Consider the following 72,089-nt stretch of genomic DNA (forward strand, 5'->3'; position numbering starts at 1 on the left):
AAACAATATCGTGATGGCCTTCTTTCACAAGTCATGCGAAAGTCCTCGCAATTTTTTGTTTCCCTCTCGCACTGTACTAAGTTCTTTTATTGAACATGTCCACCTTTATCATGCTGTAAAACCTAGTGGGTGATTGAGATTTGTGGGAGGAAACAATTAATACACCCATGCGAATATTATTATACTTATTAAAGAGCAAAAAATCTCTAACGTTTGCCTATTCTCGCACTCATTTTAGGCATTAAAAATTAAATTATGGAGTTTTACGTGCCAAAACCACTTTCTGATTATGAGGCACGCCGTTCCGGAAATTTCGACCACGTGGGGTTCTTTAACGTGCACCTAAATCTAAGTACACGGGTGTTTTCGCATTTCGCCCCCATCCAAATGCAGCCGCCGTGGCCGGGATTCGATACCGTGACCTCGTGCTCAGCAGCGTAACACCATAGCCATTGAGCAACCACGGCGGGTCCATCATTTTAGGTATGTCAGTTTTGGGGTTTTAGGTGTAAAAACCAAGATGTGATTATGAGGCGCACCCTATTGGTTGAATCCGGATTCTTTTTGACAACCCGGGGATCTTTAACGTGCACCTTAATCTAAGTACACAAGTGGCGTTTTTTTTTTTCATTTCACCCCCATAGATAGGCCCTAAGACTTACCGTAGACAGCGAGCCTGTTTATCGTGTGCTGTGTCGCTTCACGGGAGCGAAAAGCATTCATAACGCATAAATGGCGTCGGACACTTTAACTGAAAGCCGCGTACCCATACTTTCGATATATTTTCCCCCAGAACTTCATTAAATCAGGCGAGTTCGATGCTTCGATGTTTTTAGCCCATTAGGCTTTATAAATAAAATCAGGAGAACGGAAAGGACTACGTTAAGTAAAAGAAACTCGTAAAATCAAGTTTGATTAAATTTAGGTTTGTCTGTATAATAATATACAAAGTCCATGGGGTGAGCAGCTTGTACAAAGCCCTGTTCCCTCAACGTGGTTGCATATGGATGTATTGTGCTGAAAGATATATTACTTTAATATAGAAGATGCCTTCGCTTTTGTAGCCTAAATTATGTGTTTCAGATGAACACTTGGAATAAAGGAAGCAGTGTTATAAGTAAATGTAACACTACCACTGCCACTCATCGGGATCGCACTATACTGCGCCTTTGCAAGTGACGCAGGAATGATTAGTCGTCTCCGTCAACCCATTATTCTGAATGCTTCTTCTGCTCTGTTATTAGAACCGTGTTTTAGAACTAAATATTCATGCGCTAGTCCATCCTTGTTATGTTGCTTTGCCTATTTAATCAGCAATTACATCTATGAAGATTCAACAGTCACGTATAAAAACAATAAGTAAACCCTGCTTGTTCTACTTGAGGCTCGAATCAGTTTGAAAAAGGGTCGAGATTACACTTGAGCCCGTACTATATCCGTCTGATACTATCAACGCTGGAGTTGTAAGAACGCGAAACGAGCGCTGTTTTAAAAGGGGAAAAAAAAGTTCTTGCATATTTCGTTCGCGATATTAAGAATCCGAGCGAAGCCCTCCAAAGACAAGTTCTCGGGACTTTCACCCCTTCCGTGGTTTTATTCGAGCTGCGCGCTTTACTTGCGCTTCTGATGGAACCAGTGTGCCGAAACGTGCGGACAAGCACGCAACCGCAAAAGCAAGGAGCGTCGACAGCGGCGCGCAAACGCGAGGCACAATGAAGGGACCCCCACCAAAGCCAGGCGCACAGAATTTCCAGAACGCGCGCGCGGCGCTTTGTCCAAGAACGAACTGTGCTTCGCGCAGCGATCCCGCGAGGACCCGGCCGATTACAGAACTTGCGCCACGCGACTTTTCTGGCGCGGAAGAAATGAAATGGGGGCACGAACGCTCGGCGGCGGGGGCCACAAAAGGCATGTAATAGAGTAGAAGTGGGAGGTCGCCTTAGAGAGCTCCAGTGGCAGCAATCTTCGCTCTTGTTCCTCTCCGAAGACCCGCAGCTAATGTTCGTCGCTCATTCAAACCGAGAAGTTTCGGGCGACATTCCGAAGCGAAACTCACCACGCGAGGCCGAAACGCGTCCTCGAGGAACGAGCATGCGAGACGCTCGTTGAAACAACCCATTGTCACGCAGACGGCGCCTCCCTATGCGAGTCCCCTGTAGCTGCTTCTAGTTTTCACTCCCCCGATTCCCCAACGCGCTTCCGGACTGTTTCTCACGCCGGAGCTCGGCTGCCCTTCCCTCGGCATCGCCGCGTGGGTCCCTCTGCGACTGCGCGGCGGCTGTTGCTGTTAGCTGACTAGAATTTCTTCCCATTCCCGGTCTATCAACCCTGTTTCGCCTGCGAGACACCGTGCGACGCGCGCTTAGATCCTTCGAGGACCGTGGAAAACGCGTAGAACGGGACTGCGGGAAACGCGGAAGGTTCAAAAATTGTGTGTTTTTTTTTTAGTCTTTTGCAGCACGAAATGCACAAGCCAGAATATCAAGGATGTCCCGGAGTCGGCACTTCGCAAGTATTTGATCTGGAGAAAGAAACTGAGCACACATAATAATTTAGATTGGATCGCACAAGTAAGAAAGGCACCATGCGTTATCTAATAAGACCTAGAGGAACGACACATGGGGGATATTTATTTCTCCACTCGTCCTAGTGAAAGCATCCAGTAGGTGTGTGGCTTGAAAAGGAGTAACACGAAGCCAGACCTCTTCATATCCAACAGACTCCAACAGACCATAAGGAAAAGTGAAAAATGCCTGGTTGTTGTTCTGCGCGTTGCGGCATGAAATACAAAACTGTTTTAGAGTAACGAACTGGGAAATAAAAAAAAAACCGAAATTCAGAAACTTCCAACCTTTCTGAACCGATGACACGGAATGTCATTCGTCAGTTTCTCCTGTTTTCTAAAACACGAAAGGTTCGCAGATTTTCGTGCAAATTTCGCGAACGAGGGCAGCGGTAGATATCCCCACTCACGTGCTTACCACTATTCTTGCAACGTGAATGCGTCATCTTTCGTTGCTAAAAATTGGGCCTATTGATTTCAGTCTCTTCAACAAGGTTTAGTAAAAGAGTCGCCGTTACAGTACGTTGCTTCATGTTGGTTGCTCTGTAATGACGAACCTGAAAGAAAGAGAAAGCGAGTTAGCACCAAAAGCATTGCGAAGCAACTAACAATGGTAAGTGACCGCCTCAGCGTGTGCCAGAGCATCAAAGAAGCACTAGTAGGCAATTTCTAAGCTTTAACCTGATCACTCTATTCAGTGGTTCATGGATAAATGGAGAGATATATAGAGAGGGAAAGGCAGAGACGTCAACAAAGGTCGTGCCCGGTTAGCTACCCTACACGTGGGGAACGGGAATATAAGAAGGACGTAGGAGAGTCAGTGTAAGCAGAGATGAATGTTCACTCACGTGTAGTGGCAACTGGGCCATATCGGAGCTTTTGTAAATAAATAGAAATCTCCTATTTGTAACACTTGCCACAGGGGCCAACTCACTGTTTCCTCCACCGTCCCCACACTGATAAAAATGGAAGGAAAAAAAAGAAAAAATTTAACAACGTGGATCCAGTATACAATACTCCATCTGACTCCTATTATTGCACAGGACGCAAAAAGCTGAAGATGGTGAATAATTATTGAAGTGCACCCTATTCCGTGCTCATGAGCATCACTATTAGTTGTTTTGCATTAGACGCGGACGCAAAGACTGTTTTCCTCAGACTTGCATTCACTATGCAGTATAGTTAATTTAGCTGACCTGATAGACACAAGTGACTGAACTCACCGACACACAAGTTTATGTTTCTGTGAAACCCTATTAAACTCACATAAGGTAAACGGATCGAACGAAAGCGTTTGGAGAGCCACTGTAGTTAAGATCGCGCTGGTCATCGTATTTTCGCTCGGCTTTCTGCATGCTACACAGTTCTGGTATTTGATGACTTTTCCTGCTCATCTTTGTTAAAGTGACGATTACAAACATGATCCACGCGGTGATCAGGAATAGGGTATAGAGTATGGCAGTATTGTCGCTTGAAGAGCAAAAACGTTTTTTTTTTTTTTTACCATAGGCATCTGCTCACGACGCGCGCGGTAAAACCCCGCGGCAACCTCAAGCCCAGTTGCGTCGCCATGCGATGTGTTTGTATGCCCTATGCAGCAGGCCAGTATGGCCGCAGTTAAATGCTGAGAAAGTAGAAAGGCAGGGCACCACCCTACAGTGAAGCAAAAAGAGAGGTTACGGTGGTTCTCAATTGCGGGACGAGTCCCGGGAGTAAGATAAAATGAGCGCAACAAATACAATTTTAACGACTATCTATGGGGTGCGAGCCCCTCGTGTTTTGCTTTAATTTCTTTGATTTCGGAATTGTGTACCCGTTTCGGGTGGCGCCGCCACCCATATTTCAGAGCTCTAAGCCGTCCTGCAGGCTTTGCAGCGGCTACCGCGTCCCCATATCGTCGCACATTCTCGGCGCGCCGTGAACAGAGCTCTCCCGGCGGCGCTATCGGGACCTGTATCGCTGCGGCGGCCTCTCCCCGCCATTGCCGCGTCCAGATTATCGCCAGGCTCCAGATTCGCGCCGGCGGCTCCTAATGACCGCGCGCTGCTCTTCGCTCCGCTCGCGGGCTCACGCATCCTCTCCCCGGGTGGAGCCTCGCTCCCCATTGGTCGGCGCCAATTAATGGCACGTCCGAAGGGGCCCCGTTAATCTCGCCCACGTCTCTGCCCAAGGAACTACCTTTAAAGTCCTGTCTTCGTGTCACCTTCCTCCGCGTCCGCCTGCCTCCGCCCTGTCGCGCTAATTTAGAATGGCGGCCTCTGGTCCCCCAACCCTCCGTTGTCGCCAGCGCGCGCCTTTTCGCTTTTTTCCCCCTCAATTCTTTTCTCCCGTTTCAACATGGCTTCCTTATTTCTTTCCCTCTTCTTTGTTACTTGCTGCGCTGCCGCCCCTCTAGCTGCTCTCATTTCCGGGCTCTCCACGTCAGTGCTTTTCCCTTTCTTTTGTGGAAGGCGTTCTCCTTCGTCGTTGGGCGCGTGAGGCGGGTGACATGTACGTCACCGCATATGAACGAGAATGCTCTGCGGGAATGCTTAAAAGGCTTCGCTTTTCTCCCTTTTTCTTTGCCGACTTCGCAAGCCGCTGGCTAGTACAAAGACCCTACAAGCGGTCCTGAAATGCAAAGACATGGGCGTCTCTTAGGCAAATTAAAATTTTGCATATTATATGGCGTCAAGCAGCAGATGAGACCGCTGAGATATGTGAGGCCACCAAACGTCTGACAACGAGAAGTTAACTTTTATTGTTCCGTAAGCCTACATTAGTCATGTATTCGTCCGCGAGAAAGATTCTTAATTTCAACTATTTGACAGATATTCAGATATCACTTCCATAGAGTGAAGTGGAGGAGCACATATGAGTTTCAACGGAACCTGTAGGCCCTGAGTATTTCAGGGATTGTAAGCTTTAAGGACATCTACAAATCACCACGGTAAAAATTTCCACGGATACTGTCTAAAACAGACCATGAGCGGTACTTGTGCAACGATTTTCTTACTGACAAAGTTGGGAACATGCGACGCAGCTGATTGTTCGTAAATATTACGCTCTTAAAGAACTACAGCGCGCAGGGCTATAGAGGCGAAAACGCAAGACTGTCCAAGAGTGCCTTAAGTCAGGTCTGATAACGTTGCAGACCCATGAGTTTTCATTCACCTTTGATAACCTTCGCGTGACTACTACGCCTTTCGTGTCGTCTCTGGTATAAGCGAAGGGGCGTTTTCCTGTCATGGAAATATAACGTTTCGGCGCATAGGAACGCTGGCTCGGTGCGGACGACCTTGTTCCCAGGTGACAAAGCGGCCGGCTACATTTAAGGGGTCTCTCCTGTGAGCTTTTTGTATTCATGGATCTAAAGGAAACTTATGTCAACGTTCTCAATTTGGTCATGTGCCCCAAGCGGCGTGATTGAGTGTTATTTAGTTTTTCCGTAAATTAATTATGAAGACCTGCTTGCACTCACGCGATCTGTATCTTCCAAGGGATAATTTCCTCCGCTTTCCCTGTGGAATATACACAAAGGGTTTTCTTAATGAAGTCCATCATGCAAGCTTGGCCTCATTTTCATGTGGAGTGGCGCACAAGAACATAGCCCACGGGTTGCTGGACGGCCCCTTATACGCCTAGCAAAGGCAAAGACAGCGCTTCAAATTTCAAAGAGTGATCATTAGTTGTTTTTTTAGGACAATTCTTTCTACCATTGCTTTCAAAGAGCAGCTTTCTGTACCGTGAAACATTTTTTACAGCTACGATCATGGTGCTCGAAATACTAGGGACGATCTTGTGCAGTAACTCGCTTTTGTTATTACGCTTCGTCTCTTGTATTCTTTTTTTCCTTCTTTCACTCTTGTATGTATGAGTGCTTTCTTGTGCTAAATTCTGCTTTTCATTGTCATTTTTATTTTTTTATTTCGAAGCTAACTAATCTTTTTTTTTGTCGCATAAAAGTGATATGGAGTAACTGGGGGCGTACTGTTTCCAACCTCTTCAATTAGACCCATCTAACCCTACCTTACCTTCCTACCTACCTCATTTGCTCTGGTTACGCACTGCTTGCTGATCGTGAAATCAATATGCAAAAAAAGAACAACTGGTGCGATGTATTGCGAAGCTGTATTTAAAAAAACTACCAACTACCACCTACTACCACCGGGATAGGCCCAGGTATGGGAAGTGCTTAACGGCTGCCTCACCTCCGCCGCGGGTCGGCCCAACATTGCACAACCTTCGCGATCGGCCCACGTATGGGGAATGCTTAACGGCTGATTCACATCTGCTGCGGATCGGCCCGACATTGCAGTATCTTCGGGATCGGCCCACATATGGGGAGTGCTTAACGGCTGCTTCACCTCCGCTGCGAGTCGGCCCGGTATTGCACTACCTTCGGGATCGGCCCATGTATGAGGAGTGCTTAACGCCTGATTCACCTCCGCCGTGGGTCGGCCCGGTATTGCACGATCTTCGGGATCAGCCCACGTATGGGAAGTGCTTAACGTCTGGTTCACCTCCGCCGAGGCCCACGTATGAAAATTTGCTGGTCTACGCGTGGGCGCAATTCGCCGGATCCCAGCCATAGACAGCTTCGCTGTAATATCATAGTGGCTGAAAAGCCAACGGTCGATAGCAGAAAAGGAGGAGGAAAATTGATGTGTTACGTCTACACAAATTTACCCCCATCCCCTCCCATTTCACCCTAAATAAAAAGATGGGGGAAGAAAAACTAAAAAAATAAATAAACCTAAAATCTTTTGCTGCGCAGGTATATACAAGTCAGAGATTCTCTGATTATCGACATGGTGGCTTTTGACTTATCCTTTGCTGTTTAGTCACTCTAACTAAAATGCGAGCGTTACCTTTAAATTTGTACCTGGTGTGCAACGTAGCATGTTTGCTGAGTTTTTCAGATGGCTTTCGAAATTAATTCGACGACCTGCGCGATGCCTATATTTTAGTAGAGAAGTAATCTATTGCCACTTACATTTATTGCCACATCCAGTACTTTCAAGACGTCTGCCCCTGGGCGGGACACGTTATCTTTATTATAGCAACATAAATAAAGCACAATCACCTGTGTTCAGTGAATGCTTGATTTGTCTCAAGTCATTGCTTCGAGCTGGTGAAATCTGAACGGTAGGCCGAGATTGAGCTGAGCTAGCAGTGGGCAGGCATTTTATTTTTGTCATTATCATTCTTTTGCAGTGGACGCTGAAGTCACATAACACCCTCTGACGAGTACAGTTGAGACAGCATGACACAGAATTAAGAAAGAAATAAGAAAAGACACAAGCCGCACTCCAGATACGGCAGCGGTCTCTTCTCAAGTGGCGTGTATAGAACATCTACGGGTAAAGAAAGAAGGTATAACATAATTTTATTGTTAGGAAATATCGCCCTTGTGTTTAAACTCACGGCTCTGGGGCATTCTTCCAGAATCTTTATTGATGACATCGGTCGAAGGAAAATGTAGCAAAAACTTTATTAGTCACACCGCCGGGACACCTCCAGTAACTCACGGCGCAGGAAAGATGAAAGGATTAACGAGAGAAATCATGATAAGCGCAAAAGCGAACATACGAGACCAGCCCCCTCCCGATCTCGAAGCGGATATGGAGCGGCGGAAAGGTTCACCTCTGGCATCAATAACAGCGGACGGCGCCCAGTCTAGTTGTTACATCGGCCACGTCGATCTTACCTTCTCGGAATTTTTATTGCACGTCTCGGTACAGCAGCCAGCCGAGAAGTCACTGTGGCGGCTCGCAGTGGGGAGTGGGCGAGGACGGGAAGGAGGGCGAGTGGAAGGGCGCGACCGAGGCCTGCAGGGAACCCGAGGGACGGGCTAGCGAAAGGAGCCTTGAGGCTAACCAAAACGGGCGACCCGCGCATCGCCAGCCGAGGGTCTAAATAAAAGTGATTAGCCCCGGCTGATCGATCGATTCTGATCGCATCGCTGCCAGGAAAGTAATGCATTTTCTTTGTTTGCAAGAGGACGTAATGAGAGCGAGGGTGTCCTGGACGGCGAGAGAGAGACAGAGAGAGAAATAAACGAAATAAAGGGAAGATTGAGCGCTAGGAAGAGAAAAGCCTGGCGGCCCGGGAATAAATGAATAAATGAATGAATGAGTCTGGCTCTCCGCGAGCGATTAAATATTAAGGCCTAAATTGAAAACAGCGCGTGCATTATCTTCTCGATATCGATCTCGCGTGTGCTCGCGAGTGTCTGCCCGGGGAAGGTGGCTGCACAGAGAGCTTTGTGTACGCCTGAATACGCTAATGTCTACACGCACCTGGAGAGAGACTGAGTGAAGGAGAGAAAAGCGCTTCGGGCGAAGCGATGACAGAACACAAGAACGCTCTTACAGAGAACGGGGAGATGTCTCCTGTTCCATTAAATGACGCCGCATTCGAAAGAAATAATAAATTTTGGCTGTCGCAACTTCGCCCGTGGTGAATGCAGAGTAATTTCTGAGCACGTCAATGATTTAAGCGCAGCCTGTGAAATGCAATTACGCGCATCTCGCGGAAGGTCACTTCGCTTTTATGCCTTTTGAAACACTGTCCTGTCATGCCCATATATGTCGTCGAGTGACGCACGCTGTGCTATGTTCTTTGTGACTTTGTGTTTCTTTAGTGACACAATGCAGCCTTTTGAACTCAGCATAACCGCTTTATTTAGGTTCTTAAGCTGATTGGTGGAACGTTGCATACACCGCTACCACACAAGGGAAGTAGGACGAATGTGAGTGCAGGACAAGTCAGACGTTATTGCTCTTCTCACATAAAAGTGGTTCGCTTTTATCGTCCCCTGCACTGTAAAGAATCATGCTTATAGGTTGCCCACTTTGTTTTATTAGTACTGATTCGTCATAGGGGGCGCCACTTAAACCCATGCGGCCGTGGCACAATGCTTGGCACCCTTATGATGAGAAGAGGAATGCTGCAGAGTGGCAAGTTTTCTTTTTTAGTTTCTTTTTTTTCAACGATTATAGTTGCTTGAAGTAAACGGAGGAGTGCATCAGTTGACAGAATGTGAACATTCCTGTTTGGAATAACATGTGGTTTTTACGAAGGATGTAGATGCCGACAGGCTTTTGAGCAGTTGCATGGTCAGACGTAAACACAATACACTACCTTTGCATTTGCTACCTTTATTCCATGGTCAGCGCATATACGATAGTCGCAAAAGTCATCCTACGCGTTATTCACAAGTGTATCTAAGCTCTGGCTGGAAGAGACAAATATATAAAATATTAGTATTCCCTTAATCCTTCAAACGGCGTTCATGTGGCATTTCAGTTTTAATCACGAAACAAACCGAATATGAATGCAGTCGTCTTGCAGCTTTTATTTAAGGAGTACCTTTTGTATGCCTGACTGGCTTCTCGCGTACATGTAAACCTGCTCCAACATACTCAACAAATGTATCTTTATATTGTCGCAACGTGTTGGAAAATTACGGGTGAATACAGAGCAAGCGAAACATGTAAAAATAACTGCGCCTTACGTTTGTCTGACAAATGTAACGCCACTACAGTCGGCGTCAAGTGCACGCTGACATCTGAAGTGTTTACTGCCGATATTGTGAGCCATTACTTCGGTACGTCGAAGCAGGAGCTCACTATGGCGAAATCTTTTGTTTTCTTTTGCCGCACCAAAAGCGAAGCGGTGGAGATGCTTCAAAGAAGAGGGGGCGAGCGCGAACGAAGCAGGGAGAGATTTTCGATACTTTTGAGGGAAGCCTGCCCAAGCCAAATACGAAGTGCCGCGAGCTGCTGTGCTTGGCCCACTGGGAGCCGCTGTGCGCTGAGAGAAGGAGGCGGCACGAAGCGCGTCATGGGGGGACCAGGACGCTTTTTGGGGATTTAAGTCTCGCCAGAGCAGAGATGCTGCTTGCATCTGTGTACAATATCGATTGCAGAAAGATTGATTGCCTGATTGATTCGGCCGGAGGGGAGACTCCGGTGGCCTGCACGTGGGACCGAGGGGAGGCCACATCTGTATAGACGTCGAAAAAAAAATCAGCAACCCAAACAACCGGTAATTATTCGCGGATGCTTGCTGTTGTGCCATCGTTGTCTCTTGCTCTCGTGTCGACGCATGCTTGCTATGTTCTGCTTCTCAAGCCGGGAGGGGAGCAATATAAAGGAGAGCGACCTTTTGTCCACGTTCTCTGCCTGCTGTTTCTGTAGTGCGTGTCTTCTATGCTTTGATTTCTAACGACTGTGTCGTGCGCGCCAGAAGCGACGCACTGCAGATTGAGTGTCTGTGTGCAGTTTTCCGAGCCATCTTTACGCCGAGGTTCATTAATACAACGCAGTGGGGCGCATGAGGCGGATTCTTCCAGCTTGCTGTTCTTATGTGCCAGCGTCTCGGTTTTCGTAAGGGGTTCTTCACTATACGTAAAATTCTGTCATACAGGTATAATGAGAGAGAGAGAGAGAGAGAGAGAGAGAGAGAGAGAACAACTTTAGTGAAAATGCCTGCAGAGTCGGTTAGGCTCCCTCCACGCAGGCAGAACAAGCTTTTACCGCGACGCGGCCACTACGTCAGTCTCGTGCATTGTGCTCCTCGAGGTCTTGGTTTCTCGCTACTTCCGCGGGTCCGAGAGGGCCGCAGCCCCCTTGCTGGGGTGCTGCCCCCCTTCTCCTCGGTTTCGCGCCGTCGCTGCCTCTCTAGAGCTGCCGAGACTTGCTGGACGGCCTTGAGTTGTGTCTCTTGGTCATAGCTCCTCGTTGCAGCCTCTAGCTGCGGCGGGATCGTCGTCTTCTCGCTGGCTTCTCGCGGATTTATGCTACAGTCCTAAAGGATGTGAGCCGCGGTGGCTCTCTCCTTCGCGCACAGTCTACACACGTCACTCGCGTACACGCTCGGACACACGTGCTTCGCTAGCACCGGGTGAGCAGTCTGTAACTGCCTGTATAACACTGCCTCCTTCCGGGTAAGCCCCGGGTGAGGTGGCGGCATAGTCTGTCTGTGAAGTCTGTACCACTTCACTATTTCGTTGAAGGTGGTCATCTTGTCCTTCGCACTGCACCGCGACCAACACTCCGAGTCGGCCGTGCTTGCAGCTGCGAGGTTGGTTAGTCCTCGCGCGGCCGAGCGAACTTAAAAGAAATATAGTGGGAAATAAGCCATGTTTCTGTTCTCAGGACAATATACTTCTAATTTCAAACGATATGTGTCAAGCAGAAAGTCAATATGTGCAGCCTTCCTGACGTTGCAGTTCAGTACAGCCATGGGCCTGTTCAAGAAGCCTATTCAAGAAATTTTGATGCGAAAATATCAAATGATCCACTGAGCGAAAAAGCCGGCGTCTGTAGCAGCGAAACGGCGCCTAAATTCCCATTGGCTGCGACACTACGTCATGCGCCCGCCTCCACGGAGCAGAGCGGGCGAAAGGTCACACATGCTGCATCGCTGGCTCGCCATGTGTTGCGTGAGGGGAGAGGGCATCGCCGAGACGCCAGGTCACTCTGGCCCACGGAAGCTTGTGTTATCCGCGCGTTCCCTCGTCCACGCAGGTTTTCGCCTGCATTTTAACATCGCCTTGGTAATCACCGTAAAGAAATTAATGTATCAAAAAGAACAAATTCGAAAGGAAAAACGCCGGCGTTAGTGAAATTCGAACTTACGACCCCATGCTCAGAAGTTAAGTGTCTTATCCACTGGGCTATACCAGCGCCACCTAGATGGGAGGCCCGTACACTCTGCTGTATGGCATCATGCTACTTGGACCGAAATTTCCATTGCCAAGCCCGGCGTGACGAAAGCGCTGACGTCAAAATCACCGTGGCTTAGATTCTATGGCAGTCGGCCAACGTAGCATGACTTCACGTATCGAAGTGCGCCGGCCTTGTGCTATCTAAGAGGCGTTTGCCAAACGTCTCAACGCGCTGGCTTGCCCGCGAGGAGGACCGCGCAGCTGCGTTCAATGGGACATTAATGCTTTCGCGTTCACAACTCATAAGAAGTGCTTATGTGTCGTCGATTTATTTTTTCGAGCAATAACACAGAAATTAGTAATCGATCGCACATCTAAATTAAGATATTCGCACGTATGCTGACGTGAAATAACTGCGATTTCTATATACACAACAAAGAAAGGTGTCGAATTTTCATAGCGCCACTGTATGTCTCGTTATTTCGGCTCAACCTCAGACAACTTGGCATACGATACAGTCACGTTGCATTTAATAAACACAATTATCTGCTTTTGGCTGTCCAGTCAAGCCAAGGAGAACCACCATGTGATAATTTTGTAGCATAAAGGGGACTTAGTTTATCGAACATCGAGGTAGGGAACTCAGAATTCTGTGATGGGCACGCTAGGAGACGTCAAGGTAAACTTAAGATGAGTGTGTTCACTTGCTGTTTATTGCAACGACGAACACGAGCAGGAACTACTTCTTTCAGTACATTTAAACATTTCACCCACCTCTACTTCACACGGCTGGTGCCGCTGTGATTCCTAAGGGATCTGTTATTCTGATCTGCATTTAAATATACTTCCGGGTTGCGTGACATGCATTAGGAATGACCACGACTATACGGCGTGGCATTGAGCTTTCACAACCGCCCGTACAGGGTCCAGGACAGGATGAAAAATTATAGAATACGCTTTGTGTGTAGAACAGCGATATGAATGAATAGCATAGCTTCACCACATGCCGTTCCTTGACACTTCACTGCCTCTTTGAGTAATACGTTCGTCGACATTGTGATCGAGAATCAACCAGTTCGTTAGAGTAAGTGGGCATATCCAACTTACGGGTGCATGTCAAACACCACTGTAAAGCTCGTTATGATTGTATGCATATAAGTTAATTGCAACGTTCATGTTTTTTATTGTCACTTTGCTCACATAATAACGTGCCCGCCATTCAGAAACAAGCTCATAAACCAAGTTTTGTAGGTATTTACGCCGCGGGTATGTGGTGCCTTTTTGCAACTGGCTACCAAAGCCTTGAGAACAAAAAATATCGGGGGTTTAATATTCACTCGAAGGGCGGCCACTACGTTTTAATTTTACTCGTGGGCTTGCGCAATTGCTTTTCACGTGGCTTCTTACAGGCTTATACGTGAACTGGGCCATGCGCTAACTGAAGCCATATCTCAGCCGCAGACCACCCGAGAGAGAGCGCTGGTTGTCTTTGTATGCCCAAAGTAACGCGCCTTTTCATCGCTCGTGCTGCCGTTCCCTCAGAAAATGCCGGCAACATCGAGAGCAGACTGTTGGAGTACAGGCCGCGTTCACGGGGGCGGCATGTGTTCCTCATCGCAAAAGGACATGCGTGAGGATTCTCGGCAGCCAATCATGGTAGCGCCAGTATTGACCTTTTCCGCCCCGCCGGCCGCTCTCTTCCCACCAGAAGCCACCCCTTCCGCGATCCAGTGCAGCAAACGCCGAGTGGTCAGGACTACGGTCTGACCGCATCTTCCGGCGCAGTTTTCCAATCGCGGCCCCTGTCAGCCCTTCCGGTAGCCATTCGGCCGCGCTTCTTCGGCCAGCGGTCGCACTGGGAGGAAGGCTCCTCCGCTCGCTCGGTGCCGCCTGACTCCTAACTTCTCCCTCCCTGAGGGGGAGATCCCAGCGACGCACTAACGAACTGCGCTCCATTCGATTAACTTGTGATGACGGGCTGGCCAATCGGAAGGGTTGGCACGTCACTTGCAATCCCCCTCCAACTCTTTCCTTAGGCGTCGATGGACGAATAGGAGGACCGAATTCATTAGTGGCACCAGTGTGGAATTACGTGGCGAGGAGGAGCGAGGCGCGATGGTGGGGAGGTACGACTGGACAGGCGACCGAGTAGAGGGGGACAGCGCTGCGCGGAGAGAAATCGACCCCACGGTCGCCCGCGCCCTAGGCGCACTGTTTCCCTAATGGCGATCGATCTTTCCTCTTCTTTTCTCGCTGCCGTCGCTTGTCGCATTTGCATATGACCGCCTTCTTAATTGGAGCCTTCCAACAAGCGGAGCGAGGGCCCGCCCTGCACTCAGCCGATGGGCCGACCAAGGCGCCCCGGGCGAGCCGTCGCCTTCCGCTGGCGGTTCGGCCGCCGGCTGCGGCAGGCCAGGCCAGCACTTGGCGATGGCCGCATCTCGGGTAACTCTGAACGTAATATTCTTTTGCTGCATCCCTCCACATAAACAAATGATGCCCGAACAAGACCATGCCCTATTGAATTCTAAAACGGCATTGAAACTAGCAGCATATCATCCAACACCACAATCGAAAGCACTTCCTGATAAGAAATACCAGTATGCAACACGCGAAATAATCAGCGACGAAAGAACCGAAAGTACAACACCCAGCCACAAATTGAGTAATTACTACGTTTCATACATCAGGTGCTAAGCTGTTGAGGCCAGAGAAACGTTGTGGAGTGGCTGCATTCGCACTTAGAAGTACGATATTTTTTTTACCGCAATTGTGTGGAACTGTTCGTTATATAGGTTCAGATAGAATGAAAAAAAGTTTTCACCTTTGAAATAAACAAACTATGGTGTACAGCTTCTAGCACGTTGTTATAGATCAATTTGCTTTTCATTGTTTTTTCTGGTAGGGTTTTTATTTACAGCCCATCGCGGCGGGCTTATGTGCATGCTCGCGCGAGGTAACGCTGTTGGCGCGCACCGAAGCATGAACAGATCGCGCAGCGATGTAGTGACGAAGCGTGCAGAGCGATAAATTTTGGTGACCGAACTTCTTGCGTAGCTTTGCACCTTAAGTATGAAACGGAATATTAATTCGTGTGATGGCTGCATAAAGTAATGGCCAAATACGTGGCTAGCTCAGTCTTAGCATGTTTTTCCTTTCTTGTTTTCAAGAAGTCTAGTATTACAGGACCACGTGTACATTCTTTAGTAGCCGGCAATGAATAAATGGCTACAAGCAGACAAGAAACAGAAGTAGGGTCAGTATCATTCTTTGCATTGTTACGAATTACTTAAGGTTGTTGCTTTTTATTCTGCGTAATTCGAAGTACGAAGGCAAGCAAGGACCAGTACCAAGCTAACAATGATGCGCAATCTTCGTCCCGGAACTGTACGCCAAAAGCCAGTCGGTCAGTCCGCCCTGTCAAAATAAGAACAACAACAACACCCTTTTAAACGAGTTGCGTTTCAAGATCGCAAACATGGTCAAAACTGAGTTATAGGAGTAGAGAGAAATCGAGAAAAAGAAAAGAAAGTAGGAAAGTAGAGATGAAGAAGATGAAAGTATTATTTTCTGAACTACTCAGGGTTAAGTGAAGCAGTAGAAAGAAAGCAATTGGGAAAAAGTGAACGCTATACACGCACGTCAAGACGAGACACAGTAAAACAAAATATGGCTACTCAGGCCAGTACACTTCAAAAGCTTTGGTGACGACGAATATACAGATAATCCTAGGAATTTCGCGTCTACGTATAATCGGGTAAAATGCCTGTATCCATTAGGAATATATTAAATATTTTAGTGATCTGCCTTTGGCGCACATAATAATACTTGCACGACTTCAGCTGTTTCTTCTCCTTAGTCGTAACTACATGTGCTTGGGACGTAATCGAGGGGATCTACTCGCGGGAGGTTTGACAGTGTAGGGATCTGGGGGATATCGCTGCGGCAGGTGTAATGCGAAGTTGGCGTATCCTCAGTGCTCACAAAGAAAGTGGTAGCTGTATTATATATCCAGCGAAGCATCCAATGACTCACGCCCGCCGCATGAAGAGCGTGATGATGCCTTTTTGCGACAGGCTTTCATACGCCCCTGTGATGTCAAGCAATAAGGCGGCCCATAGACATTTACAGCACTCTTGGTGCATGACGTACGTTACTATGTTGACGACATAATCAAGTAATGAGCGGTCCTGCCGGAAACCAGCCGTAGCATTTGGTGTTTGGACAGACATTGTGCTACTTGTGCTACCTCTAGACGTGCAAAGATCATCATTTACGTCCCCATGTAGCTACCCAACATGACTGGGCTGTAGGACGTAAGTATCAAAGAAGACTTGCCATATTTCCGAAACGGAACTAGATGACCAGTTTTGCAGCTTGTGGGAGCCGCGCCGCCTCGCCAGGATTCGTTCCGGAGATCGACTGGCAACACTTCGACCCCATTCACCAAGACAGCATAGCACTCTGCACGAGATTCCGTCAGGTCCAGGAGATGATAAACGTCTGCACAAACCAATTGTCGGCTTCAATTCTCGTATTTTAATTTTCAACGTACTCTGATGATATCACTTTCCCATTGTGATGACATCCGGTGTAACACACCTTCAGGTGCGAGTGAGGAACAGGTTTGAAATTAATTTTGTAGTGAAGATCTCTAAATATCATCTGAGAAAAGGTGCATTCGTGGCGTTCACGCGTGCCCATGATGCATTACTGCACATCAGACAATCGGCATAGGAAACCATGAGCAGGATGAACAAACGTTCTGATCCCATTATTTATAGACACCTCTCATGGAGCCCCCACCTGTGGTACATCAATTCCCCGTCTGCCTACAGGTATCTGTCACCTTTTCAAGTTGTCTGTTGAAACGTTTTGGGAAATGCACGTGATCGCTATGGTACAGGTGAATATTGGGGGCTTTTTCACATTCACGGGAGAAAACAAAGTGATTTTGTTATCACCGGCTCTCAATCTGCTTACCCTATAGACCTACTACTCCTCCTACATATAAGAAGTACAAACACAGACGTCTGGGTAATGCCGAACATTTCTACCACAGCCGTTGATCCTAGCAAAATGTGCCACCAAGTTCAAACTTCTCTCTTGTCAACATTCATCGGCTGCAGCATTCGCAGCTTTTCGTGTCTTACTGCATTTTGTAAATGAGATGTATATTTGCTGCACCTCGAAGGTGCATTTGCACCTGGGACTTTAACTGTACCTAGGATTCAAAAGTACAGCGATGACCATAACAACAAGTGACATGCTAGAAAAATATTGTATAGTATTATTAATGGTTAAATAACCAGTTAGTGCACATTTTCGTGCAATATTTCCTTATATAAGCGTTAGAATTCGCTTTCTTGTACTTGCAGACTTGTAAAGCTGTGTGTCTTAAAGGCTGGCAGAACAGAACAGTACTGTTGCCTGTTCTTAATGAAGGCTGACACAATCGACGTTGGCCGGTGATGGTTCTCGAGGTGAACAGTGGTGGCAGTGGATGCTGCACAGTGAAGTGCTGGCGGACCAACTCAGGGCTGTCCAGAGGGCCCGTGTGACGGTAGAGGGGCTCGGCCTCTCTGTACCGACGCGGGAGCGGCCTGCATCAGTCCCGGACTGATCCCTCAGGACCTCAATAAAGTTATTCATACCATACCATACAATCGACATTTTCACGATTTGTTCAAGCATGTGCAATTTTTCAGTCATCGCATGCGCTAATAGTTGCGTAAGTATGTCAAAGAAGTTTATAAAAGCAGGTATCATAGTGCTCAATATGCGCACTGGTGTTCCTTCTTTAATATATTTCTAGGTGAAGGTGATGTAGCCGTGGGTGACATCACCTGTTACTCCTCTCTCTGCCATACAATAAATAGTGCACATAATGTGGCGATAACACCTTCCCCTTGCACATGTTAAGCCAACAATAGACCGCTGCATATGAACACACGAACAATTCAGGACAACTTCATAATGAATTCGAAGAAAAAAATTTGAGCAGCGTCCGCGTCTTCCCTGCACTCACATAACAAGGCATCTGAAAAAAAAAATGTTCGCATACAATTCGCCCAAACACTTCCAAAAGCTTAGACTGAAACATCGTATGCACATTTCATCCCACAATTTGTACAACTCATTGAATGATATGGGGATCCGGTCACGCACATAATAAAATTAGAATAATTAAGGTAAATGATGGGACTGAAGGCCATTTGACTTCGCCTGCGCAGTAGGCGGAGGGCTCCAAATTAATTTTGACCACCTGGGGTTTTCCAGCGTGCGCCTAGTACACAAGCGATACTTGTTTTTTTCACACCCATAAAGATGCAGTAGCCGCGACCGGGAACCGAGCCCGCGACCTCGTTCACAGTAGCAGAACGCCATAGACACTCAGCCACCGCCGACCCGCACTAGCCATACCACGTAGCGTAATATTTCTCGGATAGTTTGATCTATTTCTACACCTTTTTAAGGCTCTGGCTTGCTGGTCTTGTAATACGTAAGCTGGCCATAGGGCCTGTTGCCTTTTTTCCCCTTTTGTCGGGAGGCAACTATCTTCTTCACAGAACGTTTAGCATATGCAATTAGATATTGTACTACGAGTAGACGGTTGCTTAGAGAAAGAGAGAGAGAGAGAGAAATAGAAGAGAGGAAAGGCTGGGAGGTTAACCAGACGCACGTCTGGTTTGCTACCCTGCACTGGTCGAAGGGGTATGGGGACTAAGAGAGATAAAGAGAGGGATGAGATAGAGAGAGCACAGTTTCTGGCGCATTTGAAGGTTCGCACCGATTCTACACACGGTTGCCAAGACCTGTCAACTTTAGGTGTTTCAACAACGCTTTCGTGGCTTTCTTTGCCATCGACGCGTTCGGCCATGGTCCAACGATTTTCATTTCCGAAAATGGTCTAGAGTCCAGCTGGTCGGAGACGGTACGGCCAGCCTCTTCATCGGATTCTATGCGGGAAAACAGCGCACTCTGGCCTTTTCTTATATCGAATATAAGAGTGCCTGTGGCACAGCGCCTAGGCCGTGTTCTGTGCATTATTGTTGTCCTTTGGACAGAGCAATTGGCCCTCCGCCAGACAAAGAAATATATTATCGTATCTATATCATATAATAATTGGCGTTTGGCTGTCTTTTCAGACGCAGCACGATGTGTTCTTTCTGAAGCTCGTATTTTTGATGAAGAGAAACTGTTAAATACGCTGCACTTAATCAGTTTGATTCATGGTCTTTAACAAATTAATGCGCGTAAATTTTATTTCTCGAAAGAGGTTACAATCTGTTCACGAAAATAACTTAATGACGCCGCCATTGAAGTTATTTCATAATGAGAGGACACCACGTGCGCATGCGGGGTGAAAAACGAAACAATAAGCAAGCGAAAGAAGTTCCCTTTTTGATTTCAAGTTTAAAAAAAAACCGAAGAAACACAAGTAAGGAGTTGTCGCCAGGTAAAAAGTAGTGGTGGAGAAATCTAAGGGCGCGAAGTCACAATGGTAAAAGGGAACAGGTCCGAAGTCATGGAGGGAGAACAGGAAACGGTTGCTGCGAGACAAGGCGTCGGGAGCTCGGGCGCGTTAGGCCGGTCGTTTCGCGCCAAGGGAGACGTGAGCAGAGCGGAGGCGCGGGCACGCTTGCCAGGGAGAGACACAGGAAGCAAGCAGACAAACAAGAGAGCGTGGCAGCGACGGTGGGGGGAAAAATAGAAAAAAAAAGAAAGCGAGGATGAGGACGCCAAAGACGGAGAGGCGGCTACAGAGCCAGGAGCATTTGAAAACCACCCGAGGCAGCAATTCAAGATCGTTATCCCGGGCGCCATCCCAGCGCCCGGCACAAGGGTCCGAACAATCCTCGCCCGCGACTTTCCCTTCTCCCCAACTTGCACTTCTCCGCATCTGGCACGGTCTTCGCTCTCCTCGCAACCATGCAGCGGCAACGGCATGCTGCGAGCCATATGAAAAGACCAAGAAGGGAAAGCCAGAGGGTATAAAAAGAGAGAACGAGGCGAGGGGGCCAGAATGACGAGGCGGCGGCAGCAGTCGCAGCAGCAGAAGCCTTGGGCTGCCGCCGCGGTGTGTACGCAAAAATAATATCCGTCTCCTCTCGTCGAGCTAACCTCCTCGTCTTCCTCGGCGCACTTTCACTGGGTCGCGTCTCCTTCCCTCTCGGTTGTGATGGCGCCCGCCTTTCCGTCCGCGGCACGCGTCTCCATGGAGACGGCGAAATATGAAAACACAACCAGAAACAATAATAATGCTCGCCCAGCAGCACGAATACGTCAAAGTTGTCAATGGCAACCACACACATTTAATAACCGAAACTCTTTCTTTTTTTTCCTCTCTCTCGTCTTTTTCTTTGTGTAGCTCATCGCTTCTTTTTCTTTCTTTGTCGCTGCTTTTCCCCGAAGAGCGAGCGCGTTTTCGGCAGTGGCTGATTTCTCCCCCTCACGCGGCGCACTGTCGCCTGTCCTCGGCGCGCGTTGCTCCTCAGGCGGCGAAAGGAGGCGGCCGAGGGAAACAAGGCGCTGCTCCCGTTCCAGACAGAACTCGAGCCAAGTATATATGGGCGATGGTTGCGGGGGGAGAGGCGCGAGCGCAAGACCAACGGGCATAAAAGCGGCCCGCGAGGAGGAGGAGGAAGTGGAAAAAAAAAAACGGAGGGAGTAAAAGAGATTGCCAGGCGTAAGAGACCGGCAGGCACCACACTGCGCGCCTGAGAGCGCCAAGCGCGCCGGGCTCCGTGGTATGGGCACTGAAGAAAAGAATTAAGGAGAGCAGCGTGCTCGCTCGAACCGAATAATTAGATTCTCTCTCAGCTTTTATTCCAGGCCGAGGAGTTTCTTTCCTCGGGGACCCTTCTCGTGCTCTTGATTCTCCTCATTTATGTGCGTAGGTTTTCTTTTCTCGCCCCCTTCTTCTGCTCATTGATGAACACCGGCGAGAAGAAGAATAAAAAAAGAAGTGAATAGAGGAGAAACGAGCCGCGGCACAAACAAATAAGGGAAATGGGACGCCGCGGGGAAAGGCGCTGGGCAGGAAAGAGAATGAAACGCAAGATGGAAGCGTTTGTTTGCTCTACGCGCCAACGCGAGAACTCGCCGGGGAATGAACGAACAAAGAGGCCAGTTTATTTCATAGGAGTCGTGCCTTCGTCAGAGGCGGGTTCTTTCGGTGAGGCTGAAATTTTCTTTCTTGGCTTCGCCCGAAGATTGCAGCGGGCTGCGTCCGAGCGCTCGACTCTGCTTTTCACAAAAGCCACTTGTATCGTGGTCGCACGCGCCGACGACGCAGCAAACGTGAGCCTCGTATACGAGATGAGGAATGCGAAAGCTAATCCAAGCGCGTCTTTCTCGATGCGTATATAGGTTTTGGCGCAGTCCCAGCAGAACGCTGGGAAAAGCGACTGATATGTTGACTTAAGCAGGATGGAATGACCAAGTCACGTCTATAGCTAAAATATCCGAACTGTGTGCTATGTGCAAGTCCTATCATCCGTGCTCTGATTAAATGCTAATGATAACGCCGCACAATGTAACAGTGACCTAAGTGTGGTGTGGTAACAACACAGGCTATACGCCTCACTCAACGTTACCTAATTATTAGTGTCAGCAGGGATAGAGGCTACCAGATTCTCGCGACATAGCCTAAAACGAAAACTATATGTGAGATTACCTCTGAAAAGCATTTCGGAGTAATAATCTGCTTGAGAGAATGAAGGAAGAGCAAACAACCACTTTCATCGACATCAACAGTACGCGACTTCTCACGATACCGTAGACGGATAAGCTAAAATCGGTAGGAAATGAGCGATTTGAATGGCCAGCTCTTGGTTTATACAAACCCTCTATGCATACCTCTGCTCCCACTCCTGCCCCAGCTTCTTTTTATTGTTAGTATTATTTTTTGCCAGAAATACCAGCTAACTCCATACACGGCCCAACAACCTTTTCATCATACTTCTCGAAGAGAGTCCTGGGGTGGCTTGTTCAAACATTTAATAACGAAATATAATAACGAAGTAAAAAAACGTCTTCTAGTGCGGACTAAAAGTTATCTAGAAAACATTCAAGAAGGCATTCCTAAATTCGTTATTATTTTCGTTATTAAATGTTCGTGCAAGCCGCCCCTGGTTATTGCATTAAAAAAAAGAACATTTGTGACACCTTAGTGTCCGGTGCAGTACATTTCACGCGGTGTACATCAGCTCCTTATCGGAAAGCTCTTCTAATAAGCTCCGCTTTTCTTTTGGCGCTCTTTGTTCCCTAGCGGACGTCAAGTGGAGCTTCGACGCACCGAACCTTACTGGTTCTGTTCTTTCATTTAAAAGCAATTTGCGCGGGGTCTGCCGCCTCTAAAAATAAACCATAAAATAAACAATCGGGGCTCCGTTGCCACCAAATGAAGAAAGCGGCGCGCGAACAGGGGAGCACGAAAACTGCAGGAGCGCACAAAAGCCGAGTCGGGTGCTGTGGAGCATGAAGAAAGCCCCGAGCTCAATATCCACCACATCTGAAGGAGCGGGAGAAGAGGGGAAGGAAACAAAGGAGCTCGCGAAACAACAACGCCGGCTAAGGAGAGCGAGGGCGAATCGAGCGAGACGCCAGGAATCGAGAAAACACACGCGCGCACATACACACACGCACAAAGGACGCAGCGAGATAATACCGCTGGCCCGAAATTATTTCTCAGCGGGAACATTGCAAGTGACAGGAAATTAAGAAAACAGAGGGTCACCTGCAGAGAGGGAAAGGGCGAACACAAGAGGCACCGCTGCAAGAGAAATGGATTTAGCTGGCGCTGTTATTTTCCCGCCTCATCACCATCCTCGGGCCGGCTCCGCACTCAAGTGTTTGCCTTGCACGCTTCGTCCGTGCGCCTGGCCGGTCGTCCAGGGCGGCACAGCGGGAACACGCGGCTCCTGGCTCGGAGCTCCCAAGCAGCGGCACCGCACCTACACACCGGCGCTACACTTGTTCGCGCGCAAGTGTCCGAGCACTGGGCGCTGGCTCCTCTGTAGGACGTCCCTGGCGTTTGTGGAACTATGTTGCCAGAGTGTCTACGCAACAACACAACGGTCACCTGTTGCGGGAGCCACTGCCAGGGCGCCCTTGTTCTTTCAGCTCACCTTTTCAGTGCCCGTGTCGTGGGCCTATATAGGCTGACCCATCGTTAGCGGGACCCTTACAGGTCATCATTACACACACGCACGCACGCACGCACGCACGCACACGCACACACACACACACACACACACACACACACACACGCACACACACACACAGACACACACACACACACACGCACACGCACACAACCCCCCCCACACACACACGCACACGCACACGCACGCGCACATGCACACGCACACACACATGCATATATTGAAAGTGATTCTTTAATTAACTGGCATACATTATTCCCTCTTTAATTACTGATTAGTTCTGCGATAATTCAGTGCAAGAGCTTTAGATTTCGCCATGAACGTCATACTAACTTTTTTTCAACCTCACTAAATACTACACTACGATGGCCAAGCTTTTGTGCCGTGTCGGCACTGCTTTGAAGCTCACTGCCAATGAACGAGCTCGACCTTCGTGCTGGTACACAGGCCTCAGCGAGGCGACGAGCCACCGATAATCGTTCTCCGCCGCCAATGCGCAACAGCGCTGTCACAGGTCGACGATCTCCTATGGCAGATGTAGAGCGTAATGTCTCATCAGATGGACTGACGAAGCGCACAATACTAGCACCGCAAATCGCAGTATGATGTTAACTAACTAAAGGAGTCTCACTATCAGACGCGTGTCCTAAGAGCTGAACTGAATCCAACAAGTGAGAGTGTTTCATCCATTTTGCAGAAGTCTTGTGAGTAGCCGAGTTTCGAGAAGGACGCCCTTAAAATCCACGGTGAAATGCCCTGCTTTTCCAGCTATACTCGTATGAACTGCTCTTTATCACAGTCGTATTACTGCATGGATTCAATGCCACGATTGGGACATGTGTCCTAAAGTGAATAACTAGAATGCTAATTAGTGTAACTTCGTTAATTAGCCAACTTCACACTGCGATGCCCTTCTCTTCAAGTCATTCAGTTTATGGCGCAGTAATGCTCCACCTGCCACTGGATAATTTTAGTCAGCCTATCTTTATTGAGTCGCACAAAAAAAATGAAGATGCCTTTAATGAGGATATTTTTAATGAGGGCCACAATAAAGAATCACCACGTACACTCAAACGAAGCTAACAATTATTGAACACGCTTAGTACATGCTAAGCTGCCTTTTTTCACGGTATATTCACTGTATAGTCCATAGTTAATGATAAGCGTTAAATTTATAATAATTCGCACATTCCCAATTAAGACGCGACAATGAAAAAGGCAACTGTTTGCCCTCCTTGCCCTCGCTGTGAACCGAGTCCACAACCACGGCATTGCGCGTGCCACCGAGCCACGATGACGGTTGTCCCTCCGTCAGCTTCCTTAGGTACTTAGTTGCGTGTATTTATAAACATCCTTGGGAGTGTTAGCCAGCGCGAGTCATTGCCAGGGAGATGGATGTGGAACATCTGTGTTTGTGTAGGTGTTCGTGTGTGCGTGTTTGTTTTTCAGACCGGTAGTGGTGTGTACGAGTGCATGTGCGTCCGTGTGTTTCAGGCAGCGTTTAAAGCAAGTAAATCCAAGACTACTATGAGAAACTGTTAGAATGGCGATTACTCCAACTCTGAAGCGTAAGCGCGTACTAAAAAATGCTCAAAAGCGTGACCGGAAGAACTTCAATTTGACGCATGCTAATTTCTTCGTGTTCCTATATATGCCTTGCGTTTGGTTAACTAAGCGTATCAGTAAATCGCGCTTTTTTTTTCTAACAAAACACGTTATACATAAATCGGGCATCTTGAATATTGCAGCTAATTCGAAGTGCCCAATCATTGAACTATTCCTCATAACATTCGCTGGCATCGCATCAAAGCGAAATGCAAGCCAAACTCGGTATTGTTTCACATCACCGCACTGCATGATTCTGCCAATTTTCGTTGCTCGTGTAGTCACCTCTGACAGGCTTGCGTTATTAGAGGCGATCAGTTTTCATTAATAAATCATGGCGTGATTCATCGCTCCTGGGTGGCATCACCATGGCCAACCACGCACGTATCTCTCTATCGTATTTTTGAGATCGCTCTCCTCCTTGTTGTATTGCTTTTTTTCTTTCCCCAGGCCATTTTTTGGGGGGGGAACTACAGGGATTTTTGGAAAGAAAAAGAAAATGGGCGAAAAAAGGTGCCCTCTCCTTCGTTTTCCCGAGCCGTGGGTGCGGGAATTGTTAAGCCAAAAGGTTTTTTTTTCTTCTTTTCTTTTTTTCCTTCGCGGGCGTGGGTGGATAGCCGGGCAGGCGTGTGGCTGGGTGTTTCAGCCGCGAGGTTGGGAAGGTAATAAAGCTGGGACTCTTTGAGCCGCGGCCACAGATTAGACGCCTGGACGCTAAGCGATTTGGCGTCGCGCGGGCGTCTGTCTCGCGATAATTAGGATCGTGCCTATCGGGGCCGACGCACAGGACGAAAATGCGGAAAAGAGAAAGATCGCCCGAAAAAAGAAAGGGCAGCTATGGCAGCTGCCGCCCCCTTGCCGTCATTTTTCAAGTCCCGTGTCGTTCTTTACGATTGCGAATCTGGTCACGCCTCGATAAAAGATTCACGCGCCGTATATACTTCACTAGTACATTGTATACCGCGGCAGAAACATTAACGAGGTGGATGCCGGTCGGAGGCTGATGCAGTGCATTTGGATCACCATCACCTTGATACAATAAAGGTTTAGCAACATCAGACCGAAATGACTCATTGGCTTTGACTTTGTTGTTATCTGATATCGATGAATTACGAAGAGGTTGCGCTTTTCGTGAAATCATCGAATTTACAGGCAGAGCGTTGTGAAACATAAAGCTTTTTTTCTTTGCTGTTCTTATTTGGTGAGTTGTTTATGTTGGTTATAATAGCCAGTGTAAAGCCAGTTCTCTCTCATTTCCTTCTCTTACCTTTCCTTCTATTTTATTGTTTTTCTTTTTTCTTTTTGTTTTATGCTAGCGTTCCTTTAGACATGCTTGTTTTTGATGTGTTGTTTTTAACGTTGCTTTAGAAGTGTTGCTTTAGAAATGCAAAGCAGTGAGAAAAGGAAAGGAACTAGAAATCAGTGGTGGAAAAGTGCGCGCCGAAGTTACATTACAACATAGCTTTCGGGCGCTGACCTTGTCGCAAAGAGTTGCAGTCCTAATCATAAGGCTTCAGGTTTTGTTTGTTTGCCGTCGTGCGGAACCAGCAGCATGCCAAACTTATATGCGGCTGGAAAGCAAACGAATACGCTTGAAAATTTTTAAGGTCCCAGCTCACCTGTTCCGGGCACTCACACCGCATCATCTACATTGCCACGACTTCGTCACAGTCACATCGTCGGCCTCTTGCTTGAAGCAATAGGACGTCGAGACAAAAAGGCACCGCGGAAAAGTTACCAGTCAAGAGTGAGACGGATCACCCCGTCGTCAGCGCTTCGCGAGCCGCGAAGAGCCGTGCAAAGCGCTGGCTCTAGCAGCGAGGCACATTTGTCGCCATCGAGGCAGCAACAAAGAAAACGCTCCATTGTGCGCGGCGCGAGCGCTGCACTCCGAGGAGGCGCGGGCTGTTTTGAGCGCGAGCATGCGTGCGCCTGCGCCGGCTCCCAGGCACAACGAAAGGGAGAAGCTGCCGGTACGGAAGGGTTGCCACTGGGAAGGCCGGGGGGGTCGCTGGGAGAAGCAGAAGGGGGCCTTCACCCCTTTCATCTGGTGTGTGTTTGGCGGCTCCGCGCTCGACGGGCGCGCGCGTGGTGAACGCGTGGCGCGGCGTTCTCCCCATAGGCGCGCCGACCTTGACCCAGAAGATTCGGCCTTCATTCATCACGCTTCCCCCGTTAGGCACCTTGTTCCTTTCAACCTCGCTTTCTAGGCGCTTTCTACCGAGCCATTCTTCGGATAGCGTTTATCTAGGCAACTCTCCCCTTGTCCTGCTGCGGAGCGTTTTGCTCTCTGCCTCTCTCTGCGGGATCACCATTGTAATGCATTGGCGGTGATGTGACCGGGCCTTGGGTGCAAAAAAGCATTCTGACAACTCCGGTTGCATAGTTGCGTCTTTCTTCTTTCTTATGTTTATTTTTATTCTGCAACTGATATTTAGACCGAGACAAGTGTTACCAGGCGTAAGGGCGTTCTTATTGCTTGCCGCTTGTGTCGTGCAGATTTAATTGATTTTCATATCGAGTTAACAATTGTAGGCAGGCGAGAGTCCACCACGCGCGTCAATGCCTACACAGCGTCTGATCAAAGCTAAGCGACCTCATAGAATAACTTAGATACTTTACAATCTTCTCCTTCCAGCAAACCCTCTCTATTTTGATCTCATTAATTACAAATCAGACTAAACTGAAGTACCAATTCTATAATTTATGTAACTATCGAAGTCAACTTGCGTGGAGGACGTGGCAGTGACTTTAGTATAAATAACAACAATAAACGGAGTATCGTTGTTGTCTTTCAGCTGGAATGTGTCCGCGTGTTCTTGCAGGGCAGCTATACCGCGTCCCCGCAGATTTAAGGCTTCCGGTAGCCAGTGTACCTTCTACGAGCCTCGTAATCGTCAATTGTCCGCTCATTAAGAAACTCCTTACTGAAGATGTCTCTAAGCGGGTTCGCTAATTATTCTTGAAGTATTCACCGCAAAATGTGTACTACTGTAGAATGCCAAATATACACTGCCTATATATATATATATATATATATATATATATATATATATATATATATATATATATATATATATATATATATATATATATATATATATATATATATATATATATATATTAAAAGCCAACAAACAAGGACAACATAGGGGCAATTAATTGTACTTGCTAAAGGAATTAAAGCAATTATAAATTAAGGGAAATGAAACAGCTGGCCGCAGGTGGGATACGAATCCACGTATTCGCAGTGCGCAATTGAGCCACCACGGCGCCGTCTTTCCATCCACTTTCTAAGGTATTTATGTTTTGCTACTAGAATTAACACTGGAAGTGTTAGCCAGCGCCACCACTCAGAAACCTTGGCGGCGGATGCAGACCATTCTTTCTGCCACAGGTGTCACGAGTACGTGATCTATTTGGTGACGGCAACCCACACATGCTACCCGAAGACGTCGATGTTGCAACATATATATGTTCAAAGTACAAAAACATTGAGGGGCTCTTTAAGGAAGAAAGCGAACTTCGAATCGGGGCTCCATTCTCATTACGCCATGCTGCATCTTCGCCGCACGGCAAGTGTGCGTGCGTTGAAGACGTAAGACGTTGAAGACGTTGAGAGTTAAAGTGTGCACAAAAATTCACAATATCGTGCTGTAAGGTGCAGTGCCTAAGTGCCTACTACGACATACCATGGCCAACTTCAGCGCAGAATTTCGTTCTGATTGCTTGTCAGAAACTACAATTTGCGCAGTTTTACAATTTCCAAGATTGCTCTATAGGCACCTTAGGTGAGCTTTAGGACATCGACGTTGTTCTGCTTTGCCATAAACTCCAGCAGCTGCGAGTGGTATCGCGATGGTCGTCATGTTAGCAGAATGTTACACATATGTATACCAGCTAACAGCTGAAAATTCTAACGAATCTCACTTGCCCGTGTTTTCCTTCCCGACGGAAGCGACCATGTCACAAGTCTCGCCTACCATGTCACAAGTGCAGAAAACAGCAATGACAAGAGGGCTTCCGTGAAATCTAGAGCACTCGAAACCGCTGAGGAGAGAGAAGAGCGCGAGATAGAGAAAGGGGGCAGGCAAAGAAAAAAACAAAAGGTGAGGAGGGACTTGTGTCGCAAACTCGACGTGTGCTCTCATACTGTTATAGGAGAAGACAGGGGATGAACGTCACTCCCGGAAATATCTTGAAGTACTTTTGCAGCGCATACAGACGCAAGAAGGCACGTGAAAGATACACATATGGCGCTTTCATGTGTGTTTTTGCGTTTTCATCTGTATGCGCTGCAATAGTACTTCGAGAAGCCACGAAAACAAGCCCGCATTGTAACGCTATTTGCAGAAAGAGCTTCTGCTGAAAGGAGGGTATCTCGCCTCTTTCCACTGTCGCCTCAAAACGTTTTACTAGCTTCTTTCTTCGCTATTAGTTTGCCATTTTGAAACATTCCTGCAGTAGAACACTCCCTGTGCACAGCTTTGCAACTTGCAGTGTGCAAGAAAATACTCCGGCGAGGCCGGGTGATGGGCCCCTTAGGAGGAGTAGCATAAGCTTCAAATTTTGTGAAAGTTTGAACGTGTCCTGCTCTCATTGAGAACAGGCGTGGCAAACCGGCGTGTCAAATATGCGGTAAATGCCCCAACGCACTCCATACTTACTCGATTCGCTCGAACATTCCTTCCTCGCCCTGTAGTTGGACGAGCTGAACTGCTCGATCGCAAAAACAGCCTTACACTAGGCCACTGCAGGCAGTCCATGCCGAACACATCACTAGATGAAGTCAAATGGACTCACCACCAAGACCGGGGACTCAGTTGGACTCCGACAGCTGCGACTCGCATTAAGAGTCGGTAAAGAATGAAGCTATATATATATATATATATATATATATATATATATATATATATATATATATATATATATATATATATATATATATATATATATATATATATATATATATATATATATATATATCCACGCCTTATGTTCCATTAAGACGCGAACCACTCAAATGCAAAATTTATGCCCGAGTCAACGAGCAAATAAAGATATCGTGCAACTTTACAAACGGCAAAACATCTTCTGAGTTAAAACATACGCCACTTTGGGCAGACGTTGGTTTGTCCGGTTATGAAGTGCACTTCTTTCCCTGTTGGTACTGAAAAAGTCCCACTTTTCTTTTATAGATTTAAATCGGCTGGCGCATAAGCAGCTACAACGAAATAAAGACCGAAATACTTCTACTTATTCCTATAATGCTCAACGTAATATATGTGCTATGCTCAAAATTCTGATTTAAGCACAGGAAATTGACGCATAGCCTATAGTAATGCTTTTGACACGCTGAAGACCCTGTTCCCCAGTTGCGGCTGGTTCAGCAAAACAATTACTAACTGATTACTGTACTAATAAAGTTATACCTAAAAACATTTAATTATTTCTTTTTTGGGGGGGAGGGGGGGGTTCTGCATGGCAAGAAATAAAGGGAACATATCGTTCTAATTTGCCTTGATTTGGAACTGCGTGACGGCATTACAGGGTTATAAATGAAGACTCACCGTACTCAACGCGCGGGGACTGCTTCGTCCTCCCCCCCTACTTACGTGTAGGTTAAGAGGCGGGCACCCCAGCTCGGTGGAATAATAAAGTTTTCAATCAATAAGATGTATCCGACGCTACACTTTTTTTTGTTCCAATAAGGACATTTGGAAACGGAAATGATCTTCCACTGCCGACGATGAGCATCGGGGTCCAATCCCTGCAATTTAAGCAGAAAATGCTTTACAGTTACGGCAATAGAAAATGAACGTTATACCGCTTCTTCTTCGACACCACGTGTTGACGTCAACTGTGGTATTAAATTAAGCGCTTACACAACAAAAGTTCATGTATTTTCTAGCACAAATAATACGTAAACGTATTTCCGGAAGGGTTAAATTAACCAAGAATGTATTTAAACAGGAAAATTAGATTCTGGGGTTTTACGAGTCAAAACCATGATATGATTATGAGGCACGCCATAGTGGTACAATGTAATGTTTGTGAAATGTAATGTTTGTAATGTTTGTGAATTTCGCCCTCATCGAAATGCGGCCGCCGCGGCCCGGATTTGATACCGCGAACGCGGGCTTAGCAGCGCACCACCAAAGACGCTACACCGCCACGGCGATAACTTATTTAAATATAATAAAAGGGTCGAACTCGATCTTTGTAGAGTAGAGTAGAGTAAGTGCCTGATACAATGAAGGTAGATAACGTTGGTAAAGCTTGACCGTTAATGCAAAATGAAATAAAATCATTCTCTTGATGAGACGACGTGCGTGAGCCATAGTTTAGAGAGCAAACCAATTGAGTCAACATATTTAAAACAATAAGTCCAGGGATTTGTGCTTTTTTCATCGACTCAGCTTCAGTGTCAGTGTCAAGGGGCCTTGTTCGAGCATTTCCATGCTCATTTTTTATCGATGTCGTTCGTCTCTTTATGCTGGGCACTCAAGCAAGGTGTGCTCTAGAGATTCCACGACGCCGTAGTTGTGAAAACATGAATTTGTAGTCTTGTCGTGCGCCGTATAGACTTCGCATAGAATATTTTGTATCAGATAATAACACTATGTTCGACACAACTGCTGCTCTGTTGAACAAGCTGCTGTGGCATACAATTCAACATATTTTGTCTTCTGTTTCATACTGCTCACGTTAGAACATAGGGCGGAGCAGACTTGGATAATGCACCGCACAATCACTCGCACATTTCAGGCTGAACGACTCAGCTTAGTCGCACAATCAATTAAGTACGTGCCAATGCTTCTACTTGGTTCGTATAAAGTTGCCGATTCTGCCAATATTAAAGATACAAACATAAAAGCTTCTTAACATGAGCACTTTCCTTGCGAAGAATACGATATTGTTGTTGTGTTAATCAACCGATTTACGTACCAAATTTCAGAGAACCGTGTACTGGAAATAACTTGAAAATGCCCATATGCTAACAACATTTTGTGAAACCAAACGAGAAAATTCAGCCATTAAAAATATGTTCCACTTTGTTAGCGTCTCGTATCTAGTTGAAACAACAAAATTGTTTAAATGGCAGTCTTTACAAAAAATTAAACCCAAGTCCAGAAGTCCTGTTGAGTAGCCCGATTATCTATTGCATTAAAAAAAAGAAAAAATGAAGCACGAAGCATACACAATCACGAATGTCATCTGTAGCCCTCCTACACACAGACAAAAAGTAAATAGAAAAAAAGACGTTGTAAGGAGTGCTTTTACAAAGGGAAGGAGAGCCAAAAACCACACCTCAGACTGGACGACGCGATAATTCTGCGCTAGTAGGCGGGACGGACGTACAAACCCAGGAATGAGCGAATCAAAAGAGAGCCTAGCGATAATTACATAACTCATCGCCATCCCCTTCTTTTCATCGCTCTCTTTTTCTCATTTCATCGGAAGAAACAAGAAGCAACAATTCCTTTCGCTGCACTAGACTAACGTGCGAGAAATGCTAATGTCTTTTAAGAGCATTATGGAAACCACAGTCCTATACAAAATGAGAGAGAGAGAGAGAGAAAAAAAAAGAAAGCAGGCGTAATCTGGTTCGCGTTTGTGAGACAGTGCAGAACTCCGCCCCCGAAATCCTCACCTCATTTGATTCTTTTTATTTCATGGTCTTTCCTAAAAGCCGCAGAGAGGAGCTTTTCTCCTTGGTTGTTGGCTGCTCTTTCGAGCTCCTCGGCACTGCTCCTAATGATAATACCTCGGCGTTCAATTTATAAAATAATCGAGAAGAAAAAAAATCTGGGGAAATGGAGAGGAAAGAGGAAATCGCTATGGGTAAGAGCGAACCAAGCCCCCGGAGAAAGAAGACCAAAAATAAAGAAAGAAAATAATGCCAGTTTCTGTCTTCTCGCTTTTCATTACGCCCCTCTGCATCTTTTACTTCTCTGTTCTTTTTTTTCCCTCCCTCTCGCTCTCTTTCCCTTCAAAGCGCTGTCGGCTGCCTTTTGCGTTCTCTTCTTCGGCATCATCTTAGCGGAAATAATCCGGCCTCATCCATTCTCTCGCCCTCCGCAGCCTTTGGCACTATTTTGTGCCTGCGAAGCCGTCTTTCCCTGTAGGGAAAACTTCGCCTCTCGACTCCTTCCGGCGTGCTTTTCCCCACCGTCCTCTTTTCCCCCTCAAGCGGTGGCGCTGTGTGCAAATGAGAGCGCACGCGCGGCGCACTCTTTAATAATTCTCCGTAGTAATTACGCAGTCTGCGCAGGCGCAGCGCGTCTCGCAGCGGGCACCCGCCCTTTCCTTCCCCGTGCATTCCTTTCCACTCGGTTTCCCTCCTCCTCGCCTCTTCTGTCCTCCCACTCTCTGTTCGCTCCTCTCCCCATCATTTGCTTCCAGAAAGGATTTTAATGGCGAGCACTCAGGAGCCCTGGCGTCTAGTTATTTCTTTCTCCTTCCTTCGACGCGAGCCGCCTTGAGGGATGGCGAAAGGAAAACCGAGAACAGCGAGTCGCCGTCGGCGCCAGCGGGGCCGAGGAGACGCAGCTTCATTTCGCCCGCATAATAATCCGCCATATTTTGCGCTCGACGCGCACACTTGGGGGTGATTGGACCACCATCTTGAAATCTTTTCTTGCAAAGGCGTACGAAGAACAAGGCATATAGTGGAAGAGTTCTGTGAGGCGTACGAGACAAAGAATGTCAGGCGCCGCCTCCTGTGTCACGAAATAACTTCTAAAAAATTGTATTGTGGCATTTTTGAAGTAGAAGCTTTTTATACACGGGGGCGTATTTGAGGCCCAGTGCGATAAACCATATGTATCTGTCTGTAGCTTTAATCGCATCAGGCACTAGAGGAAATAGATTGACGCGTAGGTGGCGAAGTGCAGAACATATAAAGAACTGTAAATATCGCTAGCGTCTCGTTCATAGCTACACTACTTGGTAAATAATTATCGTAACCGTTGCTCTATTGTTTAGTTTGTTCGGTAAATAAGTGGAATCGATCAGCCGTGGTGACACTAGATTGCGTGAGCAGGTACAGATAACTCTTAGTGCCTTTAACCGCAATGTGTATTTAGCCTTTTTCTCGAACATTATTGGGTTACTTTGCTAAAGAGGCTACCATTCCCCCTACACAAAGGAGGCACCGATACCGACTGTTACCGATAACGTTCGGCATTTCTTGCGTCAGCTGACGCAGCTCTTGCAGAATAGCGTGTCCTGTAGACAGCAAAGTACAGAGATTTATACTGACCAGCTTAACCGGGCTTTTGCCACGACGACTCATGTCATTGAGCATTTTATAAACATCTATTTTCCAACTTCGTATTCGAAAACTTCCGTCTAAATACATTAGGCCGTACATCCTCCGCCGCCTCATGTTTTGACCTGTAAAGCGTGCTTTACTGCAGTTAGGATGTTCTGCAGGAGAAGCCCATGGCTCCACTCAGTGTTTGGAGTTTAAATATTAGTGAATATGTTTTAAGGAGAATATGCTACTTTGGTTCTTTCACCCTGGTTTATGGAGTCCTCGGTTGCATGTTCTCGGTTGGCGGCACCTGCTGTCGCGCAACCGAGCAGCGGTGCGTCGTCGTCGCCGCACGCCAAGCAACTCTTTGAGACGCACGTGGCTGTCGAGTCAAAGCTTTGTGGAACCTGAAGGCTTAGCGGCTGTAGTAGGTGGTGACGCTGTGTCGCGTTTCTCCGTCGCCCGGGCTGACGATTGCGGGGCGCCTTCGGGACCAAAGTGTGCTGCTCGTCTCTTATCGAGATGTGCCGTTTCGTCTTGACGGCTCACCACGGTTTCGCTTAGAGAGACTCCCACGGTACCTGGGATCTGTATGATTTAAATCGGATTGTCAGAAGCGTATCCGGCATCCCCGGAATAAACGAGTTTACAATAAAGCGGAGGTGCACCGCCGTTGCCATGCCATTGTCGTCCAGCTGTTGTCACCGTCGTCACGCCATCATCGGTACGCTGTAAGCGGTCTCTTAAGCCCGTGCACTTCAAGTACCGCACTAGTGCACGAATCGCTTTTCGAGCCAGTGACGGTTGTCGCCATGGTCCGAGTATCTTTGACTCGGTGAACGGTCTCGAGTCTAGTCTGTGTAAAGTTGCCCGCAGAGAGAGGCGTTGGACATCGTAGCGAGGGCAGGTACACAATAGGTGCTCGATGGACTCCTCGCACCCACAGGAGTCGCACATCGGGCTCTCGGCCATTCCCATACGGTAGGAGTTCCTACAAAATGTGCACAACGTCATTGTGGTCAAACGTGTTTGTCATGGTCTGTATGGCGTCCGCGCTAACCTTGCGTGGATATCATTCGTTACAGAGACTGTTATATGTCTTTTTGATTGACAAGGCGGTACGATGGAGGCCACAAAAACGAATGTAACGTATGAGATCTGGTTTATGAACCACTAGGTGACCCGAAGAACTGTAGTAGTCAGTCTTAACCGCAGTTTGGCGACATAGTCCTTTAGCGGCTTTGTTCTTCATGTGTGTGTGTGTGTGTTTGTGTGTGTGTGTGTGTGTGTGTGTGTGTGTGTGTGTGTGTGTGTGTGCGTGTGCGTGTGCGCGTGCGCGTGTGCGTGTGCGCGTGCGCGTGCGTGTGCGTGCGTGTGTGTGTGTGTGTGCGTGTGTGTGTGTGTGTGTGTGTGTGTGCGTGTGCGTGTGCGCGTGCGCCTGCGCGTGTGTGTGCGTGTGTGCGTGCGTGCGTGTGTGTGTGTGTGTGTGTGTGTGTGTGTGTGTGTGTGTGTGTGTGTGTGTGTGTGTGTGTGTGTGTGTGTGTGTGTGTGTGTGTGTGTGTGTGTGTGTGTGTGTGTGTGTCATTACCGCTCGCGGGAGTGACGCAGGACTGAGATCGCATGACTCCTGATATTATCGCATGACCTCTGACATTAGACACTGCCTACGGCACGCTGACAAGTCCCTGAGCTTACATACCAGGACTTACGTCATAGCTGCAAGCCACAATGTGCACGCGTCATCTGATTAGGCGCCAAGAAAGGGCTGCGAATAAGACAATTAGACAATTAAAAGCCCAGAAGATCTGCCAAGGTGGCTTCAGTTTAATGTACCAGACTACCCATTTATTACCAAATTAGACAAAGTGAAATTTTGTTGCAGTTGGCTTTTATAATTTCACTGAGACTGGTGTATAAAATGTACTCTGCCAGTTATTAATTTGTGATATGATTTTATGAACGAAGGTTGCTATTATTTGTTCGTGAAATCACAGACCAAACTGGAATAATACTCACTTGTAAGCACGGTCAATATCATAACTACAGCCGCGAAAAAAGAGCTACACTGACCTGTTGTAGTGATGTCTTTGCAAATAGCCTAATTGGAGAAAAATCAAGTTAATTTATATTTTCTTACAGTATTTTCTGGCGTTCTTACGTTGTTACATCTTTCCCTTGCTCCCCTCCCCTTACAAAACACACATACAGAGAGAGAGAGAGAGAGAAATTGTGTGCTATTCCATGTCTCTATCGTGAAAACTTTGAAGACGGCACTGCTCTTGCAGATATGGCAACATACGCCGTAACATCAGAGTTGACAACTTAAGGTACGTATAAATTCATCACATTTATGAAATATACGAACAGCTGAAGAGTGCAAGACGAATTTCTTAGCAGGGGTGGTAACGGTTAACATCACCGCTCTTTTCTTTATGTGGAAAGCTTTTGCGAAGCTTTTCGTGTAGGAGAGGAACGAGCATACTACGCAGGGTTATTAGTAAAAAATAAACATGTTCCTAAGGGTGGTCCGGGTTGCGCTGCCCACCTCTAGGTGCATGTTCCGTAACCAACTCGTCCGGCTTGTTGTGTTAATTCAAAAATAAACTCCGCAGTTATTGCTGAGGTCAAGAAATAAAAGTGCAGAAATTTCTCCTCCTGCAATCGCATTTTTTTTTCGTCAGGCTGGTCTCTTAAAGATCCCGACGGTAAACAGAGCGACTTCTTTCGGCAGGAAATGCAGCGGCACGTAAAAAGGGTCTGAGCACCAACACAAGCAACGAAGGCGAACAAAACCTTCGCAAGAATTAAGCTTCGTTTCGCAAAGCGGAATTGGTAGAATGAAAAGAGGAAGCGGGCATCCAGGCGTGTGTGCGGGGAACTCCGCTTTATTGCATGTAGCTTCGTGAATCGATACGTACACAGGAGGGCTTTCCAAGAGACACAGGGGTCCGCGCGCGCGGAATGCAAACAACACAAAGAAAGGCGCTAGCAAAGGAGAGAGAATACCGCGACATAAGGGCAAAGAAAAAAGGAGGGAAAGAAAGAGGAAGAGCCTCCTCTAAGCAAACTACGCGTGCCCATGAGGATGGTTGCTCTATGAGGATGCGAGGCGGGGATTTGCTCACAGCGTTCGTACAGCGACTGCCGGTAGGACGAGGGGAAGCCGTCGGGTGTGAGGAGAGAACGATAGCCCCGAGTGCGCCGGACACATAATCTGAACGCATTTAAAATAGGGAGTGGCTTTCCCCATCTCCCTAGAAAGGCTCCCTCCTGGCAGGCGTCCCTGCTGGCGTCATGGCGCTGGCTGCCCGAGTCGCCGCTTCAGGTGAAAATTAAAACCGACACGCAGACGAGGGGAAATGTCGTGGCGCTGAGAGAGGAGGCAGCCAGGCGTTCACGGGAAAGAAAGGAGGTGATATGGCGGCCGCGCGAGCCTGAAGACGATGGCGCTCGTTAGGAAGGACGCCATATTGAAAAGATTTACCTCCCCTCTCCCCCACCCCATCACCTATATATATCTCTTTCTCTCTCGCTCTCGGCGGCGCACCAACAGCAGTCCAACAAATTGCAGCGGCGTCGTTGGCCGCGGAACACGCGATACGGTCTTCAGCGGTGCGCGCTCCTGGTCGCGAAAGAAAGAGATCTTCGGTCGACCGAGTGATGGCGTTGATCTGTGCACTGCTGACGCCGGCTTCGGAAAGCACGAGCTGGCAGCCCGATGCAGGCGTAGCTTTTTATTGACACGCGTGTCGAGGGGCAACGCACTTTAGTCCGCTGCCTGCAGCAATCACTGAGTATAGCACGCCGCCCTTCCTTTATTCACTTTCCTAAGTAAAGCGGAGAACACGTCAAGCAAATGAAATCTAGTTGGGTTTCGATTTACGGCAACCTGGTGGAAGCAATGCACGTGGCGCATGAGCATCCGCTCAATACCTAGCACGCTTTTGAAGATTTGTAGAAAGGGTGCTTTTTTTGTAGCTGCACCAAATTTTTAAAAATTGTTTGTGGCAGATAGCACAATTCCGATGCTTGATGTAATAGTCGACCATTACTTCTACGAAATATCAAAATACTTACTTATGTAATTAACATAATTATGTTAACTAACTTTGTTAATTATTAACATTACGGTCACTATTTCTACCTGTGAATTATAACCGGTGACATCGCAAGGCGTGTTCGCTTGGAACGAATTCTCCAGACTGAACCAGTTTCGAGATATCAATTTTAAAGTGTTCGACAAAATGCATTAGCGTTTCAGCTACATTTTTAAAAAGAAAACGCTGTTTTATTCATTGAACCGCAAAAGTAACTGGAACACCACTGCATTTCGTCGGACACTTAGACAATTATTATCTCGAAACACAGACACACACGCCTCCATATATATATATATATATATATATATATATATATATATATATATATATATATATATATATATATATATATATATATATATATATATATATATATATATATGTATATATATATATATATATATATATATATATATATATATATATATATATATATATATATATATATATATATATATATATATATATATATATTTATTTATATATATGTATATGGTCGGACTTGGACCTAGATTTTGAAAAAACCTATGCGTTCTTCAGAACAGAAATCACGTGGATGTTAGCGTTCATCTAAACATACAATACCATTTTTTCCTCGTCTTCTTTTCTTCTTTTGTGTAATTAGCCCAGATACATTAATTAACTTTTAAAATGTAGTTTGAAATGTTCAGGCGTCAATAGGAAAGTTGTGGAGCTCCAGAAATATTGCCCAACCCAGGCACTTCCAACGAGATAGACCTAGCGTGGTCGTTTTTATTCGGGAAAAATGAAAGGCCGTGCAGTTTTAAAAATACTACGTCACAGCGCGCTCTGTGCGCCCAAATGCGCCACGATTACAGCGCTCTCAACCGTGCTTTGTAAAAAACGTCGCTCGCTTCTCGCCTTTCGTGCTGGCCACGACAGAGCTTCGCGTTGTGATTGGTTCAGTGATAAACGCCAGTGGGTTCAGGCGGCAGTTGAAATACAGTGCGGCTCCCGTTTCTGCTGCGATAATTGCACTCTCACGCTAGCAGAATGCATGCAGAGGAAAAATGACAAGCTCATGAGTTCGAATTTTGGAGCAAGAACCCAACAAGCAAACACGCATTATAACAAGCTTGATAACGTTATGTGAATTACGCTGGTTGTCACAAAAGGAAAAAGTGTAAACTGACACGGAACGATAGCCCCGACTGCGCCGGACACATAATCTGAACGCAGTTAAAATAGGGAGTGGCTTTCCCCATCTCCCTAGAAAGGCTCCCTCCTGGTAGGTGTCAAGTCCGGTGGCCTTGCAGGCCATGCCACTGGCCCATGCCGTCCGACCCACTGGCGTTTGAAGGCTTCGTCAAGCCAGGCTCGGGCAAGGCTGCTGCTGTGAGCTGGTGCACCGTCGTGCTGATACCAAGTTCGCTTTAAAAATGCAATAGCAAGATCACAGCGAAAATTGCCGACTGGGCCTTCCAAGATGTCGTTCACTTGCCGCTGAGCAGTGAGCATGTGGTAAAAAAATATGGGGCCAGTTATTCTTCCGCCAAAGATACCGCACCACACACTGAATGACCATTGGTACTGGTGTCTGGTCTGCACCACCTAATGCCGGTTCGCATCGCTCCAGTAATGCGCATTAAGGATGTTGACTGGATAATTTCTGGAGAAGGTTGCCTCATCTGTCCAGAGCACTTTGTCAACAAAATTCGATATTTCTTCACTGTTCACAAGGATCCAACTTGAGAAATCAAGCCGCTACTGAAAGTCTCTTTCTTGCAGCTTTTGATGCAGTTGGAGGCGATACGGATGCATTTCAGCCTTCCTAAGAGCTCTTGACACTGAAGACTTTGAAATGCCGAACTCACCACTCACATCACGCACGCTGGAATGAAGGCTTGCAGTCATGAAGCCAAAATATCTCCTTCAGCCTCTTCACTGATGGTCCCCTTTCTGTGCCGCGACTTCTTGAACCAACTTGTTTCTTTCAGCGTCAAGTAACTCCTCATAATTGTGTTCGCGCTAGGTCTTCACTCCCATTGTCAATTTCGGTATACCTTGGCAGCTTTCCTCTTGTCGCCCCGTGCCGCTCCCAAGGCTAAGACCATGTTCGCCTTCTGGTCGCTTGAGTACGGCATGCTTTAGGCACTGCAAACAAAGTCTTCGAAACCGTTGCGCGGCATGACAGTAATAGACAGTTGAGCTCACATGCATCTAGCCGCTGGCACAACTTCGAAGAAAAGCGGCGTTGTAACAAATGATGCTCTCTCTCGCACAGGTTCAAGATGTACGATGCATGTTTTGTGTGTATTTTTTCTATTCGGCATCGAATTGAACGCTGCACAAAAAATTGCTCTCCTCGTCATATCGGAATAAACGGCTGATGACGGCGCGTTCTTCGGCAACAGGAGAGAGCAGCTGCTCACGAAGCGCTTTTTCGGAGCGCCGTCGCCAGCCGCTGCCGGTAATGTCAGAGCCGAGCAAAGGTTGGAGCCCTTTCTCATAAGTGAAGGGAAGGCGCGCCGTTGGCGATGTTTTTACAAATAACTCATGAAAGCGCTGTAATCGTGGCGCATTCGGGCGCACAGAGTGCGCTGTGACGTGGTATTTTTTTATATTCCGTGGGCTTTCGTTTTTCCCGAATAAAAACGGTCAAGCTAAGTCTATCTCGTTGGGAGTACCTGGGCTGGGCAATATTTGTGAAGCTCCACAACTTTCCTATTGACGCCTGAACGTTTCAAGCTATATTTAATAAGTTAATTTATTTATCTCGGCTAATTACTCAAAACAAGACGAGCAAAAGAATGGTACCGTAAGTTTAGATAAACGCTGACAACATCCACGCGATTTCTGTTCTGAAGAACGCATGGGCTTTTTCAGAATCTTGGCTTAATTTAGCTGGGACACCTTGTATATAGCTTGCCGGGAGCGCAGAAAAGGCGGGCCCACTATCATATCAGACGAAAAATTTTGCGAAGAAATGCGCGACAATCTTTGAAACTGAACGTCTCAGCCCATCGCGGCATGTATACTGATGCGGCATGTTTTCCTTGGAAACCATGTGCGGATATTGGGCCGGGTCAGGATTTCCGCAACATGCCACCATTCAAACTTCGTCCCCCACTTTTTTGAGGAGCGTTATGGTCAGACGTAGAAGCAAAACGCGGCTGTTTTCAATATTGTCACGCAGTACTGATGGTGAAGGAAGCAGCACAACTGTAAATGACGAAACTAGCATATTATTGGGCGAACCTGTGCCCTCAAAAGCAGGCTACATTCAAAGAACAACGATTAGCGGCTAACACAGTCGGCGGTCGGCCAAAATCTGATCAGCGGGTCAAGCGCAGTGGCTTATATACGTGAGTCATCGCAAGTTCCAGAATAATCGCTGGTGCACGCGTTTATTCCAGAAAGTACTACATATCCAAGTACATGCGCGACGCGATTACACAAGGTTCGGTGACAACAGACAGCGGATAGAGCCATCGATAACATTCGAGAAACTTTTGATACATGCAGGTGTGTCCTGCGCTTAGCGATAACAGTCGTACGTTAGCCGGTGAAAACACGGTCACGCGATAAACAAGTACACGTGTCAACTCCCCCTCCTCTCAAAAAGCATCGTCCCCATGCTAACACGAAAGCAAAACAAAACTACGCATAATGAAGAAAAAAAAACTGCAATAACAAAAATATTAAGCCCCTAAGTTCGTCAGTGGCTGTAGAAAGGCTTAAGATGCACCACGTGGATGACTTCAGGTGGTGCGCGGCACCACTGTGATAGCGAAATGTCGTCTGGCACAACCTCATAGACCATTTCGCCAATGCGTCGGATGATCTTGTAGGGTCTGAAATAGCGGGGCAAATTGTCTCGCTAAGTCGTCATCGGCGTATCGGAGTCCAGACCTCAATACGGTCGCCGAGCTGACACTCGACATCGCGTCGTCGAAAATTGTAGTGTCGGCTGTCGTTTCTTTGCTTGTTCTTGATGCGCAGGCGGGCGAGTTGTCGGGCTTCATTGGCGGGCTGGAGATAAGCGGCGACATCGACGTCCTCCTCGTCGGTGAAGGTGCGGCAGCATGGCGTTGAGAGTCGTCATCGGGTTTCCGCCGTAAACCAGGTTGAACGGCGTGATCTGCGTTGTCTCTTGCACCTTCGTGTTGTAAGCGAAGGTTATGTACGGCAGGACGGCATCTCATGTCTTGTGTACTACTTCAACGTACATTCCAAACATGTCGGCGAGGGCTTGTTCAGCCGCTCCGTACGACCGTTCGTCTGCGGGTGGTAGGCAGTTGTCCACATGTGGCTTGTCTGGCTGTATTACAATATGGTTTGGGTGAGCTCTGCAGTGAAGGTATTTCCTCTGTCGGTGATGAGGACTTCTGGGGCACCATGTCGCAGCATAATGTTCTCGACAACGAATTTAGCGACTTCGGCCGCATTACCTTTAGGCAGAGCTTTCGTTGCGGTGTAGCAGGTAAAGTGCTCGGTATCCACGACGATCCACTTGTTTCCAGATGCTGACGTTGGAAGGGTTCCCAACAATCCATCCGGATCAGCTGAAATGGTCAGCAAGGAGGTTCGATCGGCTGTAGCAATACCGCCGGCCTTATTGGTGGTGTCTTACGTCTCTGGCAGTCTCGACATGTCTTGACGTAACGGGCGACGTCAGTGGTCAGACGCAGCCAATAGTACTTCTCTTGTATTTTTACTAGCGTACGAGAGAATCCGAGATGCCCGGTTGTCTTGTCATCGCGCACGGCGTGCAGGACTTCTAACCGGAGTGTTGCGGGCACAACGAAAGGTAGTTTGCGCGTACTGGCGAAAACATCTTCACCGGGACGTCGTTGCGTAAGAAAAACGAAGACAATCCGCACCTAAATGCCCTCGGGATAAAGTTGGCCTTGCCTTGCAAGTACTCAGCAAGGTGTCTCAGCTCCGGGTCCACTCGCTGCTGCTCGGCAAAGTCGTCTGCAGTTATTGCACCTAAAAAAACGTCCTCAGCTTCGTCACCTTGGGGCGGCGGGTCCACCACGGGAGCGCGAAACAGGCAGTCGGCATCAGAGTGTTTTCACCTAGACTTGTAGATTACAGTAATGTCATATTCTTGCAGTCTGAGGTCCTTTAATTTCGCTATCCAACACAACGCGTGATGGTCGCTGGTGGCGTTGAACGGCCTGGCATATAGGTAAGGGCGGAATTTTGCTCTAGCCCAAATGATGGCGAGGCATTCCTTTTCAGTCGCAGAATAATTCCATTTCGCTTTTTGACAGCGACCGGCTAGCGTAACCCATCACTCGTTCAAGTCTGTCTTCCCTCTGGACTGGGATGGCACCGAAGCTCAGGCTACTGGCATCAGTGTGGATTTCTGTATCGGCGTCCTCGTCGAAGTGCGCAAGTAGCGGTGGCGACGGCATGCGTCGTTTTAGTTCTTGAAACCCGGAGGCCTGCCGCATATCCTACTTGAATTCGATATCACTTTGATGTGTCAGCGACTCAGCGATGCGTGAAAAGTAATTGACAAGGAAAGGAAGAAAGGAAAAAGTGGAGAAGGAAGGAAGGGAGGTTAACCAGTTTAGCCTAACCGGTTTGCTACCCTACACATGGGAGCGGGATGGGGGGGACGAAAGATGGGAAGAAGAGATAGAGAGCATATAACACTGCACACACATCGTTGGTTACAGTCCCCTCACTCTTGCGCGGTTCGTGACATCACTGTCACAGCCGCTTGTCCAAGCCCGTCTCCTTCATAAACCGAAGTAGTCTCTTCGTCGCCTTCAGCTGCGATGTCTTCTGTCGGCGATATGTGAAAATGGTTGCAACTGATAATGGTCTATTGTCAAGGTGTGCTAGAACGGACGCCATGGACTGTCTCTGAACATTATATTCAGGACAGTCGCACAGAATGTGTTCCAGCGTCTCCTCGCAAAGACAGGCATTGCAGAGAGCGTTGTCGGTCATTCCAGTGCGAAACGAGTAAGATTTCGTGAAGGCCACCCCTAGCCATAAGCGATAAAGCAGGGGGGCCTCACTTCGGTGGAGTCCAGTTGGCATACAGAGATGCATCAAGGAAGGCAGGTCGTGTTGACGATTGCTCCGGTTGGCCTGGCTGCTTGGTGTGCACCATAGAGAGAGCGTGATCTCCCGTGCAAGCACTCGAAGTCTGCTGGCTGCGTCGGACCGTGAAAGTGGTATGGCCTCTTCCTGTGTGTCTTCAAGAGCTGTCCGAGCGGCTTTATCGGCGTATTCATTTCCTATGACGCCGCAGTGACTTGTCAGCCACTCAAACGTCACATGATGTCCTTTCTCATGTGATGTATGGAGTAGGCATCTAATATCGAGCACGAGCTGTTCGAATGGCCCGCGACGCAGAGCTGATAGCACAGATTGTAGGGCTGCCTTTGAGTCACTGAAAATTGACCATTGTCGAGGTGGTTCCCGATTGACGAAAGAAAGTAATTGGCAAAGCGCCTCTAGTAGGCACACATGCCAAGGAATCTACACACTGCCTTCTTGTGGATGGGATACTGGAACTTTGTGATGGCAGCTGTCTTCTGCTGGTCGGGGCGGACTCCAGATTTGCTGATGACGTGGCCTAGCAACAGAAACTCATCGTAAGTGAAGCGGCACTTTTCCGGCTTCAGAGTGAGCCCTGATGACTTGATGGCCTCGAATACTGTCGCAAGGCGCCTAAGGGGATCGTCGAAATTTCCGCCGAAGACGACGATGTCATCCAAGTCAACAAGACAGGGCCACTATTTTGTAGCGATGCCTTATGCCTTATTGTGTGCTATTCTTATCATCCACCACACATGGCCGCCTGATCCCGTTCATAATGTGGGCAGACCGTCGCTCTGACCACTGGCCAAGCGCGAAGTCTAAAAAAGAATAGAATTGGAAAAGGCATCGCTACAAAATACCGGCCCTTTCAATCATGCTAACACCGTGCCCATCACGTTCTGGAACGTTGCAGACGCCGAGCATAGTCCGAATGACATGACCTTGAACCGATAGAAGCCGTCTGGCGTGATGAAGGCGGTTTTTTCGCGAACCCTGTCGTCGACTTCTTTTTTCTTTTTAGATCCATCGACGACAGGTATTTAGCGTTGCACAGCGGATCTAATGCGTCGTCTATCCGCAGGAGGGGGTATACGTCCGTCTTCAAGATCTTGTTTAGTCGACAATAACCGACGCAGAAACGAAGGGTTCCATCCTTTTTCTTCACTAAGACTACAGGAGAGGCCTACGGGATTTTCGACGGCTGGATGATGTCGTCGCGCTGCATTTTCTTGCCTTGTTGCCTCATAGCTTCACGTTCTCGCGTCGAAACTCGGTAAGGGCTCTAGCGGAGTGGTCGAGCACACTCTTCGGTTATTATGCGATGCTTTGCAACTGGTGTTTGTCGAATCCTCGGTGAAATCGAAAAGCAGTCTTTGTATCACTGAAGAAGACTTTCGAGCTGTTGTTGCTTACTCATGGGAGACTTGGATTTATGTCGTAGACTGGTTCGAAAACTATGGTCGGCGAAGTATACATTCGGTGGAATCCAAGAGGTCTAACGCATTGCTGGTTTCAACAATTTCCTTGACGTACGCGATCGCCGTGCCCTTGATGTGCTTGAACTTCTGGCGGAAGTTTGTCAGCATCACTTTCCCTTTCCCTCAGTGCAGTCGAGCGATCCCTCTTGCGACGCAAATTTCACAGTCGAGAAGCAGATGTTGGTCACCCTCGATGACGCTTTCTGCCTCTGCAGGTATTATAGTGCCGATGGAAATGACAATGCTGGAGCGAGGCGGGATGCTTGCTTGATCTTCGAGCACACTCAAAGCTCGCTGACATGGAAGGCCTCTTCATCGGCATCGCTTGGTCTGTGAACAGCATTATCGGCTTCGACCTCAGGTCGATGATTGCGCCGTGTTGGTTCAGAAAGTTCATGCTTAGAATTTTGTCTCGCGAGCACTGTTGTCCGGAGGACAACGAACGTCGCAGGGTAGGTCCGGTCATGAACTGTAATTCTTGCTGTGCAGATTCATGTCGGCGTTATGAAGTGTCCTCCAGCTGTCCGAATTCAAGGGCCGTCCCATGCAGTCTTGACTTTCTTCAACTGGGCGGCAAATAATCCACTGGTTACCGAGTTGTCGTCTCCACTGTCAACAAGTGCGGTGACTTCGCGGTCGTCGAGAAGCACGTCGAGGTCGGTGGTTCTTTGTCTTCCGTTGCAGTTAGGTCTTGGCGTCTGATGACGGCTGCGTCGCGTTGACCTGTTGCTGGTACGTGGCGTCGTCAGGTCTTCTTTCGGCGGCATATTCTTGGCTTCCAGGATTCCTCGGGATGGCGGCGTGTCGTTGCTGCGTCGTCGAGAAAGATCTTGAAGCGTGGTCGTCGGCGGCGGAGCATCTTCGGCATTTCGACCTACAGCAACTGCACCCCCATCGGTTGGTGCTTTTAGTTTTCCGCATATGTGCTTACGGACTGGCCTCGTGCTGGGCCAGTGTATGGTCGGCACTGCGGCGACAGGTATCGTCCTGGCGAGGGCGAACGTGAAGGTCGTCGGGGTCTTCACTGCGTTGCGCTAATGTAGTCGGCGATGTTACGTTCACCAAGCTGCGGACGTGGCGCGTTGACGACGAAGCCTCGTAGGCCCATCTCGCGGTACGGGCATCGGCGGTAGACGTGCCCGCATCTCCGTAGTGATAGCAGAGCGAACGGTGGTCGAGGTCACGCTAAACACAGTCTTCCTTGGAATGCTGCGCGAGGCGACGGGTTGGCGGGCTGGCGGCTGCGGCGGCGGTGGACGACAGAACTGCGGCGTTGCCGGGCCCTGGCGTGGGCGCAAAGGATGAACGTGACGGCGGGCTACTGCGGCGAACGTCATCGCTTCTGGCTGGGACTGCGGCGATTGAGGGAGTCCGAGTGACTGTTGGATCTGCTCGCGTACGACGTCGGCAATCGAAGCCACTTGAGGCCGTGAGGAAGGAAACAACTTCTTAAGCTCCACTAACACAACCACTATGATGCTCTGCAAACACTCATTACGACTGCCTGGACTGACCAATTGTGGATAAAATGAGGAGCCCCACGTGAGCGCACTGCTGGTTCCTCTCTCCATCGCCCTTTACGTCTTTTTGTCTCTCCCGCCTTTGTTTTTCCTTACACATTTTCCTTGCGTAGGGTATTCAAACCAGCCGCGCGTCTAGTTGGCCTCCCTGCCTTTGCTTCCTTCCTTCTCCTGGACTCGTAGAACTTCCTTGCGCAATGCCCCTTTCCGCAATCGTCGCTCTGTGCTGATAAGCAAGTTCTAACAGTTTAGTATTTCACAATCCTCGTCCACTAAGTTCGTTTCTCAAAACGTCAATCCATTTCCACGTGGCTGCTGTGTAATTCTTTTCAATCACGGAAATTGTACCTCGTCTGTAGTGCGCATATTCTATCTATGTGGCATGGCATATGCTTTATCTACTCTTATCTCTCTCTCTCTTTAGTATCACTTCCCTTTTCTTTTTATCTTCTTTAAGCGGGTGGGTGTGGCGTCCGTTGCAGGACGTAATTGCTAGTATTTTTCGTTCTCTTTTGTGTCGTATTTATATTTTGTATATAATAATGTTAATAGCAATAACAACAACAATTGCAAGACTAAACAACAACAACAACATGATAATAATAATAATAATAATAATAATAATAATAATAATAATAATAATAATAATAATAATAATAATAATAATAATAATAATAATAATAATAATAATAATAATAATAATAATAATAATAATAATAATAATTATTATTATAATAATAATAATGATGATGATGATGATGATGATGATGACGATGATGGTGGTGGTGGTGGTGGTGTTGGTCATGACATGATTATTAGAGCATTACTGGACCTTGAACCTTCAGGACAGCGTTGAGAAATGCTGGGACATCTGGCTCGAAGACGACGACTTTTGGAGTAGTCCCTGCACAAATGTGTGAACATCAAGGCATGCAACTTACTTTCTCGTTCGTTGAACAGCTATTAGATATCCACACATTTACAAGTAGCGTATACGTTACATCCACTAATCAAGGATCATAAAGTCATATTCCTTTAGCTTAAGGTCAAAAATTTACCTGCAACCCGCCGTGGTTGCTCAGTGGCTATGGTGTTAGGCTGCTGAGCACGAGGTCGCGGGATCGAATCCCGGCCACGGCGGCCGCATTTCGATGGGGGCGAAATGCGAAAACACCTGTGTACTTAGATTTAGGTGCACGTTAAAGAACCCCCCCCCAGGTGGTCGAAATTTCCGGAGTCCCCCCACTACGGCGTGCCTCATAATCAGAAAGTGGTTTTGGCACGTAAAACCCCATAATTTAATTTTTTAAAAATTTACCTGCAAGTAGTCGGTTAACCTGGATAAGTCTAACGTGTACTTTAAGAAACGGTAGGCGACAGTGACTGCTCCCAAGACCAAACACAAAACCGCACAGGCCCTTCTATAATTAGTACAACGATGAAGTCATACCGAGGTGCACCTAAATCTAAGTACACGAGCACTTTTGCCTTTCGCCCGTATAGAAATACTGCCCAAATCCCTGCCAGGGCAGGGATCGAACCTGCGACCTCGAGCTCAGCAGCTCAACGCCATAGTCAGAGGTACGAACGTAATAACTGGAGCGGTCCTAGTGAAGTACGTATAGCATTCAATAAACCCAAGTTGCTGAAATGTATTGGCATTGAAAGTTCGGTGAGTCGGTGTTTGCTCGTGTTCGTGTCGTCGTTCATAATAATAATATTTGGGGTTTTACGTGCCAAAACCACTTTCTGATTATGAGGCACGCCGTAGTGGATGACTCCGGAAATTTTGACCACCTGGGGTTCTTTAACGTGCACCTAAATCTAAGCACACGGGTGTTTTCGCATTTCGCCCCCATCGAAATGCGGCCGCCGTGGCCGGGATTCGATCACGCGACCTCGTGCTCAGCAGCCCAACACCATAGCCACTGAGCAACCAGGGCGGGTGTGTCGTCGTTCAGGATGCAGCCTTTGTGCATTCGTTAAAAACGCTTTATAAAGCCACATCCGGCAAATGTGCACGTGTCTGCACCCTCCGGTAAACTTATCTTGTCAGTGTTATAGAATCCCTTTGTTATGCGTGAATACATATGTCGGTCAGGCCTGGTGATGTGCTAATGTGCGCCTTTAATGAAACCAAGAACGCTGCAGAAAGTATTGCAATGTCAATTGAGCTGCGCATAGCTGAGAACGTGGTTCTGTTCCTTTCTTTGATAATACCGTAATATTGTGCGTTCTTCACGATCTAAACACGAGAAACATCATTGAGACGTATATCATAATGATAAGCAAGCAGACTCCTGCGTAAGAAAGCCAAGTACCACCCTGTCAAAGCGATAAACATTGTTTGCAGAGGTATCATAGGCCTTGAAAGTACCGTGGTTTGTCTGTTTTTGTTTGTCACCAGCAAGTTCGGTGTCGCCCTGTGAATAGTCTCCTCTTCCTCAAAAATTCACATGATACTCAGCGCTGCCTTATCTTTTCGTTCTTCACGTCCCGTCTTTTTGCACTGTGCTGAAACGTATATTTTACGATGGATCTGTAAAATCACAAGGAAGCACGATCAAGGCTCAAGATGAATGTCAGATATGATTGGGCTACGGAACGAGAAGAACGGACAGATACGTCACCAGTGACGAAAACAGATTTTGGTGGCAAAAGAATATAGGATATAGTGAGCCTAGAAAACAAGAAGTACAAAAGAACCATGAGAGATAATACTGTGCAAAACGTTAAATTGAACAATCTCTTAAGTCGATGAGTACATCAGAAGGCAAAGTAGAAGGAAGTGACAAAAAATAAAAGAAAAGCTTAGCTTCTAAAAGAAGTATTTGCAAGACACTACCTTGCATGGGCTAGTTGGTTACGAGTATTATGAAACATGCTATTACAGCGCAATTGTAGACGATACACAAAGAGTTACACAGAACAAACGACGAAGTTAGGCGCTTCTCCCTGTATCTCTCGATGTCCCGTCTAAAATTGCCCCGTAAAAGCACGTTTCATAAAGAAAGCCTAGTTTATTTCGTAGGCCTCTGTTATACATTGCTATGGAATCTTCTTAGGTCATGTCAACACATGGTGGCCTGGCTGCCTTCACTTTAATATAAAAGTTGCAACTACGACGTCAGTTCAGTTAACAATCAAGTATGTTACCTGCGTCTCTATTTAAACGATGTACAGTACTTCATGTCTTGCTTTAGTGTTCGTATGCTTAATGGCATTTCTGGCAGAATAATGAGAAGGGGGCACAATCTATTACGTCGGTATTCTTAATGGGCGATAAGGAGCTTTTCAATATTAGCAAGATGCGTGCCGCACTAAATTATTGCGAGAGCGCCACCGCAACAGAGAGTGTGCCGAGCGGCTTACCTTTTCGCATCCCAGTAACGCTTGTTACATTGTTTGCTTGTATTTACGCGACATATAGTAGGAACGGCAGCATGTCCTATCGTATACCAAATAGAAAAAGAGAGATGCGTGACCATTTAAATTCAAAGATTCGAGCACTGTCTTGAAGCGAAAAGAAGAAACCATTGAAAGGAACAATGCAAGCTCAGACGAAGAACAAAAACAGGATGCGCACGTTACTAAGTTTTAACAACGATTTATTTCGAAAACAGGCTACAATTATACGCTACCAGACACAGTCGCCATATACAAACAAGAAAAACGTCACATTGACGAGCTCATCACTGCTGCTGTGAAATTGCAGAACCATCATCAACTTTAAGAATGCACACTTCTTTTATAAGGGAGGCCCACTGATGGCCTATTCACGCAGCATGAACTCAAGCGGATTATTAACGAGGCTTGCATAGTTTCGTCTGTAAATTGGTTTTGATGCTTGCGAAAATCTCGGCAAAAAATTTTTTTTCTTCGGAAAGGGGCGCGCAAGCTTCAAGCTTATAATTCAAGCAGCCGGTTCGGATGAATTTAAATCCGCAGAGCTGCGGAATTTCTTCGGGAGGTGAACAGGATGCTGTATGGTTTTCATTGCGATGTATATATAGAGAGAGACTAAACAAAGAGGAAAGGTAGGGAGATTAACCACAACCGAAAATCTGGTTTGCAACCCCGCACTGCGGGGCTATGGAAAGATAAGAAGGAAACAAAGAGAGAGAGAGAGAGAGAGAGAGCCCAAACACACAATCACATCCAGTCATGATTACTGCAGATGATCGCAGCAGAGGATTTTGTGCCGCACAATGACCACTAATTTGGGCTGAAGCCATTTGTGGAGGTTTGTTGTCCTTAAGAATTGGAGCAGTGTGTTCGTCGCTCTCTGCTGCGATGGCTTATGAGGTCGGAATTCTGAAAGGGTTTGTTCTGGTAATGGTCTGCGATAGGCGCAACCTCGCGCAGTCGCGAGCGATGGTTTGTCTGGAACTGTATAGAGGACTGTCACACGGAACATGTTCAACGGTCACCGCGGTAATCACAGTCGGCCATTCCAATGCGAAAGATAAAAGACATAGCCCACTTGTGCATGCATAGCCGTCAAAGAAAGGTAGCCTCGGGCCGGCAGAGTCCAGATAGGATGAAGGCGCAGCGAATAGTCCAGGTGCAGTCGGTTGCTTTGATTACTCGGAGTGTTCCACAAAGTTAGTAGAACGTCTTGGTGCGAGCGAGCGAATTAAGAACTCTGATATGTTAGTCGACCTTACTATGTCCTAATTAATAAATAAAGGCGCCAAGGTTCTACAGCACGAAGCTCGAGGTTAGGTGCCTGTGAAGCAGTTTGATTTCCGGGCTATTTGCATCTCATTATGATGTGGCACATATATCGGCCCAATAGGATGCGACAGTGTATCACTAAACGGGTGGTCGAACATGAAGACAATATCGGAAGAGCCGAAAGTACGAGATCGGTGACTCGGTGATCGGGCCATGTTCCGAAAATTCTTAAAACATTAAAGTCAGTTTACACAGGAAATCTAGGAGGCCTCCACAAAGTTCACATGGATTCGCTTTGAGTGACAGCACCTTTGTGGCGTTCTCTGATGAAGAGCTGTGCCTTCTTGGAATCGATGGCAATTATCCGAATTCAAATCAGCGTCGAAGAGGTCGACAACTTGACGCTTTTCTTTCTTGTGGCTATATGGTCACTGTATAGATTCTAGAATAAAAATGTACTTATTTTATCATGATTATATGGCGCTTGGTGCTACAATGACGATTCTATGTGAAGGACAGGACGTGGACGTACGTAGCGCAACGTACGTCCACGCCCTGTCCTTCACTTAAAATCGTCAGTGTAGCACTAAGTGCAATATAATCATGAACGTTCACCAACTAGCCCCCTTCATTGCTTTACTTCTTTTAACTTTCTTCTTATTTTATTCATTGTCTAAATCCAGCGTCCTTGTCTTTCTCTTACCCTGGGATGTTCATTTCTCAAGAATGCTGTGCCGATAAGCCCAAGTTTCACCACTTTCTTTCTCGAAAGCTTTACGATTAAAGAGTGAACGAGGCCCTTTTCCGGCGACCGCGCGACGTGCCTCGAGAATGAATGCATGCGCAGAAGTAGCACGCATCAAACGTATAAGAGCAAAGGTGGGGACACACATCGCAGCGAGGACTGCCGTGCCAGCCCGTCCCTACTCCCCCCCCCCCGCCACAGAGGGAGCCGGGAGGGGAGATGGTGGTCAATCGTCAGGAACCACGCGGCTCTTCGCGGGCTCACGTCCGCGATGTAATCGAAGCCGCGAGAGCACACAAGGAACCGCGACCACTGGTCAGTCTGTCAGCGCCGTGGTCCCTGTCGAGCTCCCAAGGGTGGGGGTCACCGCGGGGCTGGTCAGTCGCGCCAATCGAACCTGGCCGCGAGCGAGCGGACAGACAGAGACGTCCTCTGGCAGGAACGTGCCAACCCACGGGCAGGCCGGGTTCTAACCCCTTCCGGCCCAATTAACGCGCGGCGCGGCGCCGTCCAGGCGCGGAGGGAGGTCCGGGTCCGATCAATTAATTACGCCCGCCGGGGCTCCACCCCTTCGCGCGCGCCGGTGTCCATTGTGGCGCGCGCGTACCCCTTTCGGGTCAGGGGAAGCCGGGGATCCCAGGGACGCCGGGGAGCGGCCCTGCCGGCGTGCGCGCGCCGCCGCCAGTGTCCCCCAGCGATTGGAGCCGTGCCAGCCGAGTCAATATTATGGAAGGCGATGCCCGGCCGGCTGTGAAAAGGGTTAATGCGCATAACTTATGCGCCTGGCTCGCCACCACCGGCTCGGCGCGTATAGGTGAGGCTGGCTCAGACAGCGCGCCTTATAACTGCATACCGGGCATTGTTTGTTCATGCCTGTTCGCCGCCTGCGTGCTTTGTTCTTGCGCCAACCCTATGCAAACATTTTGCAATGTATATATATATATATATATATATATATATATATATATATATATATATATATATATATATATATATATATATATATATATATATATTGTTACTTTTCTTTTGCTTTATAGACTGGATACCAGAATACAGCACAGCAGTACATTTCTTCATTTCAATTAACTCTTAGAGTTGATAACACAGCACTTTAAACCAACTGAACGATACGAAGCCCTGTCCGCTCACGCGGAGTTTCAGTGGCCGTCCTCATCCTTGAAGAGCGCTATCACAGTGCAGGGGCGCTATAACGTAAAACTATTCCAAACTTTTCTATTCCAATTCTGCTATCAGCCCTCCGCGATTGGTCAAAAACTTTTTTCGACCACCCCCCATTTCACCTGTCTGTCACGCGACGTTACAAAAACCGCAATACCTCCCCATCTGATATGATGTGTGCACGCTGATTATGCATAATTTGACAGAAAAAAAAACAGTTATTTCTGATTCGACCCCTTTTCGCCATTAGCCCTCGGCTATTGGTAAAAAGTTTTCGGGCTGCACCCACTTCACCTGCCTGTCACGCGACGTCACAAAACCGCACGAACTCACCGCGTCAAAGTGACGTGTACGCGATAAAGATGCATTAATATGCCGAACAAAACTGAATTTTTTTCGGAATAGCCGCAGGCTGCCCCGTTCCGAAAGGAATAAAAGATAGCTGCCGCCGATCGCTGAGACGCTGGCTTCTCGCACCTGCCGGAGAGCATGGGTGCATTTGCGTATAATAAACTTCTTGCGTGACCGTGTAACGTTTTTAAGCACTTTCGACACGTTTACTACCTCATCCTGCCAACTCTTATTTGCTGAGGGTCAATTTTAGCGTAATTCTTAAGCTTCCGTTGCATGCCGCCGCGATTTTCGACCAGCCACCACAAGCTAAGTAAGGGAAAGCCGACCAATCGCAGACGCCGGCACCACCCTCTTCATCCGGTTATCGGTTTTCAGTGCACTGGCTCTGCCCTAGTGAATCCCTCTCCACTTGAGCGTTCTCCTCGCCTCTTGTCAGCCAATTAGATACAACAAGCCGCTCAGTGTAGGCAATGTTATTCGTTTTTCAAGCAAACAAAAGGGACCTCCTATGAACGAGGAGAGCGTTTGATTGGTCTGTTCAGACAACCCTATGGGTGACCGCCCGGTGCTTGCGTCGGTGGTTACGCAAATTTGACGTCAGGAAATTGGAATAGAAACATATTGGAATAGTTTTACGTTATAGGGCCCCAGCAGTCAGTTAGCGAAGAGGAGATTGCAGGCTGCGCCAGTGTTTTCAGTGAGAAAACGTGATTTAAAAGCGCGGCTTTAGTACAGGTTTACGCAGCGCTCTCTGTGAATGCGGACGTCCCGCTCACCGTGCTATCCGGAGAAGCCAATGGCGCTGCAGAATGTAGGCGAAGAGCGCTTCCAGGACACGTGAATTGATGTGGCCCGCATTCGGACTGAACAGGGTACTTGCCAAGAAATTGCAGTAAGACATGATTATAGAAAACTGGCTTCAGTAAACTATGGCCTAGGGGGTGTTTTCTCAACGACTGTATCGGATTAACAAACGTCTTATTTCTCAAGACAGGCGCGAGGCACGCACTTTCTAGAAAAGGTTGTGCTTTTAGCAGCGGCTGAATTGTTTCTGCAATTTTAGAGGGCATGTACAGCATGCCCCCTAAAATTATGAAAATTTATTTAGTGAATGCAAATAATAATTGTATACACCATTAAGGCGAGAATTCTGATGTCCGCCGTTGTTGTGAAGTTTGATCAGTAAAGAAACAATATCAACTTGGCTATAATGCTCTTTTTTGAATAATAATAATAATAATAATAATAATAATAATAATAATAATAATAATAATAATAATAATAATAATAATAATAATAATAATAATAATAATAATAATAATAATCCTAGTTTACGTCCATGCAGCACGAAGGCTTCTCCCAGCGATATCCAATCACCTGTCTTGCGCCAGCCAACCCCATCCTATGCCTGCAAATTTATTGATTTCATCAGGCCGCGTAGTTCACTGCCGTCCTCACCTGCGCTTCCCTTCTCTTGGCATCCATTCCGTAACTCTAATAGACCACTGGTTACCTGTCCTACACATTACACGGTTTACCCAACTCCTTTTTTTCATCTTAATCGCAACTAGAATATCGGCCGCCTCCGTTCGCCCTCTAATCCACACTGCTGTGTTCCTGTCCCTTAACGTTGCATATATACGACTGTCATTTTAAATACAGTCTTTCTCAGCGAGTTACCTCCACATTACCGTATCGGGTTTGTGTATAGCCTCTTTCATGGGCCGACCCTGGATATATATATATATATATATATATATATATATATATATATATATATATATATATATATATATATATATATATATATATATATATATATATAAACAAAAAAGTATTTACCCCTAAGCACAGCAGCCCGATACTCTAACCATTAGGCGATGGGCGCATGGTTCCGCAGTGGGCTAGCACATACTTAAGAATTTCCCGCGTGCAAGCCAGTGCTTGGAGGTGCTTGGTGCACTTCACTGTAATATCAGTTATATGACCACTACACGCGATTTTGTCCCATAGTCTATATTTACAATTTAAACTTACTGGTTACTTTAGTTTTAATACGTTTTCAGAAGAACATTCCTCACATTAACCGTACGATCTTCTTCAGGGTCAGAACTCGAACGCGAGGTGGTGAAAGATGTCTAGGCGTGTTCGTGTTCCACTCGCACAGGCACAAGAAGCTCTATTCTAAGACGTCAGGTTAGACGGCTTTCTTGCCGGAACAAATTGTAACACAGTTTATGCAGCCCCTGCTGGCTTGTGCCCTCGTTTTTCCACATGTAGTAGCCATAGTAGTACTGCCGGTGCATGATTTACGCAGGCGATTGTCCCGTCCCTCATATCGCACACACATGCCCCCACGTGTTCTCAGAACGCCGGCCAAGGCGTTCCAGTGAAACGCTAATCGTACTGAAGCAAGGTGGGCCCGCATACGCTCTAAGACCACTCAACGGTCCAGACAACGTACTGCTGCGTGTGCGGCGCACGCTGCAGCGCAACGCTGGAGGCGCGCAGATGTGGCGCTGTGGAGAGAGGAGGCCTAAGGGACCTCAAGGATGCCGAGGCTATGCGTTAAAGTCAACAAAATGCTGCCACGAGCATGTCGCATTGGGCAGACGCGAGGTCGACGCAAGGCACCAACGACGACAAGACCCTGTAAGGCTCGCTCACACTACGGCAACCCAACACCAACGCCGACAAGAGAACGACAAGATAACGACGCCCGTGATCGACCGACTAGTCAGCAGACTGTGTCGCTAAGAGGTATTCTGTCACATTTAAGCCGACAACGCCGACATTGAGGTGTCACACTGACGGCAGCAAGTCGTCGCAGTGTGACAGAATTTCGTGACGTCCACACCGACAGAACCAGTCTGCAGACTGCCGTTCGGCCAGTCTTCCTGAAATCGGTCGCAGAGCGAAAACGTCGCACCAACAACGAGATTGCCGCAGCAGCTGCGCTTTTATACGTAGTTAATCTTCCTCAAAATTAAAGTTGAACTGCCCGATCGTCAGCCCTTGCCAACAGTATTGTGTAAAGCTAGGGCCGGCGTCGATTTTGTTCAGTGGAGAGCCTACCTGCAGCCGAGGGGGCTTGTGCACGTATACCCATAACTGCGGGCCTGAACTAACGACCCTGCCACGCGAGGCCAAAATGACGCTGATTTTGGTCTCTAGAGCTCAGTGTAGTTCACTTCTGGCCATAGCAACATGAAATGAACCACTTTTGAGTTCGTTCAATCCGTACACATGAAGCGGGAAGAGACCGACACGGCAAGGAAAGCATAAAACCTGCTACCAAAATCAGCAGTGAGAGCCATTTGCGAAGCCCGGCCGTTTATGTCAGTTCATCTCTGGATGATTCGGTGCTGCAAGCTCAAATCTGTATGTTTTGCAGCATTTCCTCAGTATTTCAGGTGGGCGCTGCATGGTTTCCACAAGAATGTTGGTTTCCACTGCACTTGAAGCAAACCACGAACGGTGACAATCATACAGAAATGCGCTTTGTGGCGGCTTCTATCGAACAAAAAACAAACAAGCTTTCACAATGTATCGCCTCTCAGACCTAACAGCGCTAGTAATCTCAGAGGCTATGTCCAGCTTATAGAGCTGCCTTTGTGAGGCGTAATGGGCTAAGAAACCAAGAATGTATTTCGTAAACAGCGTCAAGTAGTCCCTAATAGTCTGTTGTCGAAGCATCGTTATTCAAATCGAAATATATACAGGTACCTGTTGGGAGCGATAGCAATAAACAGTGCACTACGACGACTTTATAGATCCGAAGCGGCCGGCTTTCGCCTCGAAGGCGCCGCCACGTTCAGTCGGGTACAGCCTGTATGGCCGTGTCTTTCCAGTGTGAAAAAAAAATCGCCCGATTCTCTGCCGACGAGTCTGTTCCCGCCGACGCTGCGCCGACGAGCCATCTGAAGACTGCTGGCGTCGATACAGTGTGACAGGGGCGCCGACAGGACGGAAAACGCTGTCGCCAACAGTCGGCAGTCCAAAATCGGTGTCGTGTCGGCTTATTGTTAACGAGTCTTAACCTATGGTGCTCGCAGTCATCGAGTTCTCTCTATTCATGTGTGTCTGCGCACGCCACATCACCTGCGTTTATACTTAGCTTGCGTTTGCTGCAATTCCTACTGACACTAAAGCTAGGAGCCTTTACTTCGTATAGTATTCTGACATGTTGCTATGGCATACATTGCTTCGCCCTTACAGCGAAACTGGGATTTTTTTTTCAGGCTGCTTTTCCCTCACAACGGTGTGCCTCCTAATCAGATCGTTGTTTTGGCGTGTAAAACCTTGAAAATTATTTAATATAATTAACACGTCAGCATACGTCAAAATCGTGCACCGTACAAATCTAAGCCAATCCCGAAGATACTGCAGGCTAAGAATGTGTACCGACCCCAAAGATAGAGCAGTCAAATATTTTTAATTTCCGACGCTCCTTTGCCTCCTTCACGCTAGGGGTGACGCAATAGGGTGCCATGCGCAGTGATTCCGGCCCTATCTCACCCCTGGCTTGCTCAGGAAGACTTAGACTTTCATCGACTTCAACTGTATGTTGTATCGCCTTCCAACTGTTTCGCTCCTTCGCTCGTTTGGGGTCCTTGACTCCTTTACCTTCTTCATTAAACCCCGAGCTTCGCCCCCACATGTTAGAACAATTATATTATTCAATTATATTTATTTTACAATTATATTTTCAATAATAGCCATAACCTGAGAAAAGAAAGCGGCCAATGGCAGTGAAATAAAGCGACGCTTTCAACATTATTGTTGAACGTCGCAGGGAAACACCTGCACAGTTCAGTGAACGTAAAACAAAACACGATTGCGCAAGCCATTTGATTCACAAGACCTTAAAATGCCTTGTGGCGCGCCACATCTCTCTATCCTACAGAGGACACTACTCCAGAGCACCTTCAAGCAAGCTTCTCCGCTACCCCTGAGCTCGGAAAATTGTGCGTTCCTCAATGAAACCAGACGACACATTAATCTCGCTAGTTATGCAACGCAAAAGATGGCATAAGGCGACTACAAAACAAAAAAAAAACATATCGAACGAAACCAATTCCCGTACTTCGCGCGATGGCTATAGCGCCGAACCTGAAAGGTCATCTTGTTTAGCCAAACTGATTGCATTTCCTCGCAGTAGCCTAAAAACAGAGTTACTGGGATATCACTTTACAAATAGGATTCGTCGCTCTCCTCATTTCTGCTTACACAAGCTCACTTAGTCGGAGTCTACCGAAAGGGCAAACGCCGAAGTAGCGAAGCAGCGAAAGAGCTCAGGCGCGTCTCCCGCGAGATGGCATCTGGCGAAGGCGCCTTTCGAACACTTCGCAGATGTGCGCTTTAAATTATTCCAGCCTTTTCGAGGAATAAAATAGTGGGACCATTACGTAACAGCACCAGCACTGGGCCTTATAGTAGAGCGCGAATATGAATCAAAATAGGAAAGTTCAGCATGCTTCACTTAGTGGTACGTTAGACATATACCATATTCTGCTGTGTATATTAAGCTTCACTGAAGGAAGACTTTCTTCTTCCTTTTTATCCCTGCGATTCATTGCTTATCTCTGACGCTGTTCAATAACCTCGCTAGAAACGTTCCGACACTTTGGATTTTTGTCTTTCCGAGCTTGAAATGAAGACGGCTTGCATTTTTAAAGACAATGCTTGTGCACAGCCCATTGCAAATAAGGTACATAGGCTAGCCGTTGTATGAAACGAGGCGCTAGTTAATAACAGCGCTTTCACGTGCAAAAGCGTATGTGCATCTGACACTAGAGTCATTTTAGAAACAGTGAAAAATCTAAGCTTCTCTTGTTGCCGCAACCTATTGAGAAACTTTTTTATTTAAATTTCTATAATTGGTTGCGCCCACGGGAATATTTCAAAAGCTTCGTGATAATTGCGCAGATATATGGATACGTACTACAGGAGGGTAGCCCCTACGCTTATACAAGCCGTGGGCTGAATGAATTCACCTCAGCTGAGAAAGTAATTAATTACCTTTCCACTGAAGCTTCATCCGATCCTACAATTTCCGCAATATGTCGCATAACTCGGAGAGGAAAAGTACGCTTGTACCGCCTTGGAGGTCAGTATTTAATAGATTTGAAACCAGTAGCAACACACTCGATAATTTTCGTGACTCTACAGACTTGACTTGAATGTTTATACGTAGCTACATACTGAATACAGAAAAATATGTGTGCTTTGTGTTTTTAATTATGAACTCAGTTTGCGCTGGTTCTGAATTTAAGAAAAGACAATGAAGTGGCGGATACCACCATATTGCGCCAGACTATGTTAGCAACACGAGTACGAGTGTCTGGTTGCTTTACTGCTTAACTCTGCTGTACTCCGCAAAGCGCACTTTTGGCGTTGGCTTGTGAATTTGACCAAAGTGCTGTACTCTTGTCTTGCACAAAAACTATTGTCGAGAACACCAAAATAGGTTTGAGAGCTTGGCGCTAGTACATGTCACGCAAGTCATAAGATAATACGATATGACACTACAAAAGGTGCAATATTGTGCGGCTTTAAAAGAAGGAACACTTGCCATTACCTCAGCCGTTTCGAGACACGGAGGATATCAATCAATCAATCAATCATTTTATTTCCTTAAAGAAGGAGGAGTACAGGACTAAAAGCTTGGACAGCTTGACGAGGTCCCGACCCCTTGTATCAAGTTCTTTTATTAATCACATGACGATAAATACATTCAGTATGGTATAAAGGTGGGGTCCTATAACTCTCGTAGGAGTTGTGAAGGAGGCCCTATGTTAATACAAAACTCGGCATCATTACGTTACTAAACCATGAAACTTGAACCTGGCCTTGTGTGTGTGTGTGTGCGTGTGCGTGTGCGTGTGTGTGCGCGTGTGTGTGTGTGTGTGTGTGTGTGTGTGTGTGTGTGTGCGTGTGCGTGTGCGTGTGTGGGCGTGTGTGTGTGTGTGTGTGTGTGTGTGTGTGTGTGTGTGTGCGTGTGCGTGTGTGTGTGTGTGTGTGTGTGTGTGTGTGTGTGTGTGTGTGTGTGTGTGTGTGTGTGAGTGGGCGCGCGCGCATCCGCAAGGCAATGTCACGTGGCTAAGCAGTGAGGTGAAGCGCTCTTTCAGGGCCATGCATTGAGCATGCCTTGCAATTCGTCCCCTGAGTTACTAAGTAGAACCGTGTAGAGCTTGTTGCTGGACGAGTTGGTTGGGATCTAAAGAATACATTGTTGCCCCAAAAAAGGAAAATAAAGACTTGGGAAGGAAGAGTACGAAACGACGGATTGAGCGCTGAACTTCAACTGATTTTATTCTTACAGCAGGGCAGGGAGAATGAACAAATGCGCATGCGTACATCAGTGTTGCCTAGAGCGACTCCAGTGACGTTTCTAACAGTTGCAACTCGTTTTCAAACAGAAAAACAGACGTGTCACTAATACAACTCGTGCCTCTCTTTTTAATGTGATATGCCTGCAAAAGTTCTCTTGCTAACGTATCACCACTCCTGCCAAGTATCTTTATCTCACGCAGCAGTGGCTGGCATCTGCCTTCCGTGCAAACCGTGCAATTCGCAGGTAAATGCACATTACCTTTATTGATTACAGACAATTCATGCTCCCGGGCCCGGTCATTAACACATCTCCTCGTTTGTCCGGAATGCGGGAATGCGAGAAGACGATACCCTAAGGCTCGTACAGGCCTTAGTGGTTAGTCGAATAACGTATGGCTTACTGTACCAAATCCTGAACAGGGAGGAGGAAAAGCAGGCTAACACAATAATCCGAACCGCTTTCAAAGCTGCTCTGGGCCTGCCTAAATGTACTTCAACGGAGCGCATGTTAGCTTTGGGAGTGCACAATACTTTCGACGAACTGAGGCAAGCCACCCTGATGCGACAGAGGGAGCGCCTCAGCTTCACAAAAACTGGTAGGGCAATATTGGCTAGACTCAGTATCCCAGCATACCCCATTTATCTCACAGAGCAGGCCGTACCTCTCCCTCCTTCGATGAGATCCAAAATTACAGTAGCCCCCATTCCAAAGAATATGCATCCCGAGTACAACAAAGAAAGGCGCAAAGCACGCGCACAACAAATTCAATCAGCCTACTCTAATAACCATAGGTACAACACGTACTACACGGACGCAGCTCTGTATGCAGAGGCGACCGGGCAGCGCTACCAAAGGAGGTACGCCCTGGCAGTCGTGAACGCTATCAGACAACAGCATATTACCGCGTCGGCCATGGCGGGATCCCCCACCTCGGCTGAAATATTAGCAGTGGCGATCGCACTCGCTCACGCGGAGCGTTCGCAAAGGGACTAGGTCGTGGTCACGGACTCCCAGGAGACATGTCGCATGTTTCTCAAGGGGCACGTGATTGCGGCTAGCCTCGCGATAATCCCCAAATCCTTCAACCACCATCATGACCTACTCTGGTGCCCGGGCCACGCCGGGGTGCAGGGGAACGAAAAGGTTAATGCGTTAGCTCGAGGGTTCACTAACCGAGCGACGGCGTCCTCTTCTAACCCCAACCACCCGCACTACCCCTGACAAAATTCCACCAATTTAAATGCCAAAGACATCCTTGCTCATCAGCGTGGAGTCCGAAGAAAATACCCGCCGCCTCACCCACAACTTAACGGGGAAGAGGCCGCCGATTGGCGTAAAATACAGACCGGGGTGTTCCCCCATTTAAAATTGCTAAACGCCATGTATCCCACTCGTTATAGGGCCAACTGTCCTTGGTGCGGTGGCATACCTACCCTAATGCACATAACCTGGGAGTGCACTAAGCACCCTCATAGGCTAAATACCAGTATGACAATGGAGCAGTGGGAGGCACAGCTCGCCCGCTCCGACCTGGCAGGACAAAAGTCCTTAATTAGCCAGGTCAGGCAGGCGGCAGAGGTCAGTGGGGCCCTGGACTGAGAGGCTCCGACCACCCCTCCTTCAAATCTTTACAATTACAATAAAGTTTCTCTCTCTCTCTCAGTTTCATCTGCAATACATCTACTGTCGATGAGTGAAGTGGCTGGTTTGGGAGTCAAGCCATTGATCCCAGCATCTTATACCAAGAATGTTGGCAAGATACGCCATGTGCCAGTTAAATATACGGAAGAACAACTGGTTGACTTCCTGAAGAATTTTGGCGTGACATCTGCCCGTCGTCAGACACGCTACAATCGCCAAGAAGACGGCGCGATAGAATCACGCCCTCTGAGATCTGTCATTCTCCATTTCAGAGAAGGCAAACCAATGCCGCAACGAGTGCACTTGGGTTTCACGAGTCATCCCGTAGAAGAATACCATGGTCCTGCTCTGAGGTGCTACAACTGCCAGAGATTTGGACATTTAGCGAAGAACTGCCGCAGTCCACGTCGCTGCAAGATATGCTCAGAAGACCACAACCATTCAGAGTGCAAGTCTGCGTGTCAGCCAAAGTATGCCAACTCTGGAGGAAACCACACAGCTTCCTACTCCAGGTGCCCTCAGAACAGAGCTGCCTCAAAGTTACATAGACATGAGTTGAAATACGGAAGGCTGCCTCTTCGTAATGCGCCACCTCCCAACCTAGATACCGTAAGGTATGCGCCTTCAACTTCCAACAAAGAAAAAGAGCAAGAGGACAATTTGAACTGTTCTGCAGCTCTAAAGCACTCAGGTCAACAACGTTCTGACAGCGAGCGACACGATCCATCTTCAGGGAATACTGCTCATCTTGCCCAGGCATCGAGTCAAATTCTCGACCTTCTCAGCAACATCCTCTGCCATTGACACAGCAACTTCATCTAACATCTGAACGACTACTTCAGCGTTCGCCTCAACCACAGCAGTCATCCCAGCGACCATCCCAGTCCGCTCTTCAGCGACCTGCTTAGATCACACATGGAGCTTCAGCGTCGTTTGCATCTTTACCCGTGGCACAGATGATCCTGTCCATGCTATTCAAAGCTCTGCGTGCAATTCTCAGTGTCATTCCACACGCAAGCAACCTGCCAGAGGTAAAAGCACTGCTTTCTATGGAATCGTTGGTGCTTCCACAACCACCAACAGCTCCACGGCAAGCTTACAATGAATAATCGTTACAACAATGTTTTCATATTTCAGTGGAATGCTAAGAGCCTTGGAAACAAGTCAGCTGATTTTCGGAAACTACTAGCTCAACATAACTTTCCTCTTTTGTGTATACAGGAGGCAGGCGTACGACATGACTATCGTCTTTCAAACTATGTTATATATAAATCATCGCGCATTGCTAAGTAGCCGAGCGATGTTATGCTTGGGAAAAGACCTGCCGTCCTATTTAATACAGTCGAGCGATTTAGATATACTGGAGTTCGTAGCGAGCAATATATCTTTTAGAAATACATGCGTCACAGTGATCAGTCTTTATCTACAATGTTCTAGCAAAATATCTGTAGACAGACAGGATGTGTTTGGTATCGCAAACTCAAATGTGCTCGTTTGTGGGGACTTCAACGCACATAACGCCATCTGGGGCAGTGAATATAATGATTCCTGCGGAAGCATTATAGAGTGCGCCACAGAAAAAAAAGTAATCTGGTCGTGTTAAGTGACAGCTCTCCAACGTTCGTGCGGGGGTTTCGTTACTCAAGCTGTATAGATGTTACGCTCTGCTCCCAAGACCTTCTTGATGGCGCTGAATGGTCAACGGATATAGAAATACACGGTAGTGATGATTTTCCGGTCCTGGTACAACATCGTCTCATACGGAGTGAAGGGACCCGGCGCTACTCAAAGTATACTAATTGACAAAGTTTTCGTCGCTGTTTAAGTAACTCACTGGGCGAAAATCTGAACTTTCAATGTTTTGCAAATATATTGTGTGAGTCTTACAAGCTCTGCAGAAAGCAAGTCATTGTTCCAAATGAATACGCTGCAGTTGACGGGGAATACGAATGTCTAAGAGCAATTAGAAGACGCGCAGAACGTGTTCACCGGTGCAGTGGAAAACTGGATGACTACAAGATGGCACAGAAAGTTCAGTCAACTTCGCGCAGGTGCTTACAAAAATTAGGTACGACAAGATGGTGAGAAAACTGTGCGTCGTTGTCTCCGTTTACTCCAGTTCCCAAAATATGGTCAGTTGTCCAATCTTTTAGTGGTCCAGTTACCCAGAGCCATCCTTTCCCAGCCTTCGCCGTAGCTCGAAGCACTCCGGAAACATCTGTTGCTGACGAATTCTGTCAACTTATATCCAGACCAGGAATTCCGTTTACTTGCCTACAATTTACAAGTTCCACAACACTAGCAGAACAGAAGGTTCGTGCGTGCTTTATGTCACAACCCCTTCAACTTAACTGTGAGTTTAGTTTAGATGAATTGAAATGGGCTCATTCGGCATGCCGTACAAAGAGAACCACAGGCCCAGACGGTGTTACGTATGTGATGTTAAAGAACCTAGGTCCAGCAGGAAGAATGGCTCTTTTGGAGATATATAATGATATATGGATAAGAGAGACTCTTCCAGATTCATGGAAATTAGCCCGGGTAATTCCAGTTCTGAAACCAGGAAAGACCCCCCCTTTGTCTTGACTCCTACCGACCCGTCAGCCTCACAAGCTGTTTTTCCAAACTAATGGAGAAGATGGTAGACAGTCGACTACAATGGTGATGTGAACACACAGATGTGTTTTCTAACTACACGACCGGTTTTCGAGAAAATCGGTGTACAAGAGATGAGTATTAGACATTGTCACATGCGTCGAACATGAACGAATGCGTGGAAATGTGACAATAGCAGTATTCTTAGTCATTCAAAGAGTATTCGACACTGTAAGTCACATACACGTCCTTGTTGGTATGTTAGAGCTTGGCCTACATGGTAGAACACTGCGATGGGTATCAAATTTCTTGAAAGAAAGAAAAATATATACGGAAAAAATTGAATGAGAGAGTAATTATCACAGCATCACGCAGGGCCTCTTAAAGGCAGTGTTCTCAGTCCGTTTTTATTCAACTGTGTCATGGCAGCCTTACCACAAGAACTACCGTCTGGTCTACAGTATTCTCTGTACGCAGATGGGTCTCTGGATCTCATTTACAAGGGTCTTGATAGTATTGAAACCTTCTTAAAAGAAAGAGGCATGAGTCTTTCATACGCAAACACAGCCGTACTTCCTTTCACTAGACGACAACTGAATAATTTCGAACTTGCGTTAATGGGCAAACGTTGATGTTCATGAAAGAACATAAATTTCTTGGAGTTATTCTTGACCGCCAGCTGACATGGGCATCGCACAATTGAAAAGCAGACCAGTGCTGTAATAAACGTACTTCGGAGACTCGCTGGCACAGCGTGGGGGGGATCAGTCTCTTCACTATTACAAGTTCATAACGCACTCATAAAACAAAAAATTGCTTATTTGGCACCTATTCTCCATGGTTTATCGCAAACTTCTGAGGAACTTGTTCACCATTTACTGGAAAGGGGAATGCGAGTGTGTCTTGGGGTTCCGCAGGCTACCTCGAGTTCTCTAGCAATTGCTGAAGCTCGTCACCCACCATTTCCAGTCATACGAATGGTTGAAACATGCCGACATATTTCTCGCATCTAAGCCCAACACGAGAATCAAGCGTTGAACCTCGCGCTTACCGAACGAAACAAAAGCAAAATTCGCGATGTTGATCAAGCACATAAAGCATTATTACCAAGATTTGAATTATGCAAAGTAGATGTTAGTTACCCTCCTTGGACGTTAACAAGTCCTAAAATAGAATTATCGGTCGACGCGATTATATCTAAGAGAGACATGTTCATGGTAGCCGCACAGCAACTGGCACTCTTCCAAATTTACTCATTATATCCCCAGTACATCCACGTGTATACAGATGGTTCGTGTCATAAAAAATCCTCGACTTCAACATTCGTCATTTCACATTTAGCACTAGAGCAAACATTTAAATTATCCCAAGAGACATCTTCTGCCGTGGCAGAACTGTTTGTAATCCTGTGTGCTTTGCGTTTCATAACATCAGAAAAGCATTCGTATAAACGGGTTATTTTTATCGATTCGCAGGCCGCTCTAACATTACTACAGAGCAATAAGAAACCCTTTGCTGTATGTATTGTATGAGACACCCAAAGAACATACAAAAGCAAGTTCAATGAGCCACGTAATTATATCTCAGTGGGGGCCTGGGCATTGCAATATTCCTGGTAATACTTCAGCGGACGCCGCTGTGAATCGGGCGCACAATAACGTAGAGACAACCGATCTTCCCTTATTGGGTAGTGAAGTCCGTCTGATCCTGAGACAGATTTCCTGTCGTCTCAGCAAAACTGCCTCGTTTGATCAGCGATCTAAGAACTCGGAGTTAAACTCTATAGACTCATGTATAAACCTATCAATGCCGGAAACTCTAAAGGAAAACAGAAAATTTGAAAGATTGGTGCACCGCCTGCGGCTTGGTGCTGCATTTACGGGACACTGTCTATAGTCTGCAGTGTTCTTGAGGCAATCCAGACGAAGATGCGCATCATCTCCTCCTCGAGTGCACTAAGTACGATCCACAAAGAAGAGTACTGCAAGCAAATTTGTGTCTTTTAGACAGAAGACCATTCACTCTAAATAAGATGCTTGGTCCATGGCCAACTGCGGGCCTTCAGAAAAGAGCACTTCTTGCTCTGAAAAAGTTTTTAGAGAACACCAACATTTTGGGGAAATATTAAGTTTCAGGTGATCTTAATATGCTAAATGAGTAACAAATGTTTCTCTGGGTTCAAAATTGATTTATGTAGTGACCGTAATTTTTACGTAATATGTATAATTCTGTTCTGAACTTGCAGTGTAATTACATGTGTGCTTTGGCTATTAAAAATATCTGACTTTATATATGCGTATGTGCACTGAACTCATGCACAGTGGCGTAGCAGCGGGGGGGGCCGGGGGCCTGGGGCCCAGGGTGCAAGGGGCCAGTGGGGGGGGTGTCATATACGCCTGAAGACACCCCTCTTTCCGCCGGCTTGACTGGGCGCAAATTGCAAAGAATGCTCCGCTATCCAGTAGCCCGAGATCATGCACTGTTGCGCTGCAGAATTGTCGGCTGCAGCTCTATCAACACCCCACGAAATAATTGCACGAATGTGCGGGCTATAGAATTTAATTCGCGAAATGGTTGCTAAACTACTCGCCTTAGCGGAACGTTTCATGTGGGGTGCGCTCGTACTATGCGTTAATGCTGGGAGCAGGAGTCACTAAACATACAGCTAGGCGTTGTAAGGCGTCGGGGCTCTTGGGTCCCTCTTCCGTTCAGAACGCGCAGTGAAGACGAACAAAGACAGCAGCAAGAGGGCGTTCAACCAGCGCGCCCGGCGCTCGCGTTTACGGCGAAGCGTTCGTTGAGAGTGACGTTGCATAAGTGGGGCCGTCAAAAGTCGCGAATGGGATTCTCTGGATCGTCTTCAGACTCGGTTCGGCCAAATAGTTTGGCGGCGTATGACTCGACGGGCTGTAGTCGCGGGTCCGCCGCGATGTCCGGCTCGCTTTTACTTCCCCTCTCCCGCTAGCTCCGAGAAGCCGCCGCGAAACCTGCCGTTATGTTTCACGCTTTCCTTCTTACCCTCGAAAGTTTCAGAAAACTGTTGTTGTGTGACTTCATGTCACAAGTACAGTGTCTGTATCAGTTGCACATCATTTTATTTTTAAAAAAGGTGAATTTTGTAAGGATATTTCCCGATCGAGATTCTATGAAGTTATGTCTTTTTGTGATTACTAGGGACTCGGTAGCGCGAAAAATATGGCAGATAAGTAATAACCATATCCTTAATAATACCGTAATTAGTACTTATAGAGGAAGCACTTCAATTGGAGAATTGAGGACTCAAAGTCATATTATTAACTCAACAAAAACTTCTTAAACAACATCGTTTTGGGTGCTACAACCTACAGTACTTTGGTACTGCGGGTGGCGCCCAGTATATGGCAGCAGCGAAAGAAATATGAAATAGTGGACCAGTGACGTTGGTCCCTTAATCCTCTCCATTGCGAGTGCAGAGCAACAGTAGTGCAAGCTTTCGCTGCACGGGCTTCATGGCGGCGTTTTCTTTCTTTATGGTGACGCCAAGAATCGACGCGAAGCGCGCTCTATTCTTTTCCCAATCTTGCGGTGGTACCGCAGCTCGGATAATCACGTTTGTCCGTATAGCAGCAAATGAAAACAAGGTTTTATTGATCAGAATGAAGAGAACTCGTAATTGTCATAGCATTGGCGACCGCGCAGCGGGGAGGCAGGTAGCGTTTTCTAATAGGGTGGGGAGATCAGCGTCACTGACAAACAATTTAATTTTCGTTTTCGTTCAGTGCTACCAACAGACAAGATACTGCGTGCCATAGTACCTACGACGATTTTTGTGAAGTTGTTGTTGGACAAGATATAAATGTCGGGCTTCAATTTTGCAAATGCAATATTGCCGCTAAAATTGGTAATTAAAACTTTATTACAAAGATATGTTTTGTTACTTTTACATGAGTCATATTTTCCACGATGCCGCATTTGTATTGGCTGCCAAGCCTTGCAGTCTGACAGAAGATGTGCACATGGGCTTATCACACGTTATCAGTGCAGCACCCTGTGTTATTTGGCGCAGGAAAAACAGCGTGTATATTTGCTGCATTCGCGATCTCTGGGAAAGAAAGCGAAGGAGAGGGGGACCCGCGGAACGTGCGCGGTATCCAAGGCGGCTGTACTGGTGCTGAAACCCTGAAATTGGGGGGCTGACAGAAGACCTATGGGCCCCGGGTGCCAGACGACCTAGCTACGCCACTGCTCATGCACAAAAGTTTGCGATTCAACCCACCGTGGTTGCTTAGTGGCTATGATGTTGGGCTGCTAAGCTCAGGGTCGCAGGATCGAATCCCGGCAACGGCGGCCGCATTTCGACGGGGGCGAAAACACCCATGAACTTATATTTAGGTGCACGTTAAAGAGCCCCAGGTGGTCGAAATTTCCGGAGTCCCCAACTACGGCGTCCCTCATAATGAGAAGGTAGTTTTGGCACCTAAAACCCTACACTTCATTTCTTAAAACTGTGCGATTCATGTACTGTTGCGCTTTATAGTTTTATTCTTCGGGTGTTCTACTGAGTGTCATATTTTGTGTCGCTATTCTTATTTTTTACGCAAATTTGTTTCCTTTGCCAAGTGAGAAGGAGTAGCCGGTGCCGCCATAAAGGCGCCAACCTCTCCTAATATTCATTGCAGTAATAAATAAATAATAAGTGTTAGCACGCCAAAAAACTGTCACGTGCTAAGTCGCATTTAGAAAGGATGTTTCGGTGTCATGAAGTGCTATTGAAGCATGACTGACACACCCTACCCCCTTTTTCTTTATCTCGAGGGCCTCTGCAACTTCTCTTGTTGTTCGATCTTTGTGCTTATAGAAGACTTGTATTTTCAAATTGGGGTGTGCATTTACCTTGCGAATTTCAATCTTTTCAATGAATTGCAAGGTGTGTGTGTGCAATCCGTTTTGTGGAATTCGAATGCTCCTTCAGGCTAGTGTCAAGGCATCGGCCAGTTTGGCCCACATATGTTTTCCCAGACGAGAAAGGCACAGAATACAGCACTGAAGTTGAGCAAGAAACAAAATTATTTGGACCATTAACACTGCAACCAAAGCGATTGCTTGCATCTGTACTGCAGCTGCGCGATCTTTCACTACACATACAAGCAATCGGTGGTGTATTCAGTGCCTTTCTCGTGTGGGAAAACATATGTGGGCCAAGCTCACCGATGCCTTGACACTAGCCTTAAGGAGCATTCGAATTGCGCAAAACGGATTGCGCACACACATCTTGCAATACACGTAAGAGACTGCAATTGACAAGGTAAATGAACACACCAGTTTTAAAACGCAACAGTCCTTTATAAGCACAACGATCAAGCAACAAGAGAAGTTGTAGAGGCCCACAAGATAAAGACAAAGGAGGCAGGGTGTGTCAGTCATGCTTCCATAGAGCTTCATGATACCGAAACATCTTTTGTAGATGCGACGACACACGTGGCAGTTTTTTGGCGTCCTAACACCGATTAATAGTCATAGTTTTTTTTGCTCTTTTTATAACATTTGATGACGCTTGATGACGTAGGACATTATTATTATTATTATTATTATTATTATTATTATTATTATTATTGTTGTTGTTGTTGTTGTTGTTGTTGTTGTTGTTGTTGTTGTTGTTGTTGTTGTTGTTGTTGTTGTTGTTGTTGTTGTTGTTGTTGTTGTTGTTGTTGTTGTTGTTGTTGTTGTTGTTGTTGTTGTTGTTGTTGTGTATTCTGTTTCCCTCCAGTATACTGTGTGTTTTTGCGCAAATTTTGGATCTTGAAGGTCATACGCCGTGCACATGGTGTAAACGCCGTGAACAATAAAGGCGACGTCCGGAATTGCTAGGGTTGTTAGAACCAACATCATGCAGGCGTCTTAATCAATCGTAGTGCAGTTTTGTCATGCACCTAGTATTGGGTAACTGTCGCACAAAAATAGAGAACGGAGATTTGTGGGACAGTAAAGGCAACTAAATTGTTAGACTCTTTAACTTTGTGTATACATTTGGTTTGCAGGAAAAATATGAATCATTATAATCGAAACTGAAGGCGAAATTTCTTGTCGACTTTAGAGTGCGAACATCGCGGCCACTAAGTTTAATCGTCAATTTCCCTCATTTCTCCCGTACCTGGATACTTGTAGAAAACGTCTGCATAAAGTTTGGAGATTCAGTGTTTGGTTA

General features: G+C 47.0%; 1 long non-coding RNA gene across 1 annotated transcript; it reads right to left on the reverse strand.

Moving 5' to 3' along the window:
* Positions 1–15,515: 15,515 nt before the first annotated feature.
* LOC139056195 (uncharacterized) lies at positions 15,516–48,280 on the reverse strand. Its single transcript, XR_011512205.1, has 3 exons — positions 48,208–48,280; positions 16,557–16,721; positions 15,516–15,635 (listed from the first exon to the last, which is right to left on the reverse strand). It is a non-coding gene; the product is annotated as an uncharacterized lncRNA (long non-coding RNA).
* Positions 48,281–72,089: the final 23,809 nt, after the last annotated feature.

This window comes from Dermacentor albipictus, chromosome 1 (genome assembly GCF_038994185.2).
Source record: "Dermacentor albipictus isolate Rhodes 1998 colony chromosome 1, USDA_Dalb.pri_finalv2, whole genome shotgun sequence".
Taxonomy (NCBI): Eukaryota; Metazoa; Arthropoda; class Arachnida; order Ixodida; family Ixodidae; genus Dermacentor; species Dermacentor albipictus.